This window comes from Primulina eburnea, chromosome 16 (genome assembly GCF_022965805.1).
Source record: "Primulina eburnea isolate SZY01 chromosome 16, ASM2296580v1, whole genome shotgun sequence".
NCBI lineage: Eukaryota > Viridiplantae > Streptophyta > Magnoliopsida > Lamiales > Gesneriaceae > Primulina > Primulina eburnea.
In genome coordinates, this window is record NC_133116.1 from 334603 (window position 1) to 395021 (window position 60419).

The 60419-nt window shown below is 35.3% G+C and overlaps 9 protein-coding genes and 2 long non-coding RNA genes across 23 annotated transcripts; 6 read left to right on the plus strand and 5 right to left on the minus strand.

Moving 5' to 3' along the window:
- Positions 1-167: 167 nt before the first annotated feature.
- On the plus strand, positions 168-1049 carry LOC140816462 (LOB domain-containing protein 37-like). Its single transcript, XM_073175749.1, has 2 exons — positions 168-466; positions 566-1049. Exons 1-2 carry the CDS (start codon positions 283-285, stop codon positions 946-948), a joined length of 567 nt encoding a protein of 188 aa, XP_073031850.1. The 5' UTR covers positions 168-282; the 3' UTR covers positions 949-1049.
- A 3642-nt stretch (positions 1050-4691) lies between these two features.
- Positions 4692-5643, plus strand: LOC140817049 (uncharacterized). Its single transcript, XR_012114711.1, has 2 exons — positions 4692-4996; positions 5027-5643. It is a non-coding gene; the product is annotated as an uncharacterized lncRNA (long non-coding RNA).
- On the minus strand, positions 5265-6497 carry LOC140817048 (uncharacterized protein At2g23090-like). The gene is made up of 3 exons (XM_073176614.1): positions 6323-6497; positions 6214-6254; positions 5265-5640 (listed from the first exon to the last, which is right to left on the minus strand). The coding sequence occupies exons 1-3, from the start codon at positions 6393-6395 to the stop codon at positions 5524-5526; spliced, it is 231 nt and encodes a 76-aa protein (XP_073032715.1). The 5' UTR covers positions 6396-6497; the 3' UTR covers positions 5265-5523.
- A 4968-nt stretch (positions 6498-11465) lies between these two features.
- LOC140816994 (subtilisin-like protease SBT1.7) lies at positions 11466-14100 on the plus strand. Its single transcript, XM_073176541.1, has one exon. The coding sequence runs from the start codon at positions 11662-11664 to the stop codon at positions 13966-13968; it is 2307 nt and encodes a 768-aa protein (XP_073032642.1). The 5' UTR covers positions 11466-11661; the 3' UTR covers positions 13969-14100.
- A 1305-nt stretch (positions 14101-15405) lies between these two features.
- LOC140816995 (protein arginine N-methyltransferase 2) lies at positions 15406-19529 on the minus strand. 3 transcript variants are annotated; one of them, XM_073176542.1, is made up of 5 exons: positions 19382-19529; positions 18577-18660; positions 17623-17938; positions 16092-16487; positions 15406-15888 (listed from the first exon to the last, which is right to left on the minus strand). In XM_073176542.1, the coding sequence occupies exons 3-5, from the start codon at positions 17900-17902 to the stop codon at positions 15575-15577; spliced, it is 990 nt and encodes a 329-aa protein (XP_073032643.1). In that variant the 5' UTR covers positions 17903-17938; positions 18577-18660; positions 19382-19529; the 3' UTR covers positions 15406-15574. The 3 variants fall into 3 exon arrangements, with proteins under 3 accessions (XP_073032643.1, XP_073032645.1, XP_073032646.1); XM_073176544.1 differs by having other exon boundaries at positions 19378-19527; XM_073176545.1 differs by having other exon boundaries at positions 19267-19522.
- Positions 19530-19665: 136 nt separating this feature from the next.
- On the plus strand, positions 19666-22927 carry LOC140816895 (uncharacterized). The gene is made up of 5 exons (XM_073176386.1): positions 19666-19964; positions 20154-20268; positions 20405-21055; positions 21171-21351; positions 22493-22927. Exons 1-5 carry the CDS (start codon positions 19888-19890, stop codon positions 22516-22518), a joined length of 1050 nt encoding a protein of 349 aa, XP_073032487.1. The 5' UTR covers positions 19666-19887; the 3' UTR covers positions 22519-22927.
- A 970-nt stretch (positions 22928-23897) lies between these two features.
- Positions 23898-26695, minus strand: LOC140817029 (uncharacterized). Its single transcript, XM_073176589.1, has 3 exons — positions 26077-26695; positions 25062-25409; positions 23898-24843 (listed from the first exon to the last, which is right to left on the minus strand). The coding sequence occupies exons 1-3, from the start codon at positions 26500-26502 to the stop codon at positions 24217-24219; spliced, it is 1401 nt and encodes a 466-aa protein (XP_073032690.1). The 5' UTR covers positions 26503-26695; the 3' UTR covers positions 23898-24216.
- A 4312-nt stretch (positions 26696-31007) lies between these two features.
- LOC140817415 (uncharacterized) lies at positions 31008-31613 on the minus strand. The gene is made up of 3 exons (XR_012114757.1): positions 31415-31613; positions 31195-31322; positions 31008-31132 (listed from the first exon to the last, which is right to left on the minus strand). It is a non-coding gene; the product is annotated as an uncharacterized lncRNA (long non-coding RNA).
- A 345-nt stretch (positions 31614-31958) lies between these two features.
- LOC140816292 (WD40 repeat-containing protein HOS15-like) lies at positions 31959-44665 on the minus strand. The gene is made up of 14 exons (XM_073175457.1): positions 44485-44665; positions 37760-37905; positions 37301-37670; positions 37023-37117; positions 36849-36895; positions 35793-35937; positions 35562-35625; positions 34044-34202; positions 33814-33935; positions 33537-33611; positions 33316-33369; positions 33150-33223; positions 32628-32702; positions 31959-32309 (listed from the first exon to the last, which is right to left on the minus strand). Exons 1-14 carry the CDS (start codon positions 44543-44545, stop codon positions 32090-32092), a joined length of 1707 nt encoding a protein of 568 aa, XP_073031558.1. The 5' UTR covers positions 44546-44665; the 3' UTR covers positions 31959-32089.
- Positions 44666-48603: 3938 nt separating this feature from the next.
- Positions 48604-49398, plus strand: LOC140817411 (MFP1 attachment factor 1-like). The gene has a single exon (XM_073177080.1). It carries the CDS (start codon positions 48670-48672, stop codon positions 49228-49230), a length of 561 nt encoding a protein of 186 aa, XP_073033181.1. The 5' UTR covers positions 48604-48669; the 3' UTR covers positions 49231-49398.
- A 3128-nt stretch (positions 49399-52526) lies between these two features.
- LOC140816460 (probable carbohydrate esterase At4g34215) lies at positions 52527-58782 on the plus strand. 11 transcript variants are annotated; one of them, XM_073175740.1, is made up of 10 exons: positions 52531-52887; positions 53106-53159; positions 53333-53346; positions 53741-53870; positions 54738-54842; positions 54953-55029; positions 55289-55458; positions 55668-55752; positions 56308-56427; positions 57658-57770. In XM_073175740.1, exons 1-9 carry the CDS (start codon positions 52732-52734, stop codon positions 56396-56398), a joined length of 882 nt encoding a protein of 293 aa, XP_073031841.1. In that variant the 5' UTR covers positions 52531-52731; the 3' UTR covers positions 56399-56427; positions 57658-57770. The 11 variants fall into 11 exon arrangements, 10 of the variants coding, with proteins under 10 accessions (XP_073031849.1, XP_073031848.1, XP_073031841.1 ...); XM_073175739.1 differs by having other exon boundaries at positions 57593-57721; XM_073175738.1 differs by lacking the exon at positions 57658-57770 and having other exon boundaries at positions 52532-52887; positions 56308-56591.
- The last annotated feature ends 1637 nt before the right edge of the window (positions 58783-60419 follow it).

Consider the following 60419-nt stretch of genomic DNA (forward strand, 5'->3'; position numbering starts at 1 on the left):
AATACATAAATTTTTGAAACACAATGCTGTTTTAATTTCCTATACACTCAAGAGATGAAGCCTCAACCGCAAACACTCCCTCTTTTTAACCCAACCAGGGTTACTTTTAAACTCAATCCGACCCTAGTTCAAACTCTTTAGACCACTAGTCTTATAATTAACTCCAAAATTCACTCCTTTCACTCTCTCTATTCTTCTTTTCCTTTTTCCTTTGAGTTCAAGAAATCTCAGAGGAAAACGAAGAGATTAAACAGCAAATCTAAGATTCTCATTTCTTCCAAGATGAGCTGCAATGGATGCAGAGTTCTGAGGAGAGGGTGCAGCGATCAATGCATACTGAGGCCGTGTTTGGATTGGATCGAAACCCCACAAGCCCAAGCCAACGCAACCCTTTTTGTGTCCAAATTCTTCGGCCGCAGCGACCTCATGTTCTTCATCTCCGCCGTCCCACAACACCGTAGACCCGGTGAGTACATATGTATATATTGATCCCGATGGATGAACAATTTGTTTTGTATATCTGTGTCCATCAACTTTTCGAAATATTATTTTCTTGTTTAAACAGCTCTGTTTCAATCCCTGCTGTTTGAGGCGTGTGGGCGTTCCGTGAACCCAGTGAACGGGGCGGTGGGGCTGTTATCCACCGGAAATTGGCACATCTGCCAGGCGGCAGTGAATACAGTTCTCTCCGGTGGCTCTCTGAGGCCGTTGCCCGTCGGAGTCCTGCCTTTGAAAGCTGACGAAGAACTGGGTGTTAAGCTCATGGTGCATGGAACCAACGGCATCGCCATATCAGAATATCCACCATGGGGTGATGGCGGGGAGAATACGGCGTCGTTCGGGTCCGGATTATCGGAAATATCGCCGGAAACAGGAAGAGATAAGGTTAAGAAGAATATTGGCAACAAAGAGCCAAAGCTGCTCAACTTTTTGCATGATAAAAATTGACAGAATTAATAAATGGACTAATTTAACTTTTTGTAGACTGAGCTTAAATGTAATAAGGAGAGTTTATTGGGACCTCCTATTTTGACTATTTTAAATGCGTACCTCTCTTTTCAAATAATAATAATAATAATAATAATAATAATAATAATAATAATAATAATAATAATAATATAATACACTACTAGTTTTTAGATAATAAAAATAATATAACGAAGGTCAAATTATGCATGCTTACAAACACAAGAGTGATATCGCACATGGGTCAAATTTAATATGTTTGCATCTTAATTTTTTATATACCAATGAATCCATATTGAATTAATGGTTTTTTTTGTTCAAAAATAAAAAATAAACATTTATACGCACATCCTGCGATCCACGTCAGGAGGACAATAATATTAATTTTTTCCCTGCAGTGGGATCAACGTCACCATATCCTTTGAGCTGAAAAAGAAATTGTTTTTTTTAACCTCTCTCTGCATATTTTGGATTATATTCTTTTATACATAAAAAAGTATTTATTTGTATTATATAATGCAATAAATAAAATCAATCTAAAAATAACTAAAAGGAATTGGCCTATAATAATAGTCAAAATTATTATAAATTTGTATCCAACAATGATCGATGGGAGGAGGAGAAGGTCCTGTGTTTGGGATGTATGGCATCGCTTTCGAACTCGGAACTTGGTCGATAGGAAAGGACGATAATCTTCCAAGTTGATCAGTTTCAGTTTCAAAAAATATGAGACCCAATTAGGATTCATTTCATCCTGTAGATTGCTTCAAAATCAGGAAGAATAAAAAAATGGATATTAGCAGTTCGTACGTAATTAATATATGTGAAATTATTTATAGACTTCTACGTTGCATACTCTCCAACCAAAGTATTTCGATACGGGAATGGAATATAAATGGATTCAAAACCTCAAACTCGTGGTGCAATTTTTCATTCTATATAAGCCTTTTTCTGTTTTCTATATTTTCAAATTCCATTCTTACTCTACCATTATTATTACTAGCGCAATGCACGGAGCATTAAAATTAGTAAGTACGATCGTTAGTTAAACAATTATTTAAATTATTGATATTTTAATTATTATATAAATGTTTTATATCATTTGAGTAAACATTCAAATGATTTTTATAAAATACACTTCATATTTCTTTTTTTACTCTAAAATGTCTAATATGTCATCAAATGATTTTTTAAAATATTGATATAAATATATAATATTTTTATACAAGTTTCTTTTATTATATATAAAAAAATATTAAAAATAATTCACAAAAACTAATATGAGACTTTCTCGTGAGTTAATTTACGAGACGAGTCTTTTGCCCTACTCTATTTATGAAAAAATATTGTTTTATGTAAAAATTACAATTTTTCACTCAAGATATGAACCAAATCGACTCGTCCTAAGAATAGAGATCTGTGAGACAGTCTTACATGAAACTTATTCTAATTAATTTAGGTAGATTTATTTTTTCTACTTTGAGTAATTTTGATAAATATGTCGACAAACAATTTAGTTAGACTATTCATTTCTAATATTTTTTTTAAGTATCACAACACATCATAAAATAATAATGTTAGTTGTTTATTTTTTCTTCAAAAATATATTGTAGAGACTTTTAAGATAATTTTTTTCTTCAACAAGTATTTTTATTTATAATAATTATTTAATTAATTTAATGAATTACAAATTGTAAATACTTGTATAATTCGTAATTATTATGCGTATCATTGTAGATTTAAGTTTCTCAGATAAATTTGTCAAATAAATATTTGTTATTAAGTCTTTTAATATAAATTATTACCTTAATTATATAACATTATTAAATAACACTCATTCACAATTTTTTTTTCAGCTTACTATATATTGGGAGTGAGTCTCATGTGAGACCGTTTCACGGATATTAATTTGTGAGACGGGTCAATCCTACCGATATTCACAATAAAAAGTAATAATATTGACATAAAAAATAATACTTTTTCATGGATGACTCAAATAAGAGATCTGTCTCACAAATACAACCCGTGAGACCGTCTCATAAGTTTTTGCAATATATTGGAACGTGTTTTTCGGATATCGGAAGCCTTTAATAAAGCATTGTGGCAAGCAGTTATGGAGGATATGATAATCCAAAATCCAGATTCATTAGTTGCGAGAATACTCAAACGCAGATACTTCCGATATGAATCTCTACTAAACGCAAAACTGGGTCATATTCCTTCTTACGTTTGGAGATCGATGGTATGGAATAGAAATCTTATCCAAGATGGTTTGTATTGGAGGGTTGGTAATGGAGAGAATTAGCTTAACCGATGACCGCTGGATCCCGACTTTCCGAAATAAACTTTCATCGCATCTATAAGAAGAAGACTATGACAGTCACTGATTAACGGTGGAAATGGAATTCTATCAGGTTGAGTAATGTATTTCCAGCATATGTGAGTGAAGAAATCACAAGGATCCCGCATCCCCAAAACAGACATATTAATTATATAATTGGTGATTTAATGACAAACATAAATACTCGGTTCGAAGCGGTTATAAGGAGGCGATTTTCTTCCACGATCCACCAGAAAATTGCTCCGAGAATGGGATGCGGAACTGGTGGCAATGGTCATGGTCATTCAATCTTCCACCTAAAATCAGGATATTCTTTTGACGAGTGTCTCATGATATCATAGCGACAGCAGCCAATTTATCCAGGTACCATGTCCCAGTAGATGAATGATGTCAATTGTGTGGCCATGGAACGGGTACAATCACTCACTCTATGTTCTTTTGTCCAGCCATCGCTCACCTGTGGAAGCGACTAAGACCCTTCAAATAATGAAAACCAACTACAGAGCTTCGACACCGGATTTATGATGCCGATTGCGTGAGTCACTTTCCAAACCTGAATGCGAGGACTGTGTAATGCTTATGTGGGCAACATGGAAAGAACGCCAAAATAAAATCACGAGGGGAAAAAATACCATATCCCTACCAACATCACAGGCGTATTTGTAAGAATATAAAAGTAATGCGTGTTCAAAAAGAACCCCAAATGCACTAACAGTAAAGTCAATCAGATGAGAAATAGACGTCACCCGATTCTGGAACATGGAGATTAGATGTCGATGTATGTTGTGATGAAGAGCGCGGACGCTGTGGAATTATCAGATCTGGTTATGGACTTGGTGCCTTTGCGTTTGGACAAAGCATTCCAAACCAAAAGCATTCCAAAACTAATATCAGTGGTTGAAGGAGAAATTGTTGCAATTTGATCAGATGGTCTACAGAAAGCTTACGAACGACATTATTCTCCTATACAAGTTGCTTCAGATTCTCTTTTGCGGTGCAAGCAGTCACCTAACCCAAGCTAAGATTTAGCTATATTGGAATCCCAGCCTTTGAAGCTCGCTATTGGACAAATCAAAAACACGAGGCTTATCTATGTTCGACGTTCAGAGAATATGGCTGCACATCACATCGCTGATTTTTCTTCTTATATTGGAAGGTGTGACTTTTCTTATTTGGTTGAATTTTTTTGTATTTGACGATCTCCTTTAATATAGGTTGCCATTATTTTAAAAAAATAAGAAGCCAACAACTGCCAAAGTTGTATAGGTTCTTTTGAACCATATTGGCTCTATTTAGTGGAAATTTCCATTTCTGAAATTAATTGACGTAGACATTGAAAGCCAATAGTATCTACCGTGGCGTCAGAAATCGTGAAAAACCCCGACGTTTAATGCACCGACAGTTGAACTGCGATTTATGCAGACGAATGTTTGACAAATTATTTTAATGCTTGACAATTGATCTTATCTTTAATCAATAAACCTCACATCATCAGCTTATTATATCTTCATTTACATATCAATCTTATTGTTGCAAGTACGCATACAATCAATTCTAATCTTTGCTGAAATTCACTGAAACATTAGAACCAATGTCCAAATGGAGGTTGCTGAGGTCATGACATCAGTAGCTCACCCCTGTTTTTCAGCATGATGGACTTGTGGTCGAGTAGCACGGAGCTCATAAAAAGTAGGAACAAAAATCCATAAAGAGCGACAGTATAGGATACCACTTAATTTAATATGTAGCTGGTACAGTTCTAATGAGCAATGTTTGAGGATTAATTCCGGAGGCGGCCGATAATGGATTTATGTTTTCATTTTTTTTTACCGCAAGAAAATCAATGGATTGAATATATTCATCTGATTACTGGATTTTTAGATGCCTAAGAGCAGACAACGATAAGAAAATCAATGCATTGAATATATTCATCTGATTACTGGATTATTAGATTGCCTAAGAGCAAACAACGAATTCCCCATATCATTTGACCAATTGGAAACACCCAGACCTTACTAACATCATAACCAACCACTTGAACCAAACAGCAGTCCGCTACAAACAGCCATCAACTCAGGAGGTTTTTATCGAGACAAAAGGAAAGAGGAGGCAATATAATGCAAACATATACCATATAGACCAGTAAAAGTTTACAAGATCAAACCAAGCACATTCACAGGTTTCAGACACAGTCGGAACCATCCCAGAACTTCACATCATTTCAGGTGGGGAAAACAGGTGTAGAGATCAGCCTTTGGATGCTTAGCTTCAGCATGCTCCTTGCATTTTACCTCTGAAGTAGTGCAAATAAAACTTTGCATGCAAACCTTGCACTGCAGATGTGATTGACTACTCTTAAGCTTGGTCCATAAACAATAAATGAACTACACAAACAACACTGCAAAATTCAAGAAACGGGGTCCTCTTCCTTTAACCTCATAACAATATTGTTCTATAAAATTTTAAAAGTCTTTGCTTCTTGACACTTTACTTAATTTACATAAAGTTGACCAGACAAACCAAAGATGGTAGATTTTGCTACACCTACCTATTCATCAGCTAATGATTGTCACATCCACGATAACAAATATTGCGTTTGTTACCTACTAAGTAACAACAAGGAGGATTATTGTTCTCTAGATGTTCGTTCACAGTAATAAACTGAGGAAACATTTTCTTTAGCTATTATTAAAAAATCACTTGATATACACACAATTCAAGCTCTAAATTCGTAGAATTGGATGACAAAAGAAAGAGAAAAAAAAAATCACACACCTTGGAGAGTAAACCGAAGCAAAACCTATAGGAAGTGCATTTAGCCGAAAAATTACCTCACAAAATCGACAAAAAGAGAGATCTAAACCTAAAACTGGGTAGAAGAACAGGTATCGCAATTAACAGAGAACCTGGATGGACATGGCCTTCTTGTTGGAATCCAGCTGACTTCCTGCGCAGAAAATCAGGTAAACCATTGCCGTCAAATCTTCGAGAAACCCTAAACAAAAATCGGCGTACCCTTATTTCCTTTCATCTTCTCCGCGTTCCTCTCCCGAGCCATCTTCGCTTTCTGGCCGTTGCCTCCTCCCATGGTTTCAACCAGCCACCTAGCTTTTGTCGATTGTTTGGCAGAGCAAGGCAGGTCAGGAAATTGCGGTATAAATACGTACACACACCTTAGATATCAAGGTGGGTCTTTTTATTACAAAAAATAATTTGAGAAGTCCGGGTTTAAAACTCCTTTTTTTTATTTTCGTAAATATTATTATTGTCGTTATTTAAAATTTTTTTTAAAAAAAACTAATAATATTTATACAAATTTTAAGAAATGAACTAGTAAATCTTTTTTTTAGTTTATTATGATAATTCGTAAATTGAAAAAATACGTGATTTAATAGAAGTTCGAGTAAAAGAGTTGGTAATTGTAATTGACATTTGAAAATATGATTCTCAATTTTATTTTTAAAAAATAGAATATAATTCTCCCAATTATTAATATATATTAAAGTTTTAAAATTAAATTTAGTGGTGGGACCTGGTTGCGTGGTCTAGTTTGTTTTTCAGGGTTGGGAGTTGGAAGGTGGAGAAATAATGAACAAGATTTAATAGTCGACTCTCTCATCTTAAATCAAATTCATTCACGTCTCTGGTCCAAGTTTCCTTCCATTCTTTGTTATTAGGTTTTACTTTAGAGTGAGTCTAATGTGAGACCGTCTCACAGATCTTAATCTGTGAGACGGGTCAACCATACTCATATTCACAATAAAAAGTAATACTCTTAGCATAAAAAATAATACTTTTTCATTGATCATCCAAATAAGAGATCCGTCTCAAAAATACGACCCGTGAGACCGTCTCACACAAGTTTTTGCCCTTACTTTATATTCTTTTCCAACTGTTTTATACTTCCTTTGTTGTTGATTTTTTTAAAAAATTGTATTTTTTGGATCTGGAATTAGAAACCTCATTTTAAATTTGGGACTTGTGTTTTCAGACCATATGCACCTTTAATTTGTAACTATTTTTAAATTTCATAAAAAATGTGTGTGTTTTTTTTAAAGGATACATATGTAAAAAAAAATTAGTAAGTTAGATCATACTTTCTAAAAATTTCAGCATAATCATGAAAAGAAGACACCACAAAACATTGATTATTATTATTATTATTATTATTATTATAGTACAATTACAATAATAAGAAGTGTGATTCAGTGAGGGCCTTCGAAGTTCGGACTAACGGGTGGACGGCAAAGACTTGACATTATGTGTTCCATAATGGGCTAAGCCCAAATTATTTTATTTGAATTTTGGGCTTTCAACAAGAGTCGGGGAAGTAAATGGGCTTCTTCATGGTATTTTGATATTCTTAAAAACAAACAAATCTTTCTTCTTGGTGTTTTTTTTTTCTTTTCAATTAATTAAATTGGTTTCAAGATAGACAAGTAACTACTCCATTTCTCATCAATTATTGTGATACTTTTAACTCTTGGTACGTAGCAGCTATATATTTAATCTATTGGGTTGATGTAGGCCGAGAAAAGTTACTTCAAATCAAACTTATATACATATATATATTAAATATATATATGTATATATATATGTATTTATATTATTTGTGTGTGTATGTGTGTATGTGTGTGTGTGTGTTTTGGCATTTCAATGACTTCATACGTACTACAGACAAACGCATAACCAAACAAAGCATTGAATATGGCAGCGCAAACCATTATTGGTGGTGTGTTTCGATCGTGTCCATATCACCAGCTCATTTACACCCTTTTCTTTTCAACTGTTTACTTTATCATTCCATTTTCCCATATATAAATTTCTTTCCCATCAACTATTATGTTCGAGCTTCTTTTTAATATTATATTATTCTTTAAAAAAAAAAGATAGAAAAGGCGTAAATGCAATCACTTCAGGAATCTTTCACGTAAAATAGGCCTTCGCTAAAGGAAAAGTAATTATATACAAATAAAAATAATAAATATGCATACAATACAGTCACACACAAACATAAATATTTATCATATTTATAAAGTTAACAAGTCCTTTTTATAAATTTAATTCCAACGTCCTGAGTTATTAATTATATGATTCCTATATTTTTTTAAAAAAATATATGTCGGCGGCTGCTGCTGCTGCTGCCTTGATTGAATGCGAATATCTCAATACTTAGAATCGAAACATGTGAACACTTGCGACGTGAAGATGCCGAAATAATGTCTACAAAAAAATGGACCCGGAAAAGCTTAAAACTGATACCTCATTAATAATTAAGAAATTATTTTTTTAATTAAGCTTTAACAATAATGTATACTAATCATTTAGGCATTTTAATGTTTAAGATAAGAATATTGTATACAATATTCCTACTATTATTATAACATCAATTTATGGGTCAGGTGATTAATTATGTCTAGGAAGCCTGATTTGATTGAAGCATATATTTTACCATATTTGCATAAAAGATCATTTATTTTTAAAAAAATGCTCCATTATATTATAAATAATAATTGTCCGGTTAACAAGAATAAGTGGTAGGGTCATTTCCCAGCTATTTGCCACTACTAGCTGTAGTAAATTGACAAACACTATGGCTCAGCCTGTCTTCCTCTCGCCAGCATAAATTAATTATTACATCGATAATAATAATTATTACTTATTACTTCATCCGATTACTTTTGCATGTAATCGAATTCCAGGTTAGTTCAAATTACTTTCATAACGTTCTAACAATTAATCTAATCATTCATGTTTTAACACGTTCATATTAATACAATATCAATATTAATATTGTCTATATATTGAGGAAGTGATCGTTAGATAGAATACAAGAATGCTTTTTTAACCAAATTCCATTAACTTTCCTTCATTTCTCTACAGAAATTTATTCTAGCCACTCTTTTTTCTTTAAAAGAATGAAAGAGGCCAATCTTGAAAGTACCAAGATAATAAACCATAAAACTTTTTCTAGAAAATAATTAAGCTCTTCGATCAAACTCGAGAATCACTGCGAGTTTATCCCAATTGAAAGATATTCTTGAAATGCATAAACATAATACTATATTATTTATCTTCGCCAGACGATTGATCATTAATAAATATTGGTTCAGAATACACCAACAATAAATTCCAAGCCAATCGACGTGACGAGGCAATTCACATTTCCAACCACACGATTTTTCTTTTATTCAATAAAAAACAATAATTTAATAGTATATGTTACTAACTTAATTTCGTTTTTTGAACATATATAATTAGTGGTCCTTCCATTCATCTTTGTTCCATAGTTATTTAATGTGGACGCGATTGTTGAGTGGTTAGCTAGCGCTAGACCATAAGATATATATACAACTGTGGGTATGTGTGTGTTTTTTTAAAATAAATTAACATATCGATTTTAAATTTATTTGATTGCTGGAAAGAATTTAGATTTTGTAATTTCAAATCTATAATTTAATTATTAGTTAAGCGTGATGAATTTGAAATACGGGAATCATTTCTAAAACATACCTACCAGTTCCAGTACTGTTGGTGCTTATATTCCATTCTACAGTTTTTTTTTTAAAAAAAATAATCAAATCTCTTATTCCAAATCAAATATTTATTAATTTAAATTATTGTTTTAATATTTATTTCGATGGACGTGTGACTCCTTTGGTCGAAAACGTTAACTTCGTCGATTAATGCAGTTAATTTTATTCGTATTGACTTATTTGACCCATATTTAGTTTGGTGGAGAAAATATAGTGACTCCATAAACTTAAAGCTTTTGGATTAATTATATTATCCAATAAAAACCTAACTTCTCTTTTGAAAATCAATTCTAAGTTTTGATCCTCCAGTTTATACTGTAATTGTGGGTTAACCAAAAATCATAAAACGGGTTGATCTTAAATTTTTTTCCTGTTTACATATATACTGATAAAATTTAAATACGTGCATTAAAAGAGTTTATTTTTAAATAAAAATAAAAATCGAATTTAACGTCACCGGAGACTAGCCAAGAAAGAAATCTGATTCACTTGCACACATAATTCTCAGGAAGATTTCGAAAAATAGTTGGCAAATTTCATGCTGCGTTTGATTGTGAGATATTTAGACAATACAGCCAACTATATAATACTACATATTTTTCGGAAATAGGCCACTCTGATGTTAGAAATATCAATTAAATCCATATTTTTTATGAAAAATAATATTTTTAACATAAATAATAATATTTTTCATGAATCGAGTTGGATCGTAAATCTATCTCATAAATTTGATATGTGACACGATCTTATATGATATTTTTATATTTTAAAAATATATTATTATAGTTGTTCTTTTCAACCCGAATTATTTGAGTAATGTCGAATCATTTAAAGAATTCTTTACAACTTTCCATAAAGTTTCTCTTTTGCTTCCTTTTATTATACTAAGGGCATCCGCATCCGTCGGAATTAATTCATGTTAATAACTCTCCATCTCATCAAAAATGATGGGGTCCACGAGCCACATATTCATTACATTAACACTTCCCCATTATTAACACACACCCACATTCATTTAATTTCAACTTTCATTATTTATGGGTCCCACTGTCCACTTACTCATTTTTTTATATTTTTAATATTTCAATATCTTTCTAATATTTTTAACATTTTACAACAAATATTACTGAAAATAAATAGTATTATTATTTTAAAAATAACTTATTTCCAATATTCATTAAATAATCGTTGGTGAATAATGTGATATGTAGTATTTAATTTATGAAAGAACCGTAGGTGAATAATGTTAGCGACGGTTTTTCAAACACTGTCGCTATTAGCGACGGTTTTTAATAAAACTGTCGCTAATAACGACGGTTTTTACAAAACCGTCGCAAGTTGCGATTTTTTTAAAAAAAAGAAAGTAGTGACGCTTTTGAATTTGCGACGGTTTGTCAAAAACCGTCGCAAATTTGGTGCTTTATTAACTTACCAATGTGGGTGCCCTAATATGTTACTGTTTTAACTCATCCCATTTCCAAGATATTATAATATCTTGTAGTCCAAATTGAACATATCACTGTGATTTCTGATGAAATAATTGTAGTCTTTAATTTGCAGTCATCAACTTTCACATATTTGTCAAAAAAAAAAAGTGAGGTAGGTCCAAATACTTGAAAGAAAACCTTATTATATACATGGGCAGACAATAATGAGCGTCCATAATCTATTTTCTTTAGAAAAAAAATCTCAAATTCTCAACTGAAGAACCCGAAAGTGATTAAAATCTCGATTGCAGCCTCTGTGTTTCCCCACAAAATTTGTTCAGAACTTCACTCATTCTTAAAACCCAGAAATTGCCAAGTCAAAAAGATCAAGATGTCAAAGCTAGGAATTCTTCCTTTCACGACTTTTTTGCTTCTTCTGTGTTTTTTTCATGCATTTGCTGATGCAGAAAAGAGGAACTACAAGAAGAAGACGTATATCGTTCACATGGACAAGTTCAATATGCCTGCATATTTTGAAGATCACTTGCAATGGTACGACTCTTCTTTGAAGACGGTGTCGCTCTCTGCCAACATGATCTACACTTATAGCAATGTTATCCACGGCTACTCTGTGCGGCTGACACCCGAGGAAGCTCGGATGCTTGAAGCAAAATCGGGGATTCTATCGGTTCAAGAAGAAGTAAAATACGAACTTCACACCACAAGGTCACCCGAATTTCTCGGACTTCTCAACAGTGACGCGTTTCTGCTAGACTCTGGCACAATGAGTGAAGTTATAGTTGGTGTCTTAGATACCGGCGTTTGGCCAGAGTCGGGCAGTTTCGATGACAATGGACTAGGTCCAGTCCCAAGTGGGTGGAAGGGTGAGTGTGAAGTAGGCACGAACTTTACCACATCAAGCTGCAACCGGAAACTCATTGGTGCAAGATTTTTCTCACGGGGATTTGAGGCGGCGTTTGGAGCCATTGAAGAGGCATCAGAATCGAGGTCTCCTAGAGATGATGACGGCCACGGAACACATACTGCGAGCACAGCAGCAGGATCGGCAGTGGTTGGAGCAAGCCTATTCGGTTTTGCGGCGGGTACGGCGCGTGGGATGGCGAGACGTGCTAGAGTGGCAGCATACAAAGTCTGCTGGCTTGGGGGATGTGTCAGTAGTGATATATTAGCAGCAATGGAGAAGGCAATCGAAGACGGCGTGAACGTGCTTTCCTTGTCACTTGGTGGCGGCTCGTATTCTGATTACTCCAGAGACATGGTTGCAATTGGAGCATTTGCCGCAACATCCCAAGGCATTCTAGTTTCGTGTTCTGCTGGAAATGGTGGGCCAAGTCGTGGGAGCCTGTCGAATGTGGCACCTTGGTTAACGACTGTAGGAGCTGGTACGATGGATCGTCAATTTCCTGCATATGTTAGCCTTGGAAATGGTAAGAACTTTACTGGGGCATCACTTTATAGTGGGAAACCTTTAACATCCTCAACTCCACTGGTATATGCTGGGAGCGTCAGCAATTCATCCTACGGCAGACTCTGCATGAGAGAGACTCTGATTCAAGAGAAAGTGAAAGGGAAAATCGTGCTTTGCGAGCGTGGGCTAAATGCAAGGTCACAAAAAGGGTTGGTGGTAAAAGATGCAGGTGGGGTAGGGATGATTCTTGCAAACACCGAAACCTATGGAGAAGAGCTGGTTGCTGACGCCCATTTTATACCAACAGCAGCTGTGGGTCAGACAGAAGGTGACGAGATAAAGAAATACATCTCGTCCGAATCAAATCCAAGTGCCACAATTGCTTCGGGAGGCACCCTACTTGGAGTGCAGCCATCACCCGTCATGGCAGCATTTAGTTCCAGAGGTCCAAACCCCATCACGCCAGATATACTCAAGCCTGATCTAATAGCACCAGGCGTTAATATTCTTGCGGGTTGGACGGGTAAAGTAGGTCCAACAGGTTTATCAGAAGACACCCGACAAGTGAATTTCAACATAGTTTCTGGTACTTCAATGTCGTGCCCACATGTGAGTGGATTAGCAGCACTCGTCAAGGCCGTGCATCCAGAATGGAGCCCTGCAGCTATAAGATCGGCTCTGATGACTACAGCTTATAGCAAATATAAGAGTGAAAAAGGCATTCAAGATAGTGCAACCGGATTGCCAGCAACACCATTTGATTATGGTGCAGGACATGTTGATCCTATATCAGCACTTGATCCTGGTCTTGTGTATGATGCTACTATTGATGACTATATGGATTTTCTTTGTGCCATAAACTACAGCTCAAATATGATCAAAATCATCACAAAGCAAGAGTATTCCTGCAAGGCGGATAAGGAATATAGGGTAGCTGATCTCAACTACCCATCTTTTTCGGTTCCCCTACAGACAGCTTCAGGCCCAAATGGTGGTAGTAATACACCATCAGTCATCAAATACACAAGAACTCTGACAAATGTGGGAACTCCGGCAACTTACAGAGTCTCAATCCCTCAGGAGACGAAGATGGTGAAGATAGAGATTGTGCCGGATGTGCTAGATTTCACCAACTCAAATGAGAAGAAAACTTACACAGTGACATTTACGGCAAATTCCATGCCTTCGGGCACAACTAGCTTCACTCATTTGGAATGGTCGGATGGAAAGCACATCGTTAGTAGCCCAATTGTATTTAGTTGGACATGATAAAATTAAGACAATAGTCCTATATATGCACATACTATCCCTCTCAATTCTCAATATCTTCGCACAAAATCTGAACATTCTATTTGGTCTCTTCGTTGTTAAAACTGAGGTGCAATGAGAAACATACTATTCGATGAAACTCTAAACTGCTCCAAAATGAAGCAGGACTTCACAAAAATATTCCAAGAAAGAGCATGAAAATGATCATCACATCGTTTATGCAAACAACTTGAAAAGCCCACAAGATAAATTTTGTTGTCATTTATTAAGCTAAATAATATTTTATTTGAAACGGAACCACAAAATGGCTGAAAGCATGCACCATATTTTTCTATTCAATCAGAGCACCTGTTTAATTCTTCTCCACAAACTCGTATCATTCCAACTTCTATCGAGCACTGCAGCATATAATAGTACACAAGAAAAACAAGTCAATATTTGTACCCAAAATCCATATCCCATGCCTCCACTAGAAGTTAAGACAATAGCTTCTGATGATAAAGCCCAAGTTCAGATAAAGGCTTCTGATGAGAAAGCCCGATCTATTAATAAGTCCATCATGTCCCAAGTGAAGATTAGGCGGATTTGTTCCAAGTGTCACAAGATTGTTAGCTAAATCTTTGTATATGATGATGCAAACTGTACACGATGAATTAAGGATAAATGAAAAATATTTTCCCTTCCTTCATGCACGACTTTTCTTTAATTCTTTCTAAATCTAGAAGTTTGGATGAGTACTCAGGAAGCAAAATTCCGGCAAAAAGAATCGAGGAACTGTAACGACAATTACAAGAAATTATTCCATGCAGCGATCAAAGAAGAAAGAAGAAATATTGGTTGTACGTGAAGAAATTTCTTCATATAAATTGTCCCTTTCTAATTAATGATCTGCCGATCATTACCTTCATCTACATATATTGTTAATATCACGATGATACAGCAACTTACAACAGATGGCTTCTTTTGCGATCGAGTTGGCCGGTAGGTTTGAGACTCAACGCAATACACAAATGTATTTCAGTCACAAGAACACATGCATCAAATCAAAGAATTTAGTGTACACAGAAGATTACCTGGTACATCCACGGGAGAACAGCCCAATTTCTTTTATTGATCACCAAAAGTTGAACTATATAGGCCCCACCCCAAACGAAGGGTATATCATCCAAGTTAATTGGTGGATGATAGAGTATCCCCCTGATAAAAAGCGTTGCTTTATTTTTTTTCTTTTTTTTTTTTAATTTTAGCATCTAACTTTTTCACATAATTGCCTTTTTGGCAGTTAAGGCGCAAGACTTGGTGCTTCTCGCTACAATCAATCTTCTTGAATATTTTCATTAAACGGAAACAGTCTCAAAAAAAAAAAAAAAAATCACTTTAAAAAAACTTGAGTTGTTCAAATTTTTTTTAAAAATAAAAACGAAACGTAAACAAAGCTTAGCAGTGATAATTAAGCTTTATATTTCAAAGTTCTTATATCACTCAAGACAACAAATTAATCGTAGCAGTTAAATTATACAGCGAACACCCGCATATTCTGATCTGGTCACTGGTGCAACAAGTTGAGCATGGATAACCTAAGAAAAAACTAATTAAACCCAACAAATCATCCAGAATCATCTGAACACTGACAAACAGGAAGGTAATAAGTATCCAGCTGCCAATACTTGTGTTTCACACCCTCCCAGGTATCTTCTCCTAGACAGTCCTTCACTGGTAAGGGTATCAACTGTGTGAAGTAACCCAAATGCTCAAGTTCCAGAGCTACTAGCTGACAATAAACCATATGAAAGAAGGCATTACTGCCACAAAACCCATTGAAGAATGAATATATTCCTCCAGGCTCCAATAAGTGAGGAAGATGGTGGTGAAACTCTCTCATATCTTCATAATACTCCCCGTACGTGTCAAAAAATATCCCTGAAAAAGAACAAATATGTAAAGTCAGTCGTTTAAGTCAGAAGTACTTGATATACCATTAAAGCTTACATCAGATTGAAATTTCTATACGATGAAGTACTTAAATGCTAACTGGTCTAATTAAGAAATCAGAGCACACATTGTTCTTCTGCATCTCCTATAATAGAAAGCAACCACCAAAGATAATTATATGGGTATTTTACCGTCGTATGATTTGAGTTGAGAAAGAACATCCTGCCAGCGACCAAATATTATCTTCACGTTCTTCTTTTCACCCCACCCAGTCTGAAGCATCCGATTATAAACCTCTGGGTGGGCTTCGATGATAGTATGTGACAAGGGGTTGTATTGTTGAATTGCAGTATCCACAAGACCCATGCCAAAGCCGATGTTTAATACATGCCCACCTCCAGAGCAAATAGTTTTTGCATGAGCTTCCATGAGTGGCTTTTCCCAAGCCATCATAACTGCCTTGCTTTCTCTGTCCATCACCTTATCCTCACTAAAAGTAACTCTGTCGTCCAGATAATCCCCATTAGGGTTAGCATTTGCACTGTCTTTTCTTGCAATTGTTCCAAGAATTAATTCGGCCTGTATCCCTATTAACAAACTGAAAACGTTATAATTAGGTGAATCAACTTTTTTCAGAAGAAGGTAACCAATTGAAATTTGCAAGAACTGTATTTGCAGAAGGCACTAATCCAAAAGGTAAGATTTTTACCGTCGCTAGCTACATAGCATAACCACTGAACAAGAAAAATAAAGCAGCTGTAGAATTTCATAATTGTGGAGAATCATGCAAGCAGTCAATACGATTGTACAATGCAACTTTGAAATATGTCTAAAAATTATACAATATTCCTGGACATACAAAACGTTAATTTGTAAATGGCTATATGATGCATATATATGGTAAGAAGCCTGCTGTTAGATCACAGTCAATAGCTACAGCAATGTGAGTTGTTCAACTGCTTAGCGGCCACGTAACCCGTGATCGTCCACATCTATATTTTTGCAGGGAGGAATCCACCAGTGGAAGGTTATGAATGCTACTCATTTATGGTTTCACCAACAAAAAGTCAGATAATATCAGCAACAGGCTACATATATTAAGGGCGGACCCACAAAATTTGAAGGGGTTAATCATTGAGGTGGATCGAGGGCAGCAAGTTAATGTAATCCAGTTGGCAAAACTCGAATCTTTTAAAAAATCATACACAAAGATTCAATTTTTTCTCATGAGGCCAATCTGATGTCCCTCTTATGGACTTCTCTTGTGGATCTGTCCGTGTGTACCATCTCCCAAGCTCCATAAGCATTCCGCCACCAACTGGGTTTACCACAACCCTAAAAGCAGGAAGTGGACGAAGGTGGGGGGCAGTTGCCTCTCTCCCTCGTAATCTTTTGAAAGCGCTTGTAATATTTTTCAAATAAAAGGATGGTTTCGCCCCAGTAAAATTGTGATATATGATGACACAACTATAGTTGATGTTACTAGATAAAACTTATGTGCAAATGCAATGACTTAACAACTAATTAAATAGCAACTCAAAAAACGACCCCGTTTTACAATGGTTAGCGTATTTGTCCAAAGAAACAGCAACCAACCGAGCATACAAAAGGGGGAAAACAAATACTTCAACAACCTTCTTCTAACTTCAACAAAAAAATCTCAAATGTCAGGAAGACAAAATGAATCAAGCACTAAAATGTGGTAATTCTGTCGTAAAGGACCTGCATTGAGAAGGATATCGAAGGAGGATTGATGGCCACTTTCCATGGCGAAGTCTCCAGCGGAGAGATTCGAAGGGGAAAGTGCATTCCAAGGGGCACCGGCGTTGAGGAGCGCCATCACCACCTCTGCCCAGCCATTTTTGGCGGCGTACATCAGCGGCGTTAGACCATCCCGGTCGAAGTAGGTGACATCAGCTCCAGATTTAAGCAAAGATGCTACCTTGGAAAGATCGCCTGTTCGAGCCGCCGCACAGAGTGATTCCTCCTTGTTCTCCTCCATTGCTGTGGCTGCTTAGTTTGGCATCAACTTGATCGTCTGCATAACAATAATAATAAACTAGCGGGCTGCACAGCGTTATGTATGAACCAAGAAAAATATGAATACAAATTTTTCAAGCTGAAACAAAAGCAATATCTTGCTGCAATTAAAGTAGTTTTCAAAAAAAAAAAATGGAATGACATATTCTGATGCCATTGTTATTCTCTTTATTCTTCCATAACTAAATATGATACACCTTAATTATGCTTCTTAATAGTTGTATACATCAACAAAATGTACTTCCTAAAGATATAAAACAAAAATAAAAAAACATAAAAAAAAATTAAGAAAAAGGTGCCAAAAACTAAACTTGGTGATTTATTCAATATAGAGAAAAGTGACAGAAGCAATATGGTTTTAGTCTTTTAGAAACAATCAATTTATGGTGGTAAAGAAGTATGTTGGTCAAGCGAATGAGTTGAGAGAAGAATCTGCAATATTAGTAGAGAATAAAGCAAAATATTTTACAGATAAATAGGCTTGTTCAAGCTCTTGTCATTGAAAAAATTAAAACATCAGTAGGGTTATTCAGGAAAGGAATTACACATAACTAAGGTCATTCAAAAAGTACACAAAATAGCTCAAATCCAAACATTTAATGGGTTAACAAGTTTGCTAGCAGTATCACCCTGTACCTGATAAAGTTTGGTCTTTGGTCACTGGGTTTCCACAATACAGAGGTTTTTTCAACCTAGAACGAAGCTTCGAAAGATATTCACCTGAGAAATAAAATGTAATCAGAACATGCATACGATGAAGATAAGGTTTTTTTGGAAGATGAAAGAGTGGTAGCATGTTGAAAAAAAATGCTAGTACGAACTCAATGCCGTCTATTATTTTCAATATTTCATCCCAGGGTAGACTTACCTGTATTTATTTATCCCAAAATTGAAAGTCGTTTCCAAAATTAAATCATTATTCGAAAATCATACTTGTTTGAAAAAAACAACTACGAATTGATGGCAATTATACTTGGATCCATTTGAACAGCATTGTCAGTTACAAGCAAAATTAGAGGAATACTTTGTTAGCAATTTTAAGACAGAGAATTGCACCCATTACTGAGAGAACATCAAAAGCATTTTTCCTCAATTGTTAAAGACCTTTTCCAGATTTCATGAATAAAAACCGAAGCTAAAAACACAGAGTAGGAAGCACATATCAAGCTTCGAGTATAAATACTATAACTCAATTCTTATAGAAGCATTTTATCAAACAGTTGGAGTTCAGATTAGATTAGAGTCAATGATGGTCAGTAAAATTTGAATCCCGTCTAAGAACATCCAAATAATCATGAAAATCAAGTAATCTACTCGAAAACACACCATATAAATCCGTCGGCAGTTCACAATGACATGAAGTTGTGAATGCAAAATGTTTATGATGCGCGTAAAATAGAAGCAAATGGAGAAATCGTGAGAAGAAAAAAAATCCACCAACTTCAGATTCATGGTGTTGAAATTTCCAGCTGAAGATCAATTAAACAAATCCCGAGAATGGAGAAATGATTAATGTTGCTGTGACATTGAAAGGAAATCTGTCGAGAGTTACAAGTCGGGAAGGTGTGGGAAATGCAGAAAATTTTAAAGTTGAATATAAATATGAAATGAATTTTAGTATTTCTAATTTTAATTAAAATAATTTATTTTTTTACGACAAAAAAAAAAAAAAAATCATTGCTGATATAATATATATTATATCATAATCCATTGCTGGTGGTCAAAGGCACACTAATTTTGACTGCTAAGCCAACGGAAACCGCAATCGATATCAGCTGCAGCGCCACGAGGCGATAAATATGATATTTTTTTGGCTAAAAATATCGCCAAAATCCAGATTCGAGAAATATAGAACGCCAGCTTTTCGATGGTTTTGATTTTCTCCAATTTCCTTCGTTCTCTCTAAATTGGGTCTTAATTTTTCATTTCCTTTTCGGGGGGAAAATTATGGCGTCTACGTTTGACAGATGGGAAAAAGATCCGTTTTTCTCTGCTGCGGAGGAAGTCCAGGAATCTGCCGACAGGTACTTTGAATTGTCTCTTCTCTCCATTAAGTTTTTGGGCAATATAATTGAAATTTTCATTTTGTTTCGTCCCTCCACCGACGAGCATTTTTTGTTTAGTAATTCGTTTATTTATTTCCTCGGTTGATATTACGCTATGGTACGATTTGTTTGAATTGATGACACTTTTTAATTTTAATTTTTTTGAAGAATGGAATCAATTTATAGAACGTGGATACATGCTAAGAAGGATGCCTCTGGGCTTTGGGATTTGAATGAGCTGGGAAGAAATCTCCGAACAACTCTTGGCACTACCAAGTGGCAGGTCATTTGATCATACCTAAACATCCATTAGGTTCTCGTACAATCACTGTTTTCGGTGGTGTAAAGTTTTCTTTATAATTTTACTGTAATTGTTTTTTTATGATTGAAATGGATGTAGATGTTTGCGTTTGATGCAGTTGGATGAATTTGAGCGTGCTGTTAAATCAAGTTACCCTAGCAGTAGTTCAGCTGATGATGCCAAACATAGGCATCGTGATTTCATAACTGCAATTGAGAATCAGACATCAAATGTTGAAAACTCTTTGAAAGAATCATCATTCTCAGATGGCAGGATGCCATTGCCATGGGTGCGATTAAATGAAGGAGAGCGCAATGAGCTTGCTTTGTTTCTTTCAGGACCTTCGCCGTCTTCCACAAATAAAACCACCTTAAAACTTCAAGATAAGGATGTGGGAGTGGAAAAATTGGAAGAGGGTGATCAGCAGTTAATGACAGAATGTTTGAAACCATCTTTTCAGTTGGTCGAACGGGGTCTATGGGAGGCTAAGGAGGAAAAGTTTCCAGGGCATCGAAGGACAGCTAGTGCCAATGCTGAAATTATCTCGTGGAAAATTTTGGTGGCTACTGATTCTTTGCATCGTGGCTCCTCTGATGTTCTGCCTGATACACCCCCACGTAAAATACCCAGTTTTTCAGGGTTTCTGAATACCATGGAATCATCAATGTCTCAGTTGAAGTGGCCAAAGAATGGTTACAAAAAGCTAAAGCTTATTGATCGCCTTCCAGAAACTGATACTACATTATCCCTTTCTCAAAACATAACCAGAGTGCGTAATTGATTTTCCTTGATACCAAATCGAATAATGCTCTTCTCATAATTTTCATGATCTCTAGCTGTTTTTGACTTTTCGTATCTTGATAATATCTTTATTTTCTCTGAAGGGCGTCAAGATATGCTATGAGAAGAACAAAAGTTGCCTTGATGGCTGTGATGATTATTATGATAGGCAGCTGTATGGTTGGTATGGTGCCATCCGGAGACAGCTTCAGAGGTCTCAATATCTTATGCAGTACAGTCGACCTGTTCAAGTCATTTTTTCCGTTATTCTCATTTGTTTGCTTGGTGAGCCTGCTAATTAATTTTTTTCATCATTATCTGCTATGCTTTTAATTCTTCACCTTCTATGATCTTCTTTGGCAATGAAATTTTAATCGTTGTTGCAGGTTTTATCATTTTACTTATTTCAAGTTTGATCGCAAAATTTTGTCTTGAATCTGTTGCCATGAATATGTTTTAGGATGAATTCCATATTATATTTTCCCCTCGTACTCTAGCAATTGATATGTGGTTTCAGGACTCCATGATTGAATGCTCCGTTTTTCATTGTGGATCTTCAATCAACACTAATTTGAATCATGTCCGACCTTAAGATCCATTTGAAAAAATTTATTGATATTTCTCTTCATGGTATTGGTACCTGTGGATCTTCATGACTATAATAATCAGAATTTGTATGCACTTAATGTTTTTACACCCCAAATTTTTTTTTTAATAAAAAATATGGGAGGATAACCTAGTCTAAAGGAGCTTGTTGGGGGCATACTATCTCAGTAGTGTAAATATCTAAGGTGCATTAGGAAGAAAGATATGAAATCAAATAATATCTAGTTTGTGATTCAAATCCATTATATTTGTTTGGACACCTTAAGATTTGGTGAATTTGAAAACCTTAGATACCGTTATGGATTATTATAAAAACAGAGCATCCCTATTATATTATTTTGATGCTTTATAGATTTGTTAGGATTGACTGTAGAACCCATCAGATGAACTAAAATTTCATTTTCATAGTACTGAGATTTCATTGTGTTTATGCCATGAATGTGCATGCCCTTCTCATCTAGTTGATTCTTTAGTCAAAACTAGAGATGGCAATAGAGTTGGTTTGAAAGCTATTGTATTATGCTATAAATTCTCAATGGACAATGGTCTTAATAGTTGCTCCTTCACCATACCACAAAATTCTTGCGAGTAATAGATGAGGGTTAAATTAATTGAGCTTCCTTCTTCATGTTTTCGCATATTCCAAAACCTTAATAATATATACACCTCACTCTTACCACTTCCTTATTGTCAATGCATTAATTGCAACTATTTCTACAACTCAGCGACAGGCAGATTGTAGATAATAATCGAGAAGTTGGATTTTGTACATGATGTTGTAAGCTTATACTCTTTAGTGTGTTTTTTTTTGCTCGTGCAGTTATGTTGGCTTTGCGCGCATTATGAGGAGCTAATTGTTTCTGTAGTTCATCCAAGGTTAGAGATCACAATTGTACAAGCCTTTATCCCACGACTTTCCTTACAGCGTTCCCTTTTGCTTGTAACTTATTTTGGTAATACCCACAATTGATCCCTGCCTTCTTCGTGGCTCTTTCTTTTGGGTTTTGTATGTCTTCGTTGGTGATATGTAATTTCGTGCATTGTGGGATGAATTTTGTTTGGTTAATAGGATATTCATATTGATTCTTATAGCATGTGCAGCCCAGTGTATCATTCTAGATGTAATTTAACTAAGTAATGCCATTGGTTTGATCATGTAACGTTGAGTAGTGAATCAAGGGTATTTAATTTTTTTTATTCAGAGGATAGTGTTAATTCCAGTTTCATTTACGTATTTACGGTAAATTAAAATTTACCCATTGAATCTACTTTCGTCGTATCGGAGAAGAAAAATATTTGGTAAATTTCAATTGTAATGGAAGGAAATGAGCAAGCCTCTATTGTATAGTGGGCTGGACAAGATATTTTAATTTAATATTAACCAATTAAACTGTAGGGATAACTCATTTTAGTTTATTAAATCAATTTAATCCAAGATTTGCTAAAATCAAAATAGACACCCAAGTCTCTAATCCGCAATAAGCTGCCAGTAGGGATGGCAATGGGCCGGAGCGGGGGTGGGTTTGCCATTCCCATCATCATCTCCGAATTTCATCTCCACCCCATCCCCGTCCCAAACCCCGTTTTTTCGAGTTCGGGGAATCCTCAAACCCGAAACTTCGGGTATCAACTTCTCATCTCCCCCCATCCCCGTTTAAAAAATAATAATATTGCAAGACGATAACGAATTCGGAGATTTTCTCAGATCAAAACTTATTATTATTTATTATTCTTAGAGATAATATTAATATCAATATCAATATCAATAATAATAAGATTATTAATATTTTAAAAAATAATAGTATTATTATATTATTAATATTAATATTAATAGTACTATTATTTTATTATTAATATTATTTTCGGAGCGGGTTTGGGGATTTCGGGGATGAGGATAGTAATCCCATCCCCGTCCCGAATTACATCGGGGATTTAAAAAAATCTCCGAACCTGAACCCGAAAAAATCAGAGATCCCCATCTCGTTTCGGGTTTTCTCCGCGAGGCTCCATACCCATGGTGGAAATTGCCATCCCTGGCTGCCAGCTTAACAAAACGCGATTGGATAAGTTATTTTATGTATCAGAACAGTTATACACACTCGAAAAATGGTTTGCTCAGTATCAGCTCGACCTGCCATAATCGTGACAAGGCGCCATGCTTACGAGATAAACAGATGCCGTAAGCAGATGCGAAACTCTCCATTTCAAGGATCCAAAAAACAATCTGAACCAAATATTATGATTTATACCGCAAAATCAAGAATATACAAATAAATCCTATCCATTGAAAATGTTCTAGCCTTTAATATTATGGAATTTTACACAACTATGAAACAAAATATATGATTCTTATAATTATATTATACCATTCAAAAAGTTGATTCCCACCACATACCCTGCACTGGACAAACCGAATAGAGACGAAGGCTTGTTTCAAAGTTATATACAGCTCCAGATATACTAATTTAGCTCAGTTCGTCAGTCTCTTTGTACCGTGAAACTAGCCTAAAGTTTCCTTTTTCGGGAAGTTGGCCACCTCGTCTCTTATCTGTTCATCCTCACTATAATGTTGTTGCCATTGCCATGGCTCGATTTTCCCAATGCAGCAACTTTGGCTTGATAAGCTACAGAAGCTGCAACTGCACTCTTCACTCTCTCCTCTTGAGGTAGTTCACAAGTTTCACTAACGGAACTGAATCTTATCTCTGCAGGAGGGATGAAACAGTCCATGGATAGACCTGGCACATTGAATGCAACTTCCTCGATGGTCCATGCTTCTTCCATTCTAGTCTTGGTATGGCTCATTGCTGTTTCACCGAACCTGAAGAGAGTAACCACGGATCGACCAGAATGAGCAATCATGATTCCCTCAATGGGTCTGTAGTCATCAAGAAATGAATTGATAGTAGTCTCCCAATACACAGCATCTCCTCCATTCGATTGGATACGGGTCAAATGGGAGTCTTCTATATGCACAAGCAGACCTGTCTTCTGGCTGAAGTAGCCGAATAAAACATGTCTAATGATCTCTGCAGGTCCTTCGCTCCTAGCTTTCAATGTATGAGGATCGGCACCGAGTTTGAGAATGAAGCAATCCTCTCCACCGATTTTCTTCTCTCCTGTGCACCTCGCAGTAGTAAACATGTTCGCTGTAGTCCTTGGATCAAGACCCTATGAGTAGAAAGCCATGAACCTCATTTAAGTCTGGTCGGTTGTTAAAGTTAAAAATTATTATAACGCCACCTCCCATAAGCACCAGCTTTTGGGACAACTGATTTTTAACATGTCACAAGCAATGCTCAAGTCTAGAAGTCAAAACCAACACACACTGTACAGCGTGATGATTGGAGTTTCACAAATAGTCCATCATCAACAATAAAAAACCTTACCTGAAGGGCGCGACGAAGGGGTCTAACAGGTCCTTTAGCAGCATGTGCACCAAGCCAAGGAGTATGCCGCCACACTAGCTTCCCATTGCAGCCAGCATGAACCTTGCTGCCTCCCAGTGCAAGCTCAACATACCACATGTCGGGATTCATCTGCCAGAGCACGAATCCACCCGTCTCTGCAGCTTTCGCGGAGTTCTTGCTCTTGATAACCTTCGTGGCTGTCTCTATATCAGATGCTAACATTTTGATCTTACCCATTGCATAAGCGTTCTGGATTGTGTTTTGAAGCTTCAGCCCTCCAGTTGCGGCCAGATATTGCTGCAATATGTACTGGGCAGAAGACGTTTCCTGGATGGCATTTCCACAGAAATTGCTATCCATGTTAAGAACATTTATACAGTAAAAAGTGACCAGAATCCCAACAAAGACCACCGTGAGTAGTACAACCTATTTATCATACTTTATTTCAGTAGAATTGAGGAATTAACGAACACATTAAACAAAATAGCCAACAGTAAAAGGTCTTCATCCTCATTGCATACTAGTATACTCTGAAGATTTCCATATTTTTGGGTATTTCCAGCCAGGTCCTAACAGGTAACTCGTGTAAATACACTAGAATAATCAAAAGATAAAAATCCACCAGTCTTATAGTATGATGTCAACGAAAAAGAATTTCAAGCAAGCTTGTAAATAGTTTAGAACTCCAAATCTCTCTTGCTCTTGAATATATCTAAATTATATGCAGCAAGAAACAAGCAGAACAAGACAAAGCATCTAGTAGCCAAAAACAGCCATAAAAAAAAAACTTGCAAGAAAACAATTTTTTAGTCCATGAGGCACAAAAAAACAATTCTTGTCAAACCCAACCATTTCACAGTCGATACAAGTTTAACATAGCAACGCAAGCAAATGCCAAAAAATGGAGATACAGCTGAAAAAGAAAACATTAAATGCAACTAAAGAAATAATAAAATTAAAAAGATACTGAAACCAACAGGGAGAGATGACTAACAATCGGCGTGTCCTTAATACAGAGGTGAGGCAATGGGTCGTTATTGGTGACGTGCACAGGTGCAAGCGGCGCACCCAGAACGCCGAGGAGCAGCCTCAGATCGGACCTCGAATAACCCGGCCCGGAAGTCGAAGCAGGAGGAGCACGACAAAGCCAATGGGCCCAACGCTCGTTCCTCGGGTCCCCGGAATCCGACCCGGTTGGATCCGGCCCCTCCCTCAACGGCGAGAGCGTCTCAAGCCCGGGCCTCATGCCTCCCGATCTCGATACCGACATTTCTGGCGGGCCCACACTACCGCCTCTCCTCCTCCTAAGCAGACCTGAGCCCGATGGCGAAGTACTCCGGCCCCTCCGCGACCGACCCGGGGATAGCCCCCGGACCACTTCCTCCTTCAAAGCCGAAAAAAATCCCTGCTTTCTCTCCATTGTCACAGCAATCTTACAGAACGAGCCTTGTTTCCAAGTGAAGAAAATAAAAATGCAGAGGGAGTGAAAAAACAAACGAGGAAAGAGAGATGGGAGTAGCAACCAACTGGGAAGGTATACGTATGGTTTGTACACTCACTCGGCGAAAGAAGTAAGAGGCAAGGAAAAAGCGAATTGCTTACGTTTAAAAGAAGCAAAACATTTTCTTATGTCCCCCAATTGTATGTATATACACTACCGAAAAATGTACGTGTTATTATATACACACTGAAGTTGGATTCCATTATAAAAAAATAAAACAGAAACCTCCTTCTCCTTTTGTACTTTGTTTTGTTAAATAGAAGTTGAACAATGTTTTACATTGATATTATTTATATATATATATATATAAATAATAAAAAGACATTTTAAAATCTAAACAACTTGCATATAATCAAATATGGTTATATCAATATTTTTTGAACAATAAATCAAAATAATGTATAATATTACTCAAATAATATTTTTAATAAAGTTTGAAATCTAATAATATATATATATATATATATAAATAAAAAAATAAAATTTTAAAATAAGGAATAAAATTATTTTAAAGAGAATAAAAACAAATTTCAAAAAAATTTAAAAACGAGTGAATTGATCGGATTAGTTTTTGACCGGTGATCATAAAAACGGTTTACAGGACTGTTGTGTAAGGGTGACAATGAGGAGAGACGGGTTTTTGACCAGTGATCATAAAAACGGTTTACAGGACTCTTGTGTTATGGTGACAATGAGGAGAAACGGGTTTGCCATCATCATCTAATGCCTCAAATTCCATCATTGTCTTCATAATTGCCACGATCTCGTTTCCCCGAATCGATGGTGGTAAAAAATCTCTATCTCTACCCCATCTCTGTTCCGTAAAAATAGTGGGGTCGGGCGAGACGGGTTCGAGAAATATCCAAACCGAACTTATTGTTATAATATTATTATTAATTATAATATTAATATAATAATATTATTATTATTGTTATTGTTATTATTTACGAGATGAGTTGGGGAATGAATATATAATCTTTATATTCGTCTCGAACTATTTTGGAGATTTAAAAATCTTTAAACTTGAAAAAATAGGAGATTTCCGTTCCAGTTTCGGGTTTTCCCACGGGAGCCCGAATTCGTGGGAAAATTGTCATCCGTATTGTTGTAGACTGGACTCGTAACCGGTTTTCAATAAATCGATCGAACCAACTTATCCAAATCGATTTTAAAATACTGTTTTGTATATTTGATAGATAATAACTACGGATTTGTCCGCCACAAAAAAAAAAATGAAAGGATATCTCAAAACATAAAAAAAATTGGTGATAAACAACCCATCATTACTATAAAGTCAAACCATTTTGAACTTTGAATTTATAGAGTGAGTGTGGTTAGCTGAAATTTAGTTGATTTATCCACTTATTGCACGACTATTAACTACAATAATATTCTCGTACGGTGAATTCATATCATTTGGTCTCATATTCGATTTTATCATTCTTTATATTTTTTTTAGCGAAGGAAAAATATCCAAACGATGTACTATTTTTAATATTTTGTCTGCTACGTCGTCTAAGTGAAGGTAGATCATTCTACCAAACAACATTATTCTAAAAAATTATATATTTATTAATTACGACATAAAAATAAAATCCACCTCCTCGATATCTATTATAAACATTTACATTCTTTTTAAAGATTGAATACTTTTGTGAGAAAAATATATGTATGAGTTTACGTGTGTGTCTATATATACTAGTACAACCACGCACGCGTTGCGTGCTTGTACGATATGTTTTTATAATTTATTTGATTTATATTTAAATGAGGATCAAAATATATTTATAAGAAATAATGAGTGACTACATTATAATTTTGATATATGAACTAAAAAATAAATTAAAAAAGAATAAAAAAGACCCAAGCAAAAATTGAACCTACAACCTCATGAATAAGAAACATAGACTTTATCCAATAAACTACATGTGACTTGTTTTTATTTTTTAACACTTTATTAATATATATAATTAGTAATGTAGAGATTGAGGGTGAAGGGTATTTTAGGTATTTTAAAAAACAGACCAAGGAAGTTACTCTAACCTACTCAGCCTTAAAATATATATATATATATATATATATAACAAACCATTTATGCACAAACACACGTAAATATATAAAACGTACGGGATTATTGTATTATTCGAACTTATACATGAAGTGTGAGATTTGTGTTTATAATCTAGATGAAGGGAAAATGACTGTTTACTTGACCAAATTATTCAAATATATATATATATATATATATATATATATATATATAAAGATGCGACGTTACTTTTAATGAAAACGACGCTGGCTTTTGAGTTGTACATATAGAATCTGCTATTTCACGTTTATTTTTTTATTAAATTATTATTATTGTTGTTGTATCGAATTTCACGTGAAGATGGCAAACTCTCCGATTTTACAAATCAGGCTAAAACTGATTTTAGGAGATCGACAATACATCAGTTTGCTGAGAACAAATCAAGTTAAAACTGATATAAATAACTGTTCCAAATATGTTCAATTAATACATATTTTGGTCGCTGTTGTAACTTCAGTTTCAAATGCCTTTTTTCCCCTTTGACTCCCAATGTGGTCAAATTTTCACCACATCGGACTTTTAAATTATTTGGTTTATAGAAATTGGATTTTATAAAAATACCCATATGAAATAAAAAAAAATTATGATCTCTAATAAATTACGATTTTCAAAAATAAAATAATTTTTTCAGGAGAGCCTGCAAACTGAACTTTTGACCAGAAACGAACCCGAAGTCTGCGACCCGAGGATCGAGAGAGTCCATGGAATCATCTGACACGTACAAAGCCAAATGAGTAACAACAAGGTGAGTGAGGTTCACATGCTCAATCTTCTTCACAGCCAACGCATATTATTTCCGGTGAGATTATATCAATAGATTGAATAATATAGATAATCTAATTATGGATTAAATCTAGAGATAATTGAAACATTAAACCTTATTATAAAATCGAGAAAAAATAAAGAATGGGGGAGACTATCAAAATACAAAGCAGACCCAGAAAAAATACTATTTTAATATATTGATATATGAAATGCACTATATAATATATTAAGTTAAGTGGGAAATAATTATTATCTCATTAATATTAAGATCATCACGTACGCAAAGGTCAAAGTATTGAGATGGAAAAAGCTACATTATTTTGATTACGAGAAAGGTCAATAATAGTCGTGACCGTGGTGGCGCAAATGGCGGAGGATAATTTGACCAAAGGCTTCAAATCTAGTGATGGGAATTGAATTGTAAAGTCAAATTATATAACTGTCTCGATAAATTTATACAGTGTGAAAAACATTTGTATACAAGGAAATATAATGCATATATACCTTTTTGTATTCCAATAACCTTTTTTTTTATTGGAATCTTTTGTGTCTTAGCTCTATAAACGTGGCGGAAGCTTGTCGTCCACTGAATGGCTTTATGTCTAATTATCTTTTTTCAAGGATAAGCTAAGATTTGATATCATTTGCGCCTTGCAAATAGTACTTTTGAGAATAGACTAAATTATTGTATTTCTCTATTTTGTCTACTGGTTAAAACAAGTGCAAGATAATATATTTTCTTTTTATTATTAACTCCCAATTGTTTTAATATTTTTTTTCAATGTGAATTCAATTTTGGTTAAAAATTAATAAAATGTGAATTTCTTTATAAGAAATATAATGATTATCGGTAAACCTATGCAACATGTGTGTGTTGACAGCTATTATCTAATATATGATCATACAAGTAAAAACTGAATAGCTAGCTACATACGCGTTTCGATATTTTGCATGACACGAAATGCAAAACCATAAATATCAAATGATAAATTTTATAGAAGATGAAAATAGGTTGGAATTTTCAGCTGCATTCACTGTTTATTCTATTTTTTGGTCCAAAATCATATCATATAAGCCCATATTTTGGATATCTTTTCGAGATGCTCGGAGCTACTGCAACAAATATTTATCGTTTTAATAGGGCCCAGCCCTAGTGTATTCTCATGGAGGTTCTGAAAACCCAATGGGTGATTTTGCCAACCAAACCTTTGGAACTTGACTAGTTTAAGAGAACATTTAGAGTTTTTAATTTTATTATTATTACAACCTGGAATGGGGTGGATTTTTATTTTTCGCTTGTACCGGGTTCGTGTGTATTTTTCTTTAAAATGGAAAGGTAGAAATATTTTTAGTTATGAGAAAAAAAAAGTTGCACCTTTTAAATGTTTTTCTTTGATAAAGTCTTTTAGAGCAAAAAAACTCTTTTTTTGTTATCAGAGAAAAGTAGTTGCAGCAATCCATGTATGAGTGTGAGTTTTCTCTGAGGTGGAAGACCACTCAAACAAATAGAGATTTATCAACAATACATAGCTAAATACACGAAGCACTTTTTCAGTAATGACTTTGATAATGTAAAAAGAACACAAGGTATCAAACATCATTTAACTCGGTAATTAGGTTGATGCAGTGCTAGACCGCAATCTCGGGTTTTCAGTGACCGGTTCGTTTAGATATGCGTACTTGCTCTTGGTCCACCTGCACATTCCCAAACTTTATTTGTGAAATTTAAACTCAGAAATTATCTTAACTTAACTTACCAGTCCTTTATTCCCACTCTTAGGATCCCTTTATGCTCATATTTTTCACCCGAAATCTTTGTGCCCATTTCGAATTCGACTTCCCTTTTCTCCTCCAAGGACTCCTCAAATTGTAGGTATTCATCATACTACACATTTATATATATATATATATATATATATACACACAAGTGAAATTTAAACTATATGTATTCATATTCAGATCATATATAGCGTATACCGTGAGATTGCGAGTGCGTATACGAGCTGCAGCCTTTAAAGCAGAACAGAGATGATCTTCCTCTGCCAATCTCCTCTGGTTCCAGAAATTTGCGATCTCTCGATTAGTCACACTCAACTCAATCCTTGTATTAATCGAAACAACATTCTCCATTACGAGTTTCTTTAATTATTTAGTTACTTTCAATCAATATGCACAATTTAAATAGAATGTTAATGGATTAAGAATTAAAATGATTCATTCTTTATATCAACTATGGTTCCACCCAACCTAACTTTCAAATATTGGTTGTTGAGAAAAATTATTAACAAATGAATTTTATAATGTTTCCAACGTACGCATGACGATGTAATGTCCCACCAACCTGTTGTATAACGATGTTTATACTTTGGTGAATTACAAGATTAATTCAACAATCAGCATATATTCGAAAAGCCATGTATAAACTGCAAAAAATAATTTGAATAATGACAAAAACTTGTGTGAGACAGTCGTATTTTGTGAGACGGATCTCTTATTTGAGTCATCCGCGAAAAAATATTAATTTTTATGTTAAGAGTATTTCTTTTTATTGTTAATAAACGAATTTCTCATACAAATAAATAAACTAGTTCAAGATTCATCAACATTCTAAAGGGTATCAATAAAACCTAGACCAAAATAATCTTCTAATTTCTACATTCGAAAATCCAAGACACAAACCACATTGTTTGCAAAACAAGCTGCAATCTTATCACCCTCCTTGTTCCAGCAAACTTCAAAGATCCCTCCATTCCCGGTGAACGTTTTCACTATCTTGGCTTCCTTCACAGACCATATGTGCAAGCATTTATCCAATGATCCACTAGCCAGATACTCACCATTCGGGCTAAATGCAACAGAATAAACAGGATCCCTGTAATCGGATTGGTGGATATTAAAGTGAGTAGAACTAAACACAAACTCTATTCAATGAAATCCAGAACACAAGAAGAACTCTGTAATATGTGTTTCCTTTTTGGGTTTCGTAGTTTGTCATCAGGTTTAAAGTCTTAAATCATCCGACCATACTGAGTAAAAGCAAAGTCGTGGTTCGAATGTAAGTAGATGATAATCTTTGTCAAACCCTGTTCTTGTTTTATAGGATCATTAACCACGAGGCAACGCTTATATGGTTTTACGTTCAATTTAGACACTTCCATGGTTTTATGTCAAATTTATATAGGCGCCGTACCTGTGGCCATTTAAGCTGTGGAGAAGACGCCCAACATCCACTTCCCAGAGCTTTATTGTTGAATCAAAGGAGGCACTGCAGATGCAAGGGAGTACAAAATAATAGTCTATAGGAAAAAATTGCAAAAATGAACTGTAATTTGTATAAAGCGTGAAGTTAATTAAAATATGTACGAACTGGTCATAATTTGCAGATTGCTTAGAATGGCACAAAAATCGCCATTGTGTTTGGCTAAATGTTGGAAAATGAGCCAACAATCCTATAGAATCAAGAGGTCTGTGACCACGGTCGAACAAGGACCCCAGATTATGGTCTTAGTTTATTAATATCCATTGAAATCATGTCCTATCATTTATCCTCCAGCATCGGTGAATATTTGCTTTCATCTTAAAGTGATCCTTTAACCTTCATCCCTTTTTTTTACTCTTGGTTCGGTAAAATCTTCATATTGTATAAACTATACAACCTTACTACCAAATAACATCGTGTATTCATTCAATCATCAGAGGCAAGAATATTGACCTGGCTAGCACTAGTTGCCGATTAGGATGGTTGGTCCCAGCTCCTGTTGGACTCCATCGGACAGTGTATATCTCCTATGAAATAATATTTACATGTCCATAAGGCAGATTCACAGATAACAGAACAAAGAAAACGATGGACGAGCTTCATGTCATACGACTCATACCTTGGCATGTTCCTTCAAATCAAGCAAGCAGGAGTCCTGTTTCATGGTCCATATCTGCATTATAATCAGCCAGTTGTCACCCCATTGTTTACTAGCATTAAGATAGAATGAACAGGATGAAGAAAATATGCTTAGTAAGATACAGTCTCTACAGCCCTTTTTTTGGCAATTATGAGGGAACAATACATAACAAATCACATAAAATATAAACTGCATCCGACCTTTGCCGTAGAATCATCAGAGCATGAAGCCAGTAGGGAGCCTGTTGGGTCCCACTTGATAGCATTCACTTCACCCTAAAAAAGAACATGTGAATATTAAAGTGAAACTTTGCATATAGTAGAACTTTGTGAGGCACGTAGATATTTTGAGACAAATATCAACTTACATAAAATTTTCAGATTAGCTATAAAGCTGGCAGAAAAATGATACCTTTTGTGCAAATTCAGGTACATTATTGTGGAAAAATATTGAAATAATGTAGAAACAGAAATAAACCTGATGGCCAGAGAAAGTTTTGATTGGTCGGTTCTCTCCAACTTTGCAAACATATATCATGCTATCAGTGGAGCAGGTTGCAAAAGAAGTGTTGTTTCGCCAATCAACATCAAGGGCAGGAGCTACAACATTAAACACATGTAACAACTGTATGAAGTGACCAAACACAAAACATAGGAAAATCAACACGCGTAAAACAAACCTTTAAGAAGAAACAAAGAGTTGAAAACCTGAGTGAAATTCGAATTGTTGTTTCCATTCTCCGGTCTTGACATCCCATACAATTGCAGTTTTATCAACGCTTCCACTGAGAAGATAATCTCCTTTCTTGTTCCACTTTAAGGAGAAAATAGGCCCTTTATGTTTATTTAATGTACTTATCAACTCCCCTAGACACAAACCATGTAAGTGTGTCATGCCCATTTAGAGATTAATGTGGACCCTTAGTACACTGTACACTCACAATATAAAGAGCATTGTAGATGAATATATATAACTCGGTAATAATTTGTCATTGCACTCTTGATTTGTAGCTTACTTAAGTTGAAATTGGAAATTAGCAGGAAAAAAAATCCACTCCCAAAATTTTCCCCATATTATTGTTTGATTGTCTTCCAATTTTCCCAAGTGAGTAATGGGTAGGTACTTTTTATCCTACTTGCCCATTTTGACAATGAAATTCAAACCCGCCAGTACAGCTGCTTCGTTTCCTCAGAAGTAGCAAAACATTCCCATCATGTCGCTGACCACCACTACCTTCTTTATCTTGTGGTGGTGGGTGTGGTTTGGGTGGGCATCGGGATGCAATAACCTATGTTGAACCCAAGACCTCTCCCAAAGGAGAGAGTGGATGATCAAACGAAAAAGTTAACATCTTACCGCCGGCAGCTTATTTTAAACCACAGATTCTGATACAATATCATTCACCGGCTTTTTCCCCAACAGGAAAGAGTCAAGTCAAAAGTCCAAGAACTTGGACATTTTGTAAATAAATGAGCTGGAAACAGGATGGTAGCATGATATGAACTCCTATTTATTCATCTTGAATAATCCACACCACATCAGAAGTACCTCACAGTTTCAAGGCATTATCTTATCAATTTGAATATGAAGAGCAATATTATAGTTTTGTTTCTCTTTAAGGTTGCCGCCAATAAATTTCCTTCTGTGTTGCTTCTGAGCTGACAGGATATGAAGCAGTACAAGTCAAACTGTGAAAATCCATTCTAACTTATATGGAAAACTGCCTCTTTCTTCATACTTTTATTCAGCTTTCACAAGTGTTGCATTAATTACAATTTTGTTCAAGTAGTCCTTTTACACTTGCAATAAATCTTGAAATACTCTTCTAGTAAGAGCATCACATTTCTTTTTATAAATTCAAATATGAAAAGCAATCGTACTGAGATGCTAAATAATTCTAAAAGTACATATCTCCATGGATTCTCCCACATTCATTGTGAACCACAGTCATCATAAATACTTAAACTCAACGTGCTTAGTAATGGCAAAACTGGGGGAATAATTTTAACCAGTTTCAACTTATAAAGGATGCGCTTTTTTTACATCTTGAAGCATGAACGAAAATTTGAAGTCCATATATGATCCTAGATTATGATTAAAATTATGATTATGATTTGATTGCTTCAATAACTCTTATCATTTACAGAGGTAACTGAGTTTCATTCGCCACACGACAAGCTTTACAGAGGCACAAATATTAGATCAACCATATAAATTACACTTACCATCTCTACTCCATATTCTTGCTTGACCATCGTATGAACCAGTAGCAAGTAGTGTGCCATCAACCTATATAAAAAATAGTCAAAGTAGAAGGAACTAAATAATCATGTAAAACTAAAAACATATTTGGCACGTCCTGTGATTGTCTGAGTTAAAATACAAATGAAGGAACATAATATAGAAATTTTTACAATGAGAAAATATGAAGAAGTTTCCAAAATATAATAACTCACATTCCAATCAAGTGTGGTCACATCCTTGCTTTTCTCGTTTGTCCTACCCTTGAAATGCCTCAGTACAACATTATGATGCCCATTTTGCATATTGGAGCTAGATGGCCCATCAATGGTCCAAATCCTAGCTGTCGAATCTCCAGACCTATAACAAAAAAAAAAAAAAGGTCTTAGATGTTGGTACCACGCGCGGAAATTTAAGATAATCCCGCTTAATAAAAAAATATTAAGGCTCTGATACCACTTGTTATAGATAATGTTGAAAAAAATATTAAGCTTCCAAAATAGAGAACCAATGTTTCCATTGAACTTTGTTATCTCATACTTGCCCGTCATTATGTCTACAACAATTTGGTAGACTGGACAAAATAATCCCGCCTTAATAAAAAAATCTCAAAAAAACTTTTCTGATATGGAAGATCAGTTTAGGCTGCAACCACAGAGCATACTCAGAATTTTAAGAAATTTTAAACCAAAACTCTGATACCACTTGTTGGTCTCACGTGCGGCAATTTGAGATAATAAAAATGAAAATAAAGAATAAATTGGACACAAAGATTTACGTGGAAAACCCCTAAAAATTATTTTAGAGTAAAAACTATGGGCAAAATGAAAAGAATTCTAATTTAATATTTTTATGGTGTACAACTCACTCACTGTGTTTCCAAAGAGAACACGCACTCTCTTAATACAGAAGAACAAACACCTCACAAATATTATAGAACTAAGCACTTAAATGCTATAAGATTAGAGAAAACTCGAAGAAGGGATATTTCAGAATGAAGGGTTTATAGAGCCCCTTGTCCGTGTGAAGACGCATACCGTCTGAATCATTTCGTCAATTCTGCCAACCGTGTTTTTCATCTTCAAATTCTGCTACCGCTTACTATTCCCACTGAATGCTACCTGACCATTTGTTGACTAACTAAATGACAATGCATTAAATGCCTTGTCATTCTTTGCCGACATTGGATCCACAGGAAATAAATTCATAGGAAAAACAGAAACTATACATAATCATTCTTCAAATAAGTAATACTTAGTTGTCTTGCTCACCCTGAAGCAAGAAATGAACCAACTGGGTTCCATGCACACGCAAAAACCTGTGAAACAAACAAGTGCATTAGCAACACAGCACAGGAAAAACAAGATACTCCGTCAAATTCATCTGCAATCAACTGCAGACCATAATATTAACCGATGATTGATGAAGATTTATGATATATGAACCTCGGAAGTATGGCCTTGCAGAACAGTGAGATCACTGCTCGATATTTCGTAGGATAAGGAATCTACACTCGTGCAAATATCCATGGGTTCTGGACCTATTTTACCATCAATGAACACATTGAGTAAGTCTATTTCAACAAATCATTATTTTAAGCAAGAGAAAAAGCACTATATTATGAACATGTGATTTTTCCAGTTTAGCATGAAGAATATAGAGCCATCTTCAGCACAAATGACCACATATGTAGCAAGTAAAACATAATACGACCATATATTACCTATATCAGTTGCAACCTCCTCAAGTCTGCCGTTAACCTCATCTCCTGAAGGATTTGCGACACCGGCACCCTCCAATGACTTTTCCTTATCTTTACCTGTTGCTTTCTCCTTTTCTTTCTCTATCTTCTCTTTCTCCCTTGGTTGTTTGTCATTATCCTTTTCTTTAGCAAGCTCCTTTTCTTTTTCCATCAGAATCCCATGGCCATGCTCCCGCCCATTTTCAATATTATCTTTCTCCTTTCCCTTGGACTTTTCTTTCCGCTTGGCTTCTTTCTTCTCTTTCACGATCTTTTGAAGTTCATGTACATCTTTGGTTATAAGATCTAGAGGGTTTAGGAACTGAAAATCTTCCTCTGTATCTAAATCATCCTGGGTTGCATCAACTATCTATCAGTTAAACATTTTCAAAAGTACAAAACAAAGTACTCTAAAGCACAACCTCAATTTAGAATGCTTACATTACTAAAGTTTGCTTCTAGTTCAAGATATTGGATTCCTTTCTGAATAAATGTAACAAGTGCACCAGGTGGAACAAGAATTCCATCAATAGTACTCTTGTTGATCCCTGCCTCATATCCTAGAGCAAAAGCAGAATGGGCAAACCCTGACAAATAGGGCAAACATAATACATCACCAACTCAAAGGAACTGGTGGCCATCTGAACTTGAGAAAGGTGGAAGATGTAAAAATCAAAAAAAAAAAATCACTAAGTGGCCAAATGCATTTAGCCTACTTCAATTTTCTAAACTGTTAGGTATGTCATAACTCATTTAAGAGTATTGTGCGATTCCATTAAAGACAGACCAAGACTATGATTCATTGGATCAATAAACCAAGTCTATAACTTGCATAAACCTGAGGACCTCCAACCACTAGCTACATGATATATAATTGACTGGACTAAATATCAGTCTGCGTGGCTTTGTAACAGAAGGGAATGAAGGAAGAGAAAGGAGTTGCCAAAGTCCTTTCTGGTTATTCTGTTTCTTTGCTTACCCAACAATTCTCGAATTTCTGGACTTTAGCAAGCTCAGAGTTGGTGATATTGGGTCAATCTCTATCATTATCAAAACAGCAGCTCTTGGCGTTATTTCGAGGATCAATATAGCATATCTCCCAAAGCATTAATAATATCAGTAATCTACAATTGACAAAAAATTCTTTGCAATCAGTCTGCGTGGCTTTGTAACAGAAGGGAATGAAGGAAGAGAAAGGAGTTGCCAAAGTCCTTTCTGATTATTCTGTTTCTTTGCTTCCCCAACAATTCTCGAATTTCCGGACTTTAGCAAGCTCGGAGTTGGTGATATTGGGTCAATCTCTATCATTATCAAAACAGCAGCTCTTGGCGTTATTTCGAGGATCAATATAGCATATCTCCCAAAGCATTAATAATATTAGTAATCTACAATTGACAAAAAATTCTTTGCATTTTGGTGGGCACCAACTATTTCCTCCAAATCTAGCAAAAAAAAAACTTTTACTTTCCATTTATGTAACTCTTGCCAAAACTCCAGCGTTCTAATAAACAGTGATGATTACAAATAAACAAAATTATCTGTGTTTCAAGATAAACATGTGACCTTCATAATATATCACAAAGAATCATTCTTATTCAACCCTTTTGGGGTAGCAGATAGATGAGAACTGTTCAAAACGCTTGTCCCAAAAGCAGGAGCACAAGGGAGATAACACAATAAATAGTTCTATATTTTAACATAGTCCTACAAGAGTTAGCCGAAAATAAAAAAATATAAGCCTAGAATTAAAAACCAAGTCGTGCGGATACAAGCTGGTCTGGCGTAAAGCAACAAAAGGCCACCCAAGACCAACTTTAAGAAATATACACGGATTTGGCACCTATGGTATCAAATTTGTGAACCCTGGCTGTGAGGTCGTATCGAAACAGCTGGTACCAAAAGCTCAAACTTTTGGGAGAAGGCAGGAACAATAGTTGATTATTTTAAAATGGTGAACCAAAATTTTCGAAGCCATACGATATTCAGTTGATACTTTATTAGATATTAATAAGTGATAGTTAGAAACACGCACACGCTTTCATTCTTATTGTATAAATAGGTTGTACCTGTCATTTCTTTCCGACGATATACAATATACATTTTTGCTCACATTAGATTGAGCTTATAGCATGAAAGCTAATATGGTATCAGAGCAATAGCTCTTCCACGCGATCTGCGTGATTTCTCTTCTCGCGATTTGCGTGATTTTTTTTGTGATTTCTCTGTTCTCCATGGCGAGAGGAAATCCAACTCCACCTCTGGCAAATCCAGCTCCAAATTCGGTTTCGCATGCCTCCAGCAGTCGAATTAGCTTTGAAGATTCGAGTAGCCCCTTTTATCTTTCAAATGGAGATAATCCTGGTCTGAATTTAGTCTCACATCCACTTACAGGTGGAAATTACAACACCTGGAGCAGAGCCATGATTATGGCACTTACCGCAAAGAACAAATTAGGATTTGTCGATCGCACCATTCCGCGGCCACCTCCAGACGATTTGCTGTATGGCGCATGGATACGGTGTAATAGCATGGTAATATCCTGGATTTTAAATTCTGTTGTGAAGGAAATAGGTGATAGCTTGATGTATATTCCCACGGCCTATGAGATTTGGATCGATCTTAGAGATCGTTTTCATCAAAGTAATGCGCCAAGGATTTTCCAAATTAAAAAGCTGCTGGGTGGTTTACATCAAGGATCAATGGATGTGAGTGCTTATTATACTCGACTGAAAACACTATGGGATGAGTTGAGGGATTTTCAACCCATCTCCGTCTGTCACTGCGGATCGATGAAGGAATGGGTGAGTTATCAAAATCAAGAATGTGTAATGCAGTTTATGATGGGTCTAAATGATTCCTATGCTCAGATTCGAGCTCAAATATTGATGATGGATCCTACTCCACCAATATCTAAGATATTTTCGATTGTCATTCAAGAGGAGCGGCAACGCTCAATTCACCATGACATTTCTAAATTGTCACCAGATTTGAATGGCTTATATCCTAATGTGGCTGCTGTTAAGGCTTCTAAATATGTGAAATATGACAAGCCTGCAGGTGGTAAAGTGGATAGGTTTTGCTCCCACTGTCAATGGCCTGGACATACTGCTGATAAATGTTTTAAGTTGCATGGTTATCCTCCTTCACATCCAAAGTATAAACCACAACAGCAACCACATAAAGAAGGCATTGCTCATAAAGAAGGCATTGCTATGGCGCATGCGAGTTCTTCTACTGCTGAATCATCATTTAACTCAGAACAGGTCAAGCATCTCATTGCTCTCTTAAGTTCTCAGCTTCAACATGGTACTGGATCTTCTCAAGTTCATCAACAACATGAACCCTCTGTTTCATGCTTCCATGGTATATACTCATTATCTCTAAGTTCTACTATTATTTCAAATTCTAGTTGGGTGCTTGACACAGGGGCCACACATCATATTTGTTGCTCTTTCTCCTTGTTTCACTCACACCGACAATTTGAGTCCCTTGTCACTTTACCTGATGGTTCTACTGTCCCTGTTACCTGCATTGGAAGCATATTTCTGTCACCAAATTTGATTTTGAGTGATGTGCTGTTTGTTCCTCAATTTCGTTTCAATCTACTTTCCATCAGTGCACTTACCCAGAAAATGTCATATTCAGTCACTTTTTCTTCCAATCTTTGTCATATCCAGGAGTCCGTGACGGCCAAGATGATTGGGACGGGTAGAAGAATTGGAGATCTCTATGTTCTTGAACTCCCAAGTATTTGTACTGTTTCTGCAACTAAGTCTGAACTTTGGCATTATCGTATGGGACACCCTTCATTCACTAGGCTATCTGTTATAGGCAATGAGTTACACTTTCACCCTGTAAATGATACTTTAGATCATTGTTCGATTTGCCATCTCTCTAAACAAAAAAAGTTACCTTTTACTTCCAATAATTCTCTTTCAGAATGTTCTTTTCATTTAGTTCACATTGATGTTTGGGGTCCTTTTCATCCGATAAGTGTTGAAGGGTATAAATATTTTTTGACGATTGTGGATGATCATTCTCGTTTCACTTGGGTATACATGTTAAAGGCTAAGTCTGATGTGCAAACAATTTTTCCAGCATTCTATACTATGATCTTTACACAGTTTGGCCAGTCTATCAAATCGGTTCGTGCCGACAATGCCCCTGAATTGAACTTTTCCGAATTTTTTCAGTCCAAAGGCATTCTTGCTTTTCACTCTTGTGTTGAGAGACCACAACAAAATTCTGTTGTGGAAAGAAAACATCAACATATACTTAATGTTGCTCGAGCCTTAGCCTTTCAATCCAGTATTCCTTTAGTATATTGGAGTGACTGCATAATGACAGTTGTTTACCTAATCAATAGAACTCCTTCCACCTTGTTGTCCAATAGAACTCCTTTTGAATTGCTGTATCAAAAGCAGCCTTCTTATCAACACATGAAAGTGTTTGGTTGTCTTTGTTTTGGCTCCACTCTTTTACATGGTCGAACCAAATTTTCACCAAGAGCAATCAAATCTGTGTTCCTTGGATATCCTCCAGGCTACAAAGCCTACAAACTACTTAACTTGGACACAAATGAAATCTACATTTCCAGAGACGTCATCTTTCATGAAAACACTTTTCCCTTCAAAGATGGTTCTTCCCCTCAAGCTGATCTTGACATCTTTTCTGATCCTGTTCTGCCTGCTCATACTGACTCCTCTCCTTCTTTAGACTTTCCCTCCAATCATCAGGCCGTTCGTTCTCGTCGCATTCCTGTGCAACCAGCTCATTTGCGTGATTATCAATGTTATGCCGTTAAATCCCCTCACCTTCATTCCTCTACTGCTCACCCCCTATCTTCAGTTATTAATTTCAGTAGGTTATCTCCTTCGTATCAGATGTTTGTCAATAATGTTTCCTCAATTGTTGAGCCTCAAACCTTTGCCCAAGCTGTTGTTCAACCTGAGTGGAAAAATGCCATGGATGAAGAACTTCGAGCATTAGAGAGCAATGGCACTTGGTCTATTGTTCCTTTACCTCCTGATAAACACATTGTTGGGTGTAAATGGGTGTATAAAGCAAAGTTTCGGGCTGATGGTTCATTAGAAAGATATAAAGCTCGGTTGGTTGCCAAGGGATACACTCAACAAGAGGGTATTGATTACTTTGAAACATTTTCCCCTGTTGCAAAGTTATCTTCTGTCAAAACTCTTCTTGCCCTTGCAGCTATTCACGTCTGGTCCCTTATGCAACTCGATGTCAATAACGTTTTTTTGCATGGTGATCTCGATGAAGAGGTATATATGGCGTTGCCTCCTGGTTTTCAACGCCAAGGGGAGTCTTTACCACCTAATGCAGCGTGTAAGTTGCATAAATCGTTGTATGGACTTAAGCAAGCTCCGAGGCAATGGTTTGCAAAGTTCTCTTCTACATTGGTCAAAATGGGTTTTGTTCAATCTTCTGCGGATAGCTCCTTGTTTATTCGAGCTAATGACAGAATGTTTTTGGCTTTATTAGTGTATGTTGATGACATTGTCATTGCCACTAATAACCACAATGAAGCTGCCAATGTGAAGAGCCTCTTACATAAGCAATTTAAGTTGAAAGACTTGGGGGAGTTGAGATATTTTCTTGGAATTGAAGTTGCAAGGTCATCTCGAGGTATCTCAATATGCCAACGACACTATGCTCTCCAAATAATCAATGATGCGGGACTACTTGGGTGTAAGCCGCGCACAACTCCCATGGACTTTGGATCAAAAATTAATCAAGATGATAGTGAGTTACTTGCTGATCCATCTGAGTATCGAAGGGTGATAGGAAGACTTCTATATCTCACCATCACACGCCCGGATTTATCTTACTCGGTGAACAAATTAAGTCAGTATGTGTCCAAGCCAAGAGTTGCTCATATGCAGGCTGCCCATTCAGTACTTAAGTACATCAAAGGTACTGTGGGTCAAGGATTATTTTATGGGTCAGCATCCGATCTAAGGTTGAGTTGTTTTTCAGATTCAGATTGGGCTTCATGTCCTGACACACGAAGATCAGTCACTGGTTTTTGCATTCTGCTTGGGGAATCACTGATTTCTTGGAAATCGAAGAAACAGCAGACAATATCTAAGTCTTCTGCGGAAGCTGAATATAGGGCTATGGCCGATGCTACCTGTGAAATTATCTGGCTGTCTTCACTTCTTAAGGATTTGCATGTCCAACTCCGTGAACCAGCTGCTCTATTTTGTGATAATAAGGCAGCAGTGCACATTGCATCGAACCCGGTATTCCATGAACGAACTAAACATATAGAGATTGACTGCCACTTAGTTCGTGAAAAGGTTCAAGCTGGGATAATCAAGCTTTGGCACGTTTCCTCGAAGTTACAACTCGCAGACCTCTTTACTAAGCCTATTCTACATGCTCAGTTTCGTTTTTTGCTCTTCAAGATGGGAATTAACAATATTCATTCCTCACCTTGAGGGGGGAGTATTAGATATTAATAAGTGATAGTTAGAAACACGCACACGCTTTCATTCTTATTGTATAAATAGGTTGTACCTGTCATTTCTTTCCGACGATATACAATATACATTTTTGCTCACATTAGATTGAGCTTATAGCATGAAAGCTAATATACTTTTTCTTATATCAGATGGTAGTGCACAAAGAACAGTTTTAATCAAAATGGTTCGGCCTCCCCTCGATAGGAATCCTTTTTTCCAACTTGCCAATTTTCTTATATCATTCAAATTTTTTTTCAAGAGCGAGTCACAATTCTAATCAATGCCCATTTCCATCAATTCCAGCAAGAGAAACATGAAATCTCCAACATTAGCGAGGATGGCAAAACAAGTGCATAACAAAGAATTAACTCGCAGGAGCCTGGTAAATTCAATCAATTTAAACTCTGACACTTGCATTTTCGTAAAAAATAAAAATAAAAATTGGAGTTTTAAAAAAAACTAGGCAATCTTACTCGCATTATATTCATAATCAAAAGGTAAAACCGGAATATTTCGCCATTTCTTCAAATTCAGGAAACAATAGAATAAAATTCGAAAGCCCAGTACCCTTTCCTACTTATAGACAACAGAAAGCAAAGAATTAACGTGAAAAAAATTTCAAACCACAGATAAACAAGAGGCCAATATATAAGTAAAAATTACAGTGAGGAAGAAAAATACCTGATTCGTTGAGGTAACGGAAGATGAGGTAATTCAGCTCCACCGAGGTCAAGGAGATCATTTTCCCGAATTTGTCGTCCGCATGAAACAATTCTCCTCCGGTTGGTGCACTGAAAGAATGGGGCACTCGCGATTTCGGAAAGGATTTTTACCTGCTCACTGAGATGATAGTCGGAATGTATAGGATCAAATGACTGAAATGTCCTTAGCCGAAACAAATAATAACTTTTTTGTATTATTATTATTTAAATGAATATGATAATGATGTTTTATAGGAAAAGCTAAAGTAGTGGTAATAATTTTCCCCGGATAATAGAGCATACATAAGATCATAATTTAGATGGACTACTTATAGATAATCTCATGTACTAATGATTTAATTAAGTGATACCCCACAAAATGAGATTAATTTCCTACAAATATTGGGTTTGATTAAGTTATTTATTGATTCTCTCATATTGCTTACCTAGCTACTACATTTTCTTTATATTTTTCAGTTATCTAATCGGACATATATATTACGTCGGAAAAACCTTTCGAATCTCATCTAACCTTCTTGCTCATGTTTTTAGGTCATTTCTCGGTCCGGGCTGACCTCATGGAACACGTGTCCGACCTTTTGGCAAATGTTTTTTTATCAACATATATCATTAAGTATTGTTTATTTGTTTTTTAAAGTTACGAACACTCTAATTTTAATTTCGATGATAGCTAGGATCATTTCTTCCCCTAAAATCTCGCTCCTCGTTGCGAATGAAGTTGTTGCATGCATCTGAGGCGATAAATTTACCCGCACAACTCTGCATTAATACACTGTATGATTTGAATATTATACTTTCTTTCGAAGTTAATAGGGAAAATGACATTAAAGTTGATAGATTGAACTCATTCTAATAATAAATACTTTAAAAAATATAATGGTAGTCAAAAAATTAATTGGACACGTACGAATATTACGAAAAAGGATTGACTAATAGTGGATTTGAGATACTAAATAAGATCAAACAGAAACATTAATCCTTATAATAATACGATAAAACACTGACTACGTACGAATTAGTAAATTTATATTTCAATATACGTCAAGTTTGTAAGCAAATTAATTAGTCTCTTATTTTTACATTCATATATATATATGATCAGTGGGGTTTAAATATCATTTTTTTTTAAATTTTAAAAACCGGGTTTATCAGTCAATTAAATGAGTAGAAATTAAGAAGACACGTTACCCTTTAGCTTTGGTGCTCGTAAACTTATAGTGCAAAAAGAAGTAAGAAATGACTAATGCGGTGACAGTTGCTATTCTTTCTCAATTTTCCCAACAAAATGAGTTCATGATCAGTTGCTTTTTTCATGTCAGAGAAGTAGCGAAACAAAAATTCGACGAGAAAAGAATAAAAGCACTGCGACCAAGAAAAAAAAACCCTAAAACCAGTGTTGGAGTGGCCGTATTTTGGGGAATGAAAGCGAGGTGAAAAGATTTAAATTGTTCAAAAGTATAAAGGTCTCGTGAACCACAACATACATGTATATGGTAAAGTTATATATATATATATATAAGGTGTGTGCTGTTTGCAATTTGCAGGGCGTGCAACTCTGCCTCTAGGTAATAGCTGGAATAAATATATACTCAACCTGTACCACATCATAATATATATCCACCATAGTTATTAACCCCATAATTCGGATTAGAAATAAATTAATTGAATGCCCCTATACTCATATAATTGGTATTTTAACAGAAATTTCCACTCCAAAAAAACACATTTTTATAGGGTGAAGGGCGTTCCTATGGTCTAGAGTTTGACATGTTTTGCATTCCTCCATTAGTTTCTGTTTCTTTTAATTAAGAATTAATAATTAATCACCGTAGTAATTGATCTACTAGCTAGTCATGACCCATGGCTTTTTAAACAAGCAAGGCACTCCATTCCGTCTTCAATCAAATTCACCAAAATAATAATAATAATAATAATAAAAAAAGCTGCCTTTCCCATTCCCACAACCACAATTTCTTCCCTAATAAACTCCATACAAAAAGGGCCTTTTCCATCTCCTTTAATTTATTTCTAGTGAAACACCATGCAAATTCATCAGTACGGCTTGTTTCAGAAATCTATGGTCTTCTTGCTTTCGATAGCCTTGTTAACTTCAGCCGCTGAGAACAACGAAACAGTGCCCGCTGGATACAAGAAAAATTCAACAGCAGAAGGCAACAGCAAATACAAGTGCAGTATGCAAAGCACGCTTTTGTTGCCTTCTTTTCAAGCAAAAGGAGAGTCCCGAACGAATCAGACCCTCTACACAATCGCTGAAGCTTCGGAGACAGAAGTTCTAGCTAGTAGAACCACGCTCGAGGCGAGTCATTAAGGTAGACGTCGTCTGATTTCCCCTGAATTTTTGAGCCGGCGCACAATTCAAAACCCATATTTTGTTGTCTGTAACTTGTAAAATACGAGGGGCTACAAAAACTATTGGATCAAATATGCTCCTTGATTTTTCATGAGTTTTCTTTAATCTTTTTGGGATGCATTTGTTCTTGATATTTGCTTTAAAAAATAATGCATATAGGAATAGGACAAGGTTACAGATAGCACCTAATAAATTAAATATCATTGATTAAATAAAAGATTGTTAAAACAACTATTGACTATAATTTTTTATTAATTATTTTTTACACATTGGAAGGTTTTTTGCATGATTATTTCTTTGCATCTTTTTACTTCCAGTCGAGTTTAAGGTACTTTTTTATAATTTACATTTGGCAGTTCCGAGTATTTTATGAATTTTTTTATTTTTTGAATATATAAATAAATGCATAAAATATATTTGGTTTCTAATATTATTATAATTAATATCCTTTAAAAAAAAATTGAGATCGATCGAGGTTAGGTGTTTACTCGTGTGCATTTTGAGAACCAGAGTTTATCGTCTGCCGTTTAGCAAGTAAAATGTTTTTTTCTTAGTAATTGGTGTAATATTATATTTTATAAGCACAAAAGTTAGAAAAGTAATATTATCTGTATATAAAAGTCAAATACAGTAAATTAAATAACGTGGGAATAAATGAAAAAATATCCACACACACACACACACACACACATATATATATATATATATATATATATATATATATATATATATATATATATGTCTACATTTAATTTAACAAAAAGATATATTTAAAAGCGTGATAACTTACCAAAAATCAATAGTGGTAAAATCAATGTTTTTGTTGTAATACCCAACACATCCTAAATTTGATTAATTACTGTTTCCCCATATGTGATTGCTTTCGGTTAATAATTGGTTATGCACTCTGCGAGCAAATAGTTTAGGCAGCAAACCAAGTTATTACATGGAACTCAACAGTTAGCACTTTCATTATAATAATCATAATAATAATAACAATAATAATACTTTAAATAAAGTGTTACATGCATCGATTGAGAAGAAAACCAAATGTATTTCATATTGGTTGACTCCTTTTATCGCTGAAAATGTAAAAAAAGATTGTACGAAACTCACCAGTTAGGATTAGAGATTCCCCTGTGAGATTCCATGCTGTCATGAAAAACCAAACAGTAATCCCATGTGAATTTCAGACATACTAAAGTGCATGCCATCCTTTCTTCATTATTATCATTGCTTATCTCACGACAAAACTATTTAAAAAAATTATTGATAAATTTACATATTATTTTTACATTTAATGATAAATGTTTGATTTAACAATAAATACTTTTAAATCTTAGAGCTTCATATATTAAGCGAAAGATTGAACATATGAGAGTAAATAATTCAATTTGTTTCACTGTCCAACCTCACGATTTTTGTCGTATTTATTTAGTACTCTGCCTCCATAAATTTTTTATTATGTGATTAACTTAATTTATTGGTCATATGAATTATTTTGCGAAATAATATTTTCAAAACGTATCATATCGTAGTATATATTTGGATAAATTACTTCGATTAACTAAATTTATAATTCAAAATCAATCATAAAGCTACAATATTCAATCAAAGTATTGCGTATTTCATATAAGAAATTGAGGCCCAAGCCCACAGATTTCATATTAATAATCAGCCCATCATCCAATCTTCCGTTTCCGCACAACCAACATACATACATAAGATTTCTATCAGCTTTTTGTTCTTGTTGCTTTAATATATCTTACCAAAATGTCGGACAAAATCGAAGCCCAGAATCCAATTCTCCAAATCCAAGATCATCCGCCGACTCAAGATCCAGAGTTACCCCAAGCTCCTCCACCCTCCGCCGCCACAATGACCGAAATTGGAACTCAATCCGTCACCACCACAACCCCTGCCACGAAGTACAATAATGCTTCCTTCAGCATTTGGCCACCCACTGAGCGCACTCGCGACGCCGTGAGGAACCGCCTGATCGAGACCCTAACGACCCCCTCCATCCTTTCCAAGCGCTACGGCTCCATTCCACGCGATGAGGCGGTTGACGTGGCAAAGCGCATCGAGGAGGAGGCGTTCGAGACTGTCGGGGCAGAAGCGACCGCCGACAACGACGGCATCGAAATACTTCAGGTTTATTCTAAGGAGATCAGTAAGAGAATGCTGGAAACTGTTAAGGCCAGATCTGGTGAATCGGAGGTTCCGGCGACGCAGCCGACGAATGAGGCGCCGGTTAGGGTGGAAGAGGAGGATGCTGGCTCCACGGCTCCGCCTCAGAGTGAAAAAACCGAGTCTGTCGTTGATGATGACTGAACACCTCCTTCCTGTTGAAAAACAAAAAAATAATCTTGTAAGTGAATGAAATCTTCACTGGATGATTTTTCTTTGCGGATATCTACTCTTGTTTGCTATTATATTAGTATTGCTACGTCTTGTGGCATTGGCTTCAGCATTTGTTTAGTCAATCTTCCAACTTTTTTCCGGTTTTGCCTTGCCATGCTACTATTTTGGTTTGGGTTTGTGAGTTTGTTTCTGTGTTACTGCAATTGTAATACGTCGGACAAAGAGTGCAAGATTGAGCAGTTGTCGACTGATGCTGCTGCGGAGCACTAGTTATAGACATGATAGTTGCACCACCACCATATGCAACTATTGTATTTTTGTCGTGTCATGGAATAAATGCTGCTGTAGTATAGGCTTAGGTTGTCTTTTGAACTGGTTTGCATCCGGACACTGGCCTGGACTGCCTAACCCAATCGTCCACTTCATCTTGTGGACTTGCAACTTCCCCGATCCTCATGAAACCGACACCAACTTATCAAGATTCTTTAGCTTGCCTGGTTTTATAGACTTCGATCTGTTCATATTATATGCACTCGTCGCCCACATACTGTTTTGACCTTTCCTTTAGAGATTTGGTCCATCTTTGGAGAAAAATGAAATGTTTTGCCTTGCGAACCCGGCGAGTGGAAGGAACGAGAACATTTACAGCTCAAGTTTGTTTCGACGTGAATTTCCTTATTAATATTGTTGATTTTAGTTTTCCTTGAAAGAAAAGGTCGTGGATCGATGTTAATATTGTTGATTTGATCCTTATTAATATTGTTTATTAATTTTACAAAATTTAAGTTATTAATACTGATATTAATAATTTATTTCATATGATTTATTGTGGTTTAATATTAATTAGATGTTTTAATTTGAATATAAAAAACAAATTGATGTTTTCAGTACTCCTTTACTCATCTATTTTTTACATTTTGGTTATAAAAATTTTTGCTGATATATATTATGTGGCTGCGTTTGGTTTGGAGGATAAAATCAATTAACTGATTCGTAAGTAACTGATCAAGCAACTGCTTGTTGTAGCAATGTACTCATATGATGTTCACTGTTTGGTATGATTTGTTCAGTGTAAGATAATTTTGAATTTTTTGATGAAAGGACAAAATTGTCCTTTTTTCTTCTGCTCACTTCGGCGGCGAGGGCAGCGGAGGTCCAGCGACGGTCCGGCGGCGGGCTGTTCGGTGGCGACGGTGGGCGGGGCGGCGGCGGTCATAGCGGGGAAGTGTGGTGTGTTTAGATATAGGAGAAAGGTAAAATTGGAAAATAGAAAGATTAAAATAAAAATATATGACCAGGTTCATTATCATCGGACCACAAGATAAAATTTGGCATGGAGCTTTGTCCTTCCATCCTGTCTCTTTTTTTCACCCCTTACACGGTGTTTAACTTTAAACGACGTTATTCAAAAATATTTATAAAAAATAATATAAATAATGTGGACAATTGTGGAATATGATAATTTTTCAGAGTACGATTGTCAAATTATATTTAAATATTATTTAAAAACAGAAATTTAAAAAAAAAAAAAAACATCACAATCTTGCTTATAGTTTTTGGTTTAAAATTACATAAATTGAAGCAGGAGAAGCTATTTACAAATACCTTAAAACACTTTCAATCATTTAGAATCATAGAATTTTTTTTTCTAAAAACTCTCTCAAAGAATATCTTGATTTCATGATTTCGAATCACAAAAACTATTATGAGATGGTTTTAAAAATTAATTTTGTGAGACATATCTTCTATTCGAGTTATCAATTGAAAAATAATTTTTTTATTTTAAATATAAATAAAATTACCTCATTTCATAAATAAAAATATGCGAGAGTCTCTCACAATTTAACTATATTGATTATAGATAAGTAGTAGTGAGTACAATTTGAAGAGCTGGCATGGAACTTCAGAATGTATTTTTTTTTTTTTTTTTACCATGAAGTGGCAATAGTCTTGTCTTTTTTCGAAGCATTAAAAATAATGGTATAACTGCTCGTAGTTGATTTTTTCTTTCCAAAAAAAGAATAATCAAATGGATTATTCCATAGGATAATTCGTATGTGATTAGGTTAGAATGGCAGTTGAATGAAAAAAGTGTACGAGAAAAAAATGAAATATCGCCGAAGGTTCTCTCACTTTGTCGCACAAACACCATTCAATCCGTGGCAAGAGTTCAATTTAGGTTTACTTTCAAAATTGTGTTCTGTTTTTTATATGGCAACAATTTTATTTCCGAACCGTTTGTAGTTAAACTAAAGATTTTATATTTCAAATGAATTTTCATTAATATTAGACCAACTAGATACCTAAATCGACATCAATTATTTTTCAAAATAAATCTTTAAAAAATGTTTTAAAGAAATTTTTAACCCTTTTGTCCCCTTAATTATTGTCAAGTTTTATAACTTTCCACAAGAGAATTAAGTCTATGCATGGCGGCACCTAATTTAATAAATCAAATTCCTCGGATCACGTTTTTTTATCGACTTGTATATAAACTGATCAAGCACCTACAATCTCGTATCCTTGTTATATATTTCACCACAACCAACTGATCAAAATCTCCAAGAATTTGCAATAAATGACCAGATCAGGTCTAAAATCTCTCATATTACTTATTTTTCCTCTATGTAATTCCATATTATCAATTAACAAGGTCGAAGCACGTAATCCGCAAAAACTTGATTCCTCAAAGCTCCATTGAGACAGAAGTCAAGAAGATTTTAGGAGAATTATACGTAGAAGCGATAAAAACAGGAGGGCCAAGCCATGGCGGAGACGGACATGCATTCACTAATTCATTAACTTCAGATGGAATCAAGAATTCTGATCCCAACGCACGAGCAAGAAACTAGCTGGTGCACCCACAATTTTCATTTAGATAATCTTAGCAAGTGCTTAAAGATATCGATTTATGTATACTTTGATTCAATTTTTTTACATTGTATTGTTTGATTAATTATTCTTTGGTCGGAGTTGTATCATTTACAAATAAATACTGTACAATTTATTTAATAATTTGCACTAGACGTGTTTTTTTGTATTTGTTACAATGTGTAGTGGGAGCATTTTGTTAATGCTTGTGCCTTTTGTACAATCCTGTAAGAAAATAAAAATATTTGAGATTAATGTAAAATCTAATAAAAATATTATATTAAATGTATGGAAAAATGTAAAAGAAATTATTATTTTTATTATTATTATGAAAAATACATTAATATTGGTTTGTTTACTTTAATTACTTAACACAACAAATTTACTTCTTAATTTGTTTTCTAGAAAAAATGGTTTTACTCTGGCAAATATCAGTGCGAAGTATTTGGTCAATGTTCATCGTGCACAATACCGAACTTTAAATTCTGAATTTGTCTGCGAAAGAAAAATCATGATTTAACTATGTTACCTAGTACACATCTATACGAAATCCTGTAAAAACTCTTTTGATCACTATAAGAAAAATCATAAAAATAAAAAATGACGTCGAGTGATCCCGATACAGGCACTGTTCCCGCCGCCGCCGTCATAGGAGGCAAGAAGAATCCCAGTAAGGCCGTAACCACTGATTCAAGCCCTTTTCTTGTTGGGGAAAAAGTCCTTGGTTTTTATGGCTCCTGCCTATACGACGCCAAGGTGCGATTCAACCCTTCTCACCGTCTGTACTGAAAACCCTCATTTAGTTGAATGTCAAGTCTCCATTTTTAAATGGATTTCCGATTGTATTCGCCTCCAGTGATTATTTTGATGGGAAATTATAATTTAACGCAATTATTTTCGAAATAATTGTTGCCTTAATTCCTAACTATAGCTACAAAATCACCTTTAATTTTACTTTCGTTTGTGGAGGCAAGATCGAAAAGGTTGAGATGCATACAGATGGGTGGATACACTTAGTTCATTATCAAGTGAGTACACCTATTATCTGATGCATTCTAGCCTATTATAACCGTTGCTGTTGTAGTTGCATCACTACTCTAGTGTTTCTAACTACACCAAAAAAATTTAACTATGGGGTAGTATCAGTTATAAATAGCTTGTATTATTGTTTCCTGATGGTTTTTTGTTTTTTATTTTTCAGGGTTGGAATAAAAAGTGAGTGAACGCATCTGCTCTGAAAATTATATATCTTGATTTTTTTTCTAGCCTAGAGATTTTTTAATTTTCAACAGGTAATTTTTTGGATAATGTTTCAACTTAAGATTCGTTCAAACTTTGCGGGTATTTATCATTAGTTATTACTTTGAAGAAAGCAGACCCTCCCACATTTCAAGTTATGATATACATGCTTCAACAAATATCTGATTTGTCTAAATTCTGTTTGAGTTAGTATTCTCCTTTCCTTAAAGTTATGTCAATTGTGAATGGAAAATGAAATACGGGTATCTTGATTTGGTAGATAGATGTATGTAAGCATTTGTTATTTTCTTTGTTTGATTCTGTGATAATAACTATGGGAAGTACTATTTCTAATTTGCCTCTTTAACAGGTGGGATGAATGGTTGGGCATTGATCGCCTGTTGAAACTTACAGATGAAAATGTTCAAAGGCAAAAGGAGCTTAAACAGAAGCTTGCTTTAGAGAAGAATGTGAAGCTTGGGGGCCTAAACGTTCTACGGGTTAGAGTTTTTACATCTCGGTTTCATAATTATTGAACTTTTCTTAGCAGTTTGCAAGTCTCATCAGAATCATGCAAGACCATGGCCAAAACTTAGTTGGGTAAACTACATGGATATTTCATATTTGTTATGCTTTAACTTGGAACCTGAGCTCGCATTTATGCATCTTGATACCTATATCTTCTGAATGTATTGTCTTTCACGGCGATGGTGCACCACCTTGTCCATCCTGCAAGGGACAGTGGAAAGTGCTCTGGTTGAAGGGGCCCTTCACTTCTCCCAATCCTTTTCTCGTGGAAGTAAACGGATGTGCCTCGCATAATAAATTTTACCATGCGAAAGATTTCCTACCTGTTTCTATGGGCAGCTCTAGACACTCTTGCCAAATACAGAATCAAGCCAAGCCCGGCCCCACCTTTCGAGATGTTTTTTCCCCTGATTCACAGTGAATTTTCATGGTTAAAATTGAAGTCCTCGTGTTCTGCATTTTTCGTGAAATCACTTCTGAACTGGAATCTGGATTGCAATGTCACCACAGGGGTGAGAGGCAAGAAATGGAAGCATGAATCCATTGATGAGGTACATCTCTTGGGCGGTAGTTTTTTCGAAGTCAGGCCAATCTGTAGGTTTCAACTTTTGTTTGTGTACCATTAGTACTAACTATAGGACATTTTATGTAATTTTCTGATGGAGGTGGAGTCGTAGGAGCATTATGGTTTTTAAAATCGATATTGCTTCATTTCCGCCTTGTTTTCTCTGCTTGCTATGACTGCTTGACATATTATGTATGCTTCCTTTATAGTTTCTTGAATAAATTTCTCATCTGTGAGTTAAGGCCATGGACTTCTATGTAACAATTAATGGCAGGATGATAGAGTTGCCCCTTTGGAAAAGGTTGTGAACATCCGAATTCCGCTTCCACTAAAGAAACAACTGTTAGATGATAATGAATGCATAACACAGCTCGACCAGGTAAGCCATGAAAAAGAAAGTTCAACTTGCATTCATTATTTCTCATTCGTAGGCCTGAAAATTAATTGATGATTAATTGAAATATCCTCCTCTTAACATTTTCCTTACAGCTTGTTAAACTTCCGCGGTCTCCTAGTGTACATGAGTTATTGAAAAAGTATCATGATTTCAAGATGAAGGACTGCAAGTAAGTCTATTAAATATAGTAATGTTTCTTCTTTTTTCCATTGACTTTTTGTTCATGTATATTTTTATCTTTAGCTCCTTTTAAGATTCCCATTGGAAGCTGGTTGGTAAGTTGTATCTTTGCCTCAATTCTAGAATCAATTTGTTGAGTACGTGTTTGGAAAATCGGAATGTTTATTATACCATATAACTTTGGTATGTAATTTAACTCGGTCCATGTATTTCTTAATGATTATTTTTATGTTTTTTGGTGAGTGAAGGACAGTTGATACAGTTGCAGAGATTGTCAAGGGGCTGTGTCACTACTTTGACAAAGCTTTGCCGACAGTGCTTCTCTATGAAAACGAACGCCAGCAACACAAAGAAGTGATCGTGGATAATATCTCTCCTTCGAGTGTGTATGGAGCCGAACATTTATTGCGACTCTTTGGTACGACAAAGCCTGTAACTGTAGAAAATTATGAATGTTAGTTCTGCTATGGCATGATGACCTTGTCTTACTGATACTAAATACACATGATTTCAAGGCATAGTTATAGATTCCGTTTTGTTCATTATTTAGAGCTTGAAATGTTGCTAAACCTGGCAACTATGCTTCAAATGATATCGATATTTAAGATTTTTTCCCCTTTAATCCAGTTAAATTACCAGAGATGCTCACTGACCTTCATATGGAAATGGAGACGCTGACTAAACTATGTCAAATATCACAGGACTTACTCAGGTGTTGTGATCTCATTTTCTTTGTATTCTGTGGTTTTATTTATATACCTTGTGGATAGGACTCGTTAGTTTCCTTATGATGGCAGTTGCAGTGAGAGTTGATGCTATATTCTAAAACAACTTATCTTTGTCAATATTGAATGATAAATGACCCTGATAATTTTAACCAAGTAGGACTGTTGAATTTTATTTCTTGTGTACTGTTACGTGTTGCTCATGTGAAGTGTCCATTAGAAGTTCAACCAACAAAAGGTTAATAACAAGGGTTTGTTTGAAGAAAGATAAGCGCCTCAGGTTAGAGAATTTTTTCCCATAAGATTGTATTTTGGACCGAATGATTTGTACCATGCTTGATATAAACAACAAAGTGGTGGAATTAGAAATTTGAAATTCGCCAAAATCAAAAGTATGCAAACCAGCTCAGTGGTTTTAGAGAATTTGTTTGAAATTATTTGATCTGAAATGCTTCAACCCAAATTTGAAAAATGGGTAATATATCGTTACTCTTGTACACAATTTTATTTTCATCAGGGGTGTTAATCATGTTGAAATGCAGGTTTCTCCAGATGAACCAAACCTCGTTTTTCCTGTCGAATTACCAGACCTCCGAGGGCTTAGCCCCGACTGTTAAGGATGAAGATACCTAGGAAACATCCTCCAACCTCATTTTTGGCAAGTAAGGATGCTCGGGAATCTAACTGATCTTTCAAATGCTCAAATTAAGTTATCTGAAATTTCCTATGCTTGAGAATGCTGCTGAATCTATCGTGTATCGTATTTGTATCTGAAATCCTATGGTTTTTCTATTTTGCAAGTAGAAAAGATTTCGCTATCGCTCTATTGGCTTGCATGATAATGGATATTCAATATATGATGAAAATATGAAGTTTCCGTACACATGTTAAAGTAATTAACGTTGGTTAAATTACTATATTCATGTGCCAGCAATATGCATCTACGTCGTATGATTCATTGGCTTCAACTGCAAGAGTTAAATTTCATCCTAACTTCAGTAGAAGGGATTAGTCTATACTAGGACCCACAAATATGCTTATCCATGCGATGGTTATATATTGAAATTTTAGAGGATGATATATTTAATTAAAATACAATATATCCGTAGAATATTTAGGGAAGGAGTGAAAAAATTGAGTTATTTAATGATTATATATTGGAAACACATAAAATCACACACAAAAATAGATTGATCGGAAATAAGTAGATTATATTTGCTTTATTTTTGGGGGAAAACGATTAATTTGGAAGATGAAAACTAGACATTGCATATGTATTATAACACAAGAATATATTTTTATAATTATCACTCTTTTAGGGTGCATCGATTCCTTGGAGGCATCCCGTCCCTCATCAAAATTATAAATATTTTCGTTACACACGCACTTTCTCATATTGTATAATTTAAATTGTGGCCTCATAGGATCCACTGCTACACACACACACACATTGTCCGTGTAATGAAAGAGACTTGCAATTAACATGCGTCCAATCATTCATTTCCTTTAGTCCTCTAAATTATTGAAATCGTAATTTCTCCTACTTTTTGTTGTTTTAGTTTAATTTTTGAAGTTCCCTGATATACTCAAAAACTATTTATGTAATTAATACTCCTTATAATATTATGCATACATATATATATATATATGTATATTTGTATGTCGTTTCAATTTGTCGTGTGATCGCATCGAGAGGATTGAATAGCTGTAGTTTCTTTCCTTCCAAACATTATTTAAATCCCATCTACATGTAAATATAATTCTGCCAGGAATTGTGATACAAACGATGTTTTCCCTTATTTTATCGTTACTTTTATCTTACTCTAGTTTGGCAACATCCAAAAAGCTCTCACATGAAAACACTTCATCGTCTAAGAATATTTTCATATTAGCCGGACAGAGCAACATGTCTGGTAGAGGAGGTGTGATCAATGGCACCTGGGACCGATTCGTGCCCCCTCAATGCTATCCCAATCCATCGATTCTGAGGCTCGATGCAGGGTTGGAATGGGAAGAAGCTAAAGAGCCACTTCATTATGATATAGATGTTACCAAGGTTTGTGGGATAGGGCCTGGAATGGCATTTGCTAACTCACTCCTGGAGAGGGATTCAAGCATCGGGACAATAGGTATGGTCCCTAGTGCAGTTGGGGGCACGAATATAACTGAGTGGGGTCGTGGAACCGAACTTTACAACCAAATGATGAGACGGGCTGAGGCGGCAGCGCGCGGAGGAGGAAAGGTTTGGGGGATTCTATGGTACCAAGGTGAGAGTGATTCTTTGAGTAAAGAAGATGCTATGCTGTATAGGACGAGGTTGGAAAAGTTTTTTACGGATGTGCGGTCTGATTTGCAGTTACCTAGTCTGCCAATAATCCAGGTATCGTCTCGATCACATCCGGGAAATAATTGGAAAGGCCAAATATATATTACCTCTAGCTTTATAATTGAGCCCGAGTTCAAATTTTATTGAACTGCTCGAGTTCTCAAACAGAACTAAAAATTTTGAGTTCAAATCGAATCAGAGTTTAATGTCGATCCCATTTGTTATATTAAGCAAGATTTCGACAAACATATATTTCAAATAAAATTTGACTGGGACGATCTTTGGAAAGGGTTGTTTTATCATTTGGATATGATTATTAATAATTTTGGATTGTTTTGTGGTGTAGGTAGCAATTGCATCAGGACTGGGACAATACATAGATATGATAAGAAAAGCTCAGTTAGAGAACGAACTGCCAAACGTAACAACTGTGGATGCCAAGGGATTGAAGCTGGAACCTGATGGGCTGCATCTAAGTACCGCCGCTCAAGTTCAGCTCGGAGAAATGCTAGCCGATGCAGTTTTACGGATCATGGGATCTCCTCCGGCCCACAGCAATTCCCCTGAGAAATCTCATAATTTCTTTTTCAGATGGCTTAGGTAAACAACTCAGCTGTGGTGATCAACTATATATTGAGACTAATATTTTGCATCAAAATATCAGAAAATCATAATTCACAACAGAATATTCAAATATTAATCGTATCGATTTTTATTTAAATTTGAAAGAAATTATTCAAATCTCATCAGTTATGATGCTAATTTTACGAGTTGATGCAAGGGTAGTACCAACTGCTACACAATTCTCATCATGTGGAACTATGATTTCTTTCTGCCTAGCTATATGGGATATGGCGGTGTTTGGGTGGGGGAAGTACCAACTGCCGCACAATTCTATTTGTGTTACTTTTATTGAGGAATACTTAAATGTTTAAATAAATTAATCGTGGAACAGAAAAATAATGGTTCGGTGGTGGTTAGAAAATTTAACTTCGGGCAGGTACATATTGATGTACTTCATTGATAATTATGAAATGAAGGGGCAAAAATTTTGGGCCGGCTACATAGGATTCAGCAAAACTTAAATAAAATTAAAGATTACTTATGATAAAGTTAGATAAAAAAATCGAAACAGAATAAAGAGAGAAAATTCTTTTTTCGATCGATATTTATTATGCTTGTAATGCAAGCAAAGCCGATTCAATTTAGGCCAAAGTTGCGAGCATTGGCTTTTTCTTCTTCTGTGTTTGTTGCTTTTTTGGAATAAATTAAAAAAAAGTAATGAACCAAAATATGTGTGTGTAACTTTCAAGTTACAGTACTACTTTATATAGTCGTATGATATATACTAAAGATATGTAATTCATTTAAATCTGTCTTTAGGGCATTACTTCATGATGAAGTTTCCTATACATTAAAAAGCAAAGGTGTGTATATATATATATATATATATATATATATATATATATATATATATATATATATATATATATATATATATATATATATACATACATATGAAGTTTCCTAGACAATAGCACTTTACTAGGTGAAAAAAAGGGCTAACTTGTTATCATTTGCAATATGATTAAGGGAACTAAGAGCATTTCATCAACTGAGTCGGTAAAATATAATGTAAAAAACGTGCAGTTCGTTGCTATGAGTGAGACAGAACGTTCATATTCGTTAAGTATAATAATATTTGTTACAAATTGATGAAATGTTCATCCAACGGGATCTTGCTTCTAGTAATGCTGCTAATTCTTGTTGAGCATACCTCCAATTCACAATTTTTTTGGAGGAAAATTCTCTACCTTCAAATAACCCTGAATATTCAATTTGTTAGGGAAATATTGTACCCCAAAAATATAGATTATAATGAAAAGAACTTATTCATTTGAGTGGGGGCAAAGCGAGCAATATGGTGGGTCGATGTGATCATCACTGTTGATGCCATGGGGCTTCCCCTAGTCTAGCCGGAATTCACCTCACAACCCCAGCTCAAGTTCGCCTTGGAAACATGCATGATGGCCGATGCAATATTCGTTGAGACTCGATTCCGATCAAGACGTTTTAAGATAAAAAGATGACAATAATCAAATGAAAAGATAGTTGAAATGAAAATGCACATTTCCTCGTTGTATTACAACTTTTTTAACGAAATGGGATGAATGAAAGAAGTGCATGTACATGAAGCTTTTGAATTTACAAGCATTTTACGTGCGTTCATAGTAAAACCCTGCGAATAACTTTGCCGCAAATTATATTCATTTTATCCTTGAACGCTTTCTGACTGTCACTTTGTCCACCACTCCACATGCACTTTCA

Coding starts and splice junctions, on each gene's coding strand:
- LOC140816462 (XM_073175749.1), top strand. CDS start 283: ATGAGCTGCAATGGATGCAGAGTTCTGAGGAGAGGGTGCAGCGATCAA. Junction 467..565: donor CCCACAACACCGTAGACCCG/GTGAGTACATAT, acceptor TTGTTTAAACAG/CTCTGTTTCAATCCCTGCTG.
- LOC140817048 (XM_073176614.1), bottom strand. CDS start 6,395: ATGGGAGGAGGCAACGGCCAGAAAGCGAAGATGGCTCGGGAGAGGAAC. Junction 6,255..6,322: donor GAAGATGAAAGGAAATAAGG/GTACGCCGATTT, acceptor TTTTCTGCGCAG/GAAGTCAGCTGGATTCCAAC. Junction 5,641..6,213: donor AGAAGGCCATGTCCATCCAG/GTTCTCTGTTAA, acceptor TCACATCTGCAG/TGCAAGGTTTGCATGCAAAG.
- LOC140816994 (XM_073176541.1), top strand. CDS start 11,662: ATGTCAAAGCTAGGAATTCTTCCTTTCACGACTTTTTTGCTTCTTCTG.
- LOC140816995 (XM_073176542.1), bottom strand. CDS start 17,902: ATGGAGGAGAACAAGGAGGAATCACTCTGTGCGGCGGCTCGAACAGGC. Junction 16,488..17,622: donor CGATATCCTTCTCAATGCAG/GTCCTTTACGAC, acceptor GTTTGTTAATAG/GGATACAGGCCGAATTAATT. Junction 15,889..16,091: donor TCAACTCAAATCATACGACG/GTAAAATACCCA, acceptor GTTCTTTTTCAG/GGATATTTTTTGACACGTAC.
- LOC140816895 (XM_073176386.1), top strand. CDS start 19,888: ATGGCGTCTACGTTTGACAGATGGGAAAAAGATCCGTTTTTCTCTGCT. Junction 20,269..20,404: donor TTGGCACTACCAAGTGGCAG/GTCATTTGATCA, acceptor CGTTTGATGCAG/TTGGATGAATTTGAGCGTGC. Junction 21,056..21,170: donor TTTCTCAAAACATAACCAGA/GTGCGTAATTGA, acceptor TTTTCTCTGAAG/GGCGTCAAGATATGCTATGA.
- LOC140817029 (XM_073176589.1), bottom strand. CDS start 26,502: ATGGAGAGAAAGCAGGGATTTTTTTCGGCTTTGAAGGAGGAAGTGGTC. Junction 25,410..26,076: donor GTATTAAGGACACGCCGATT/GTTAGTCATCTC, acceptor AATGCCATCCAG/GAAACGTCTTCTGCCCAGTA. Junction 24,844..25,061: donor CCCTTCGTCGCGCCCTTCAG/GTAAGGTTTTTT, acceptor TTCTACTCATAG/GGTCTTGATCCAAGGACTAC.
- LOC140816292 (XM_073175457.1), bottom strand. CDS start 44,545: ATGATCTCCTTGACCTCGGTGGAGCTGAATTACCTCATCTTCCGTTAC. Junction 33,612..33,813: donor AAACTTTCTCTGGCCATCAG/GTTTATTTCTGT, acceptor GTTCTTTTTTAG/GGTGAAGTGAATGCTATCAA. Junction 33,224..33,315: donor ATTTGAAGGAACATGCCAAG/GTATGAGTCGTA, acceptor ATTATTTCATAG/GAGATATACACTGTCCGATG.
- LOC140817411 (XM_073177080.1), top strand. CDS start 48,670: ATGTCGGACAAAATCGAAGCCCAGAATCCAATTCTCCAAATCCAAGAT.
- LOC140816460 (XM_073175740.1), top strand. CDS start 52,732: ATGACGTCGAGTGATCCCGATACAGGCACTGTTCCCGCCGCCGCCGTC. Junction 55,459..55,667: donor ACATTTATTGCGACTCTTTG/GTACGACAAAGC, acceptor CCTTTAATCCAG/TTAAATTACCAGAGATGCTC. Junction 55,753..56,307: donor ATATCACAGGACTTACTCAG/GTGTTGTGATCT, acceptor GTTGAAATGCAG/GTTTCTCCAGATGAACCAAA.